A 51804-nucleotide genomic window follows, 5' to 3' on the forward strand; every position below is an offset into this window, starting at 1 on the left:
ATATATCAGATATAATGTATTATAAAGTACCGAAATGTCATGTCATACTGGCCAAGTTATCAAGGTTGCTGGTTCCAAACAATCTTGTTCTAAACAATCGTGTGATGATCACACAAGCCCCATACCTAGTATGTTTCATTTTGAAGAACTTCAGTTAGTGTTCTCGCTCATTAATTATTAACTCCAAATATCTCCTAGCATGATTTCATTTAAAATTGCCTAGCACCCCCTCCATTGAGCCTTAGAGTTATTAGCTCCATCTATCCCCTAGCATGATTTCATTTAAACTTGCACTAACTACATCCAGCCTAGCACCCTCTCCATCTAGCCTAGCACCCCTCCATTGAGCCTTAGAAATATTAACTCCATTTCCTAGCTAGTTTGCCATTAATGCTAGTTTTCAAAACTAATTTATGTATAATACACCTACGTGTTACTTTCAAGTTGCCTTTGATACCAGGTAAGGAAGTAATGTTCGATAATGTCAAAGTCTTCTGCAATATTTTATCGTAAGTATTGAGATAAGACTGAGTATATGCAGTGCGTCCCATAAAAAAAGAAACTGAGAATTATCAATGTTTTATCATAACTTAATCACAATTATAAACAAAGAAAATGCAATAATTTTTCAATAATTCATTGCATTTCACCCCGGTCCCCAACAGGAAAAATTCCTCTGTAGGGCTCTGCATTATGGTTCATGGAATGCCCACATAGAGGATACTTTTATGTTGGGGGTCGGGGCAAAATGCAATGAATTATTGATAATTAAATGCCTGAAACCCCTTAGCTTACTGGGAATCTGCCCTTGACCAGTGGCGGATCCAGGGGGAGCCCGGGGAAAAAAATCATAGAATTAATGATAGATATGATTCTATTGATATATTATAGAGGTAGAAAATCTAATGATAAGCTTGCTCTAAATAATAAAATAAATGTTTTTTTCTACAGCGAGAAAGACATGTACAAAGTTCATTGGTGTATAAACCATTGAAAAGACTGGAGCGACCATGTAAAACACACCGTTACATCAATCTCCAGAAATATTGGCATACTGTATAGAATAAAATGTTTTGTTTTTGATAGAATATTAGTTATGCTATATAATAGTCTAATCTTACCACATATATCCTATTGTAATATTTTGTGGGCAACATCCAAGTGTGTGACTAATAATATTCTTTTGCTGCAAAAGAAATCAGTACGCTATTTTGTACCCGAGTTGGTTATCGTGACCATGCTACCCCACCTGAAATGCTAAAGGTTGATGATATTTACTTCCTCCAAATTTCCATATTCATGTCCCGGGGGTCTCAGTCATGTAGAAATACTGTAAGCATGCATGACCACAGGTCTTCCAGACACCCCGGAAACGAGGCTCTTTAAAGGTATAGACCAGTTTTGGAAACGCCCCCTCTCGAAAAATGAAATGGAAGCTCTTACTACCAATCATGTGAAAGAATATGTTTTTACTAATACGTGGTCATACAAATTTTGCCAAGAAACCGCCTACTAATTGATATATTTGGTAAATTATTTTATCTATTTGGACCTGATAGATATAACACACGTGTCGCGCACGTGTGCGTAGTCCCATTAACATCTTTCTGTGTACAGTGCTTATAACATTACCAAGACTGGGCCAATATTTCTTATCATTTGATGATTCCTGAACCTTGGAGGACACACCAATACTTAGCCTATATGCTTGATGATCAACCTTTTCTGATCGATTCCACCACGCCTCTTTCATAATGCAATCGCATGACCATAACTGGTCTTTATCTTTAAGTGATTCGCACGCTTCGCTTACTCACCACCGCCCCCCAAATAAGAATCTAGCTACGTGCCTGCAGTTAAATATATAGCTCAAGCCTGTACAAGCTTTTAAGGAGGGGGGGGGGAGGGGTTCTTATAGGGTTGACGCCAGAGTGGTGGCTCAGTTGCTGAAGAGGGTTAGAGTCATGACTTATAGGGTGGCTGAGTAATGGAGAGTAGGTTATGCATCTTTTGGCTAGGAGTTGAGAAGGTTTTATTATTGCGAGGGGTAATGAGCACTTAATTTTTTTCGTGAGAAAAAGTTTATCCGCGAATTAGCCGGCGAAAAGGCGGGGGGGGGGGGGGTGGGGGGAGGTGGTGGTGAGCACTAATTTGTACGGGTGTAGCTACGATGTTGACTAAGTTAACGAAATAAATCTTAATATATTTATGTTGTCGAGGAAAATGACCTTGTGCCCATATCGCAAGTAGGCCTACTATACAGTGCGTCCCAGAAAAAACGAAACCGAGAATTAATCACAATTATAATTAATAAATGACACATATTTGTAAAGCATAGATCCTCCTCTTTCATTTGATGTAACTCATATGATGCATATTTCACGCGCGAGTGATTAAAAACAAATTGAAGAGAGGGTACCAAAAAGTCATTTGGCGGGCGTTATCTGAATTTCAAAGAGAAAATCACATTTCTAGAAAGTTTATTTTCTGCCCTTTCATACGACACCTCAATCAGAAATAACAAAGTTCTGTTTGTTTAAATTAATGCTTGCATTTCCATAATTTGATGAAACGAATTGGTTTTTACTGGTTGCCTGCCATAGCAACGAGCAGACTCGACAAAAGACTTAACTACGTTTCGTTGACAATCAGCCATGCACAAAGAGGTCGAAAGAGCCCCCAGAAGCTTAGGGTTTTTGGGCATTAAATTTCCATCAGAGTAGCATCCAGTGGACCGCCTTAGGGCCCTAGATAGGGTCCAGGGGGGGGGGGGGCAAAGCCACCGGATGTTCAGGGGTCTTGTTATGCCGACATGTTTTGATCGAGTTATGAAATAAAATTATTTGAATTTAATTGAATTGAATGACAATACCCATTCGAAGACTCGAATCATATCACTTCCCCAAAACGACAGAACATAACTTTAGAGTCGATTTGATATTCGCAGAGAAATTTATTTTTAATTTTTAAAGATAACCAGATAGAATGATTAAAAAAAAATATATTGGCTGCCATCAAAGCTGAATCACGAGACACACTGAGCTTAAATGTGCTAAATATTACTTTGATATGTATACAAAAATCATACTTTCCGTGCGCGTCTCAAATGTCTGACGGACAATCTGTGCGGAAGAAGTCTCGCACCAATAGTCCGCCTGCCGCACCGAATGTCCGTACTCTAGTCCACACGTATACATATTCAATACAAGTATAATTATACTTAATGAATGAAACGACTGGATAACCCATATTCAGCTTTGCCAGCTAGCTAGGGATGACACTACAGGTCTTCCCGGCGCGGATCCAGGGGGTGGGGGGGGGGGGGCGAGAGGGCCTTGACCCCCAACCGCCAACAAAAAATGAAGAGAGAGAGAGAGAGAAGGTAAAGCGGAGAGTAAGGGAAAGGAAGAAGAGGAAGAAGAAAAGAAAAGGGGAAAAGAAGGTGATCGGGGGGGGGGGGGCGAAAGGCCTTTGCCTCCCAGGCTGTTGCCCCCCCCCCCCCCAGCAAAAAGAAAAAGAGAAGGAAGAGAAGGTAAAGAAAAAAGGGAAAAGAGGAGATAAAAGGAAGGAAAGAAAAAAGAGGGATATCAGTTGCAGTTTTCCCGCGAACAAGTTGGGGATCGGGGGGGGGGGGGCGGCAAATGGCTCTTGCCTCCCCCTTCTACAGCAAACTTCAAAGAGAGAGAAAGGAAAAGAAGGAAAAGGGAAAGAAAAGAGAGGTACGGGAGATCAATTGTGTTTTTTCCCTCCAACGCGGTGTGGATCGGGGGCAAAAGGCCTTCGCCTTCCCTCCCCTGGCCCCTCAGCAAACAAAAAGAGAGAGAAAGAGAGAGAGAAGGAGAGAAAAGAAGGGAAAGGGAAAGAAGAGAGAAGAGGAAAGGAAGAAGAAAGGAAAAAGGGGGAAAAGAAGGAGATCGGTGGGGGGTCGAAAGGGCCTTGCCGCCCATGCTGTTGCCTCCCCCCGCAAAACAAGAGAGAAGGAAGGAAAGGGAAAGAACCAAAAGAAGAAAAGAAAAGAAGGGATATCAGTTGCAATTTTCATGCACACAAGATGTGGATCGCGGAGAAAGGCCCTTGCCTCTGCCCCCCCCCCCCCCCGACCCCCCCCCCCCTCCCCGCCAAAAAAAAAAGAGAGAGAAAGAAGGGAAAGGGAAAGAGGAGAGCTAAAATGGAACACAAAAGAGGAAGAAGTAAAGAAAAGGGTAAAAAGAAGCAGAGATCAGTTGCAATTAATCCCACCAACATCATATGGATCGGGGGAGGGGCGAAAGGCCCCTGCCTCCCCCATTAAAGTTAAATGAGAGAGAGAGAGAGAGAGAGAGAGAAGTAAGGGAAGGGAAAGGGGAAAAAGAGGAAGAAGAAAGGTAGGGGAGATCAGTTGCAATTTTTCCCGATGTGTACCCCCCCCCCCCCCCCCCCCCCCCCCTCAGCAAAGAGAGAGAGAGAAAGAAAGGGAAAGAGGAGAGAAAGGGACAGAAAACAAAGAGGAAGAAAAGAAAAGGGGGAAAAGAATTAGGGAAGATCAGTTGCGATTTTCATTGGTTCTTCTATCATCATTGTACAACTATCGTACAAATCGTATTGTACAAATGTATTTATATATTCATTTATTTATTCCTGTTTGATAACAAAAATATGAATATAAACTCATAACAGCAACAAAATTAAATGCAGAAGGAAACTATCACAAAAATGATCATGCGAAGGCTAAATTGTTATGCGCAAATGGTCATTTTCGTCGACGACATAAATATACAAATTATTTCGTCAACTTAGTTAGCATCATAGCTATATATTTAAACGCAGGTGCGTAGCTAGGATCTTATTTTAGGGAGGGGCGGTATTGAGCAAGCGAATCACTTAAATAGCGCGCGTGGGGGAGGGGATGGGTGAAAGGCCTCCCGCGCGAAGCGCGGTAACTTAGACGTTTCATTAAATTATTATGAAAAGAAGACGATTTGTTGTACCGTTCTCGACTCTTAATCCTTGTCTGAATTCAGTTTCCCCATCCCACGCGCAGCGCGGAAGCTTAGACGTTTCATTAAGTTATTATAGAAAGAAGACGATTTGTTGTGTACCGTTCTCTACTCTTAACCCTAATTGTCTGAATTCAGTTTCTCCCCCTCTCGCGCGAAGTGCGGGAGCTTCAACGTTTCATTAAATTATTAGAAAAAGAAGACTATTCATTGTACTGACTCTAAATCATTGTCTGAATTTTCAAAAATGTTTCTTTGTCCGATAAAAAGTCACAGCTCGAAGGGGAAAAACTTGCTGGCCGACCGACATAACAAAAATCCCACCGACTTCAACCCCACCCCCCCCCCCCCTTTAGCGACGCCCCTGAATGTAGAGTGGCCTGAGCGGGTAGGCACAGGGCTTGGTTCTAAACATACAGAGACACTTCGATGAAGACATCCTTATTTCATGATTGCGTGTGTTGAACTGCCCTGGACTTTACAACTTTAAACCTCCAGGGTTTATTTTGCATAATATATAGGTATTTATCAAATATCATAGGTAGCAAATAAAGGATGACTAAAAGAGGAATGAAATCAAACAGATAGGAGAGGATGATCGAGCATAATGATGTGCACCAATCTATAATGATAATGATAACCGAGCCCGGCCAAAATATGGGGGGGGGGGGGGGGCTCAATGATATCCGAGCCTCTCACAAAATATCGGGGGGCTCCGTGATGTTATCCGAACCCCACACAAATATCGGGGGGCTCCGTGATGTTATCCGAGCCCCACAAAAAACAATTGGGTGATATCTGAGCCCCACAAACATATGGGAGGGGGGGGGGGGGCTCAAAGATATCTGAGCCCCACCAAAATATGGGGGGGGGGGCGCTCAATGATATCAGAGTCCCGCCAAAATATTTGGGGGTTTCAATGATAATTATCTGAGATCCACCAAATATATTTTTGGGGGTCAATGGTATGCGAGATCCGATGTCTGAGCCCCCCCCCCCCTCCTCCCCAAATAAATATTTATAAAATGTTTATATTTGAATGGTAAGCCTGTAGATTATAGGTATACATGAGTTTCATGCCTAGAATATAATGATTGGGGAGGAGGGGGGGGGGGGTTTAATGATATCCGAGCCCCGCAATAAGTATCGGGGGCGGCTCAATGATATCTGAGCACCGCTTAAATATTGGGGGCTCAATGGTATCTTAGCCCCTAAGGACTCAATGATATCTAAGCCCCACCGACAATTTGGGGGCTTAATGATATCTATAAGCCCCGCAAAATATTTTGCGGGGCTCAATGATATCTGAGCCCCCAAGCCCCCCCCGGTCCCTAAGCCTTTGTACTTGTCAATGAAGTCTACTTTTTGAAACTTAAAGGGATTGGGTAACTTTGTCTCAGGTTCTGAAACAAAATCCTGGAATGATAGTAAGGGCTAGTTCTGACCGGAAAACGACCCAAATATCGGATTATGCATGGCAAGCTGCCCCAGGGCCTTGTCCTATATACGGATCAGGAAAACAATACTTGTCAGGACCTGTGGAACGGCTGGCTTGGGGGCTCAAGCCCCCCCCCCCCACACTTTTGAAAAAGTATATTAAAGATAATTAAATAGAAAGAAATAGAAAAGAAAGTATGCTCATGTGACCGTAATTAAATGCCCATACCCCTGAGCTTCCGGGGGCTCTGCCCCCTTGATCCCACCTTGTGCCCTAAGGCTGGCCCCTGGATGCTCATCTGACCGTAATTTTAATGCCTAAAACCCCTGCGCTTCAGGGGGCTCCACCCCTTGGACCATACGCCAATTATTGACCTGCTAGTGTCATGAATAAGGTATGAAAATATGCTCATCTGACCGTAATTAAATGCCCCTACACCCTGAGCATCCGCCAATTTGTGCTACGCTCTACCTTATCTTAAATACTCTAGCCTCCCCCACTCACTTTCAACCACATTTTCAATCACTTTTATTTTCCTGGATCACGAGTATATACTAGTAGTGAGTTGGTTGAAGAACGAAGCCACGTACAAAAGTATAATCGATTACAATAGTTTTGGGGCTGATATTCATAGAATAAAGGTTTTAAATAAAATATTCACTTCTACTTTCAAAAGGACTGGCCCATTTGCTTTAAAAAAATTGTAGAGAGTTATTATTATGTAATATCTAGAAAAAATGTCACATGATTTACCGAGTTGCTTCCTTTTATCAAATATACATGTAAAACAAAATGAGGACAGACTGTGCGGATAGCAAACCGCACGGATCGTCCCTCGGACGATCCGTGCGAGTCACGGACGATCGATGCGAGCAGAAAACCCGCATGTTATGTCCGGCGGACAAACGAAACTGGTAGGACAAACGGTGCGGTCACACCGGGCACGTGTGTGTCACGCGCGTCGCGCCCCCGATGATAAACCTAGCATGCATGCACCGCTGGTCGCGCGGGCTGTTTGACCGAGAATACGAACCCGCGACGGTGCAGGTTCATGAATTATATCAACTTGCAAAGACCCATTTTTCCCTTCAAATTTTCCATGCTTAGGTGGGTGGGGAGGGGAGGGGAGACGAAGGCTCAACACTGTTTCTCATTCATGATCTTTTGTCAATGTCATAATTCCGATTCTTTTTCTCCACACCGTCATAGTTCCTCCATTCCCCACCCGAGTCCCCACCCCAGCACTCCCTACTGCATGCAAGCGTCATTTTTTTTCTGCGGCACTGATTGGGGCTTTAAAAAAAAAAAGAGGTCTTGATTTAACCCTAACCCTAAACTTTCCCATAGGCTCAACACGCACCTAACCCCAATCTATGCCGCAGAAAAAAATAATGCAAGGCGAGACTTTTACACTCATTTTTCAGTTGGACATTGGGTCTTTTTCTCAATATAATTATAAAGAAATTTCTTTACATTTCACTCATCTTTTGTTCATCTTTCTTCCAGGTTCATTTCTCATCGCGCTCTCTCTCTCTCTTTCTCTCTCAGGCAGATATGTCATCCATTTGTAATATTGGACATGAAGTATGTGTAGTACCTCAGTTACTCCAAGACTGACATCAGACAATAGAACACAAATAATTGCATTCCCCCAAACACCCAAGAGTCAGTCGACTTGGAGTTGGTATAGAATCGGTTTGATGGTGTGACTGAGGTAATACATGTAGTTTAATATCTACATCATTTTCTTTTTCAGTCATTACAAGAACTCTAGATTAACTTTATAAAGGGAAAACCTGGCCTATCTTCAAGTTGAATTTAATAAATTAATAGAAAGTAATGAAAACAAACAAACAGTGACAGTTTCATCAAGTGGGATTAAATTCAAGAAAGTTGTGGAATTTTAAAGTGTTGCATTATTTCATGGAGCAGTATGCATCACATAGGATGTATGCAAATGAGCGAGTTGATGATGTAATCCCCTTACTTTTGTACATAAATACTAAAAAAATGTCTCGAGTCCTCATAGAATATGTGCAAAATCAACATTACTGTAACTTGTTGTATTATAGAGGAAAAATCTCAACAGGTGCATCCCCAAAAAAACCTTCACATTTCTTGAACAAATTATAAGGAGAATAGTGATGGGACGACATCATCCACTCACTAATTTGCAAACAGCCTTTGAGATCCAGACGTACAAGTTCAAACATTGTGCAAAAACAAAAAAATCATAATGTCCTTATTTTCATCGGATTTCGATGAGACTTTCACCGATCTGTTTGTTTAATTGCCCTTCAAATATTTTGCCCACCTACTGCACACCAGATAACTATTGATTCAACACATCACTCTACAAAATGAATGCAATATTCCATTAATATATCATTTTCATTTATTTCATATACATAACAAATAACAATGTAGTTGTTACAGAGGTGAATCACATATTCCTTTGGAACAACATGTTCTTAGAATGGTAGCAGAGAGAGAGTGCTTTTTAAGGGGTCATACTGATGCAGTAGACACCATGATGTTCTACATCAAACAGACTCTGTTGAGTTTTTAACCAATCTGTATGTGCTCTGCATGCTATGTCATCTGTTTAAAGCCATTAGGGCAATAACTCACATACATTAACACAGAGTGAACACCCTTCTGGCTCCGTACAGACAATACGAGTCACAGCAACTGATACACACACCAAAAAAATCCTTTTCACCAGATTAAGGTGTTTTTTTTTGGGGTGTGTTTTTTAAAATAAATTCTCCTGAATTCATCATATGAATGTTCTTTCAGAGGAGTAATCAGATCATTAAAAGGTTCCATGGCTGGTTGAATCCAAATGTTGGGTATGGTCCAGTGGGAGTTCTGCTATGCTATTCATTTCTGCTCCATAAATTCTGTGTAAATACAAAAAGAAAACAGGAGATGAAGATCATTATAAAAGCTTCATTCATTATGTAGGATAAGTGTAAGGAAGGTACTATTTAACTTTTAGAGGTATGAAACATACTCAGTCAACAGTTTTACCACTAGCAATACAGATATAGAAACAGTGAAAACAATTTGAAACGGATTGACATTCAGTAACTTTCTTTACTTACTATCCTTTATAACTTTCCTATCTTTGTAATTGTTCTTGGCCTCTTCTTATAAAGAGTTGATATCAATCGCGACGTATTGGCGATTGATATCGATTGCCACTATGTACATAGGAGACTGCAAACTTGCGATTGATTGGAGGACTTAAGATTGATTTGTATCAATCGTAATTCTTTATAAGACAGGGTCCAGTTTCTCTCAATTTCAAGCCTTAATTAAGATCAACTAGATATCAGGATGGACTGCTCCTTGAGATATTAGAGTGGTGGCAAAACAGAAATAAACCTACTTTTACAAACAATCGGCAGGTGATGCAAAAGATTCTACTTGTTTACGGCTGTATCCATTGCTTCGTGAACTTCAACAGCGATCTGTGCCTCAGCACGTGCCAGGTCTGTTGCTGCTGCAGCTAGCTCCTGCTGTGCTTTGGTCATACCCTCCTTGATTGCCTGCAGTGGGAGGGAAAACATTGTGATGAGCATGAGTAAGTTTCCTTGGTGTATCTAAACTGCAGATCCTGTAAGAACAGGGTCAATAACACAAATCTTTAGTAGCAGTTGTACATACGGTCGATTGATCATACAGAAAAACATGGCAATCAAGTTCAAAATAGCAATAGATCGCTAACTTATTTGTGTGTTACAGGGTCATGATAACCACTTTTCTTCAATAAGAGCTTTACAATGTGTACAAGCCTTTTACAAGGAAAACATACGTCCAAGTTATTTGTATGGCCGTTCAGTCTATAAAATACACTGTTTTCTACTTTTTTGAATGTCAAGTTGTTTGTTAATTTATTAGCAATATCAAGATAACTAAAACCTTCTCTGTGATTGTTATGATCGAAAACTTTATGAGATTTGTGAGATTCTAAGTGAATCAGACATACCAAAAGGAATTTATTTGCTGTTAAGTGAGAAAAAAAATCCCTGCTATGAATGTAGTATTTATCAGAAAAACCAGACGATTTTAACAAACCTTGTAGCCCTGGTGTTTCTTCTTCTCCCTTGGATATAAGGAATCTAAATTATGGACCCTGATACTTTGACAAACACTGTTCTCTTCTGTTTTAATTCATTTCATAAAGAAGAGACTTGAAAAAGTATTTAAAAGGTGTTAAGAGTGACAAAACCTTCCAACCATGTATCATTGTGCACTACTATTTCAATTGAATTCAATGGCCTGAATTCACAAAGGAGGTTTAGATCTAACCCATGTTTTAAACCCTCATTTACATAGCCCATGGTTTAAAATATGCACAAAATAAGCGCAACACAAGTCAGAGGTCCAATATTAGACGCGCGCAAGGCAAGGTACGCTTATTTTGCACTAATTTTTAAACCATGGGTAATGTAAATGAGGGCTTAAACCATGAATTCGGGCCATAGAGTCCTGGTTAAAATGTTTGAAAGATGGAAAGTATGACATTACCTGTGGATCTAGGTCCTCTACTGGAGCTGCCATCTCTGCAAGAATCTGGACAGATGAGTCATCATTGACTGTGATCATACCACTGCTCACTATAAAGACAAACAAACAAAACAGATTAGATATTCAATCAACCCCCTTTTTCATCAGACACCAGTCCTTCATTAGATACAGATGATGCTTTTTTGAAGGAAATTTTGTTTCAATATCTATTTCAAACTTTAAAAAAGAAAAAAATATGGATGAATGCAGAATTGCATAACTGCATCCAATTATTGTTAATGAAGGAATACAAGTAAAAGAATACCAAGTAGAAAAGAACAATTCTTAACTGTAAAAATGAGCATATTTTAGGATATCATAATTATCAATTTCGGTTTTTAAAAAATAGGAAAGAGCTTCTGTGGTGTCATAGAAAAGCATGTACAATGTTCACCATAATAGTGTCTTACCCGACTTTATTACAAGAAATGTAGAAAAGTAGTAAACCATGCATTGATTTGAATAATGCGGGTTCATCAACAAAGCATTATCAACATTACTTTCTATTAAAAAAAATCTGCAGTGCTGTTAAATTCATAATCCACTTGTGTAATTGGAAAAATGACACTAAAAGTTATTTGTTTGCCCCCAGCTGGCATTTTGGTTGCCACAAGATGTCAGGTCAGGACATCTCACAAGTGGATAGTTTCAGCACCCTCTCCTGTCTATGCAGCATAGATAGGTTTTTTCTTCTTTTTAAATTCATGATTTCCAAAAAAAAATTAGGGGGGGGGCAGTTTGAAGGCAAACTAAACAGGTTCATTAACACTTTTAACCCTACAACCAGTGGCCAAGGCAGAACTTGATTTTTTTTTCTCTACTTTTCTTTCCATCTTACGCCTGATCCATCACCCCCCTCCTCCCCCCAAAGTTTCACTTGGCTTACAAGTGTATTTTGTTACCATTCAAATTCAGATTTTATTGATTTCATCCACACAAATAGGATCTATTGTGTTTATTTCCTCACCAAAGTATTTGTTGATAGAACCATCATCCTCTGTTACAAAGATCATGCCTGGCTTCATAACAGCTAAAGACGGTACATGTTGAGCCAGTATACCAAAGCTACCAGTGCCAGATGGAACGTCCACTTGCTTCACACTTGCGTTTGAGTAGAACATCTATGAAAGAGGAAACAACAAATAATTTAATAAAATAATCTAAGCAATTAATAATTACAGTCGCTAACTTCACTCACACCCTCGCGCACCCCACCGTCACTACGCCAGTATGCAATTGTTTTGTGAAGCAGTTTGCCGTGAATCCCATGAGAAAGTGAGTAACGTAAGTCTTCGTTAATTAGAAAAATACACCAAAAAAGGTAAGAAAATTGACACAAAACGGGTGAGAAACATCAAAACTTTAAAATCATGGCCATTATTTGAACAATTGATGAAGATTTACGTTTAATAGTAGGATATTCCACGCCGCAGTTACGAGTCAAAGTAGGCATAAATGAGGATCGTCTTCGTAAATGCAGACCGATGCGTCCTCAAAAATAAGGATCGTCTGCATTTTCGCAGACGTTTCATAAATAATCATATTTTTGATCAGCGGGCGGTTCGGTAACCCGAATCCCGCGGACAATCCTTAATTTTTAAGACGCATTTTGTCCGCATTTATGAGGACAATTCTTTATTCTCGGACCAGCGCCTCTACTGTGAATTAGCGCCATAATTAATACCGATCATGTGCATGTGTGTGTGTTAAACTCGAGCACCAAATGAAACTACGCAAATTCTAACAGATGGGACTGAACTGAAAAATGTGATTTTTTACCTTTCCTGGATAGCCAAAGGAGAATGACATTTGCGTCGGTGCCGAAGCCTTTGCATCCTCGGCATAGTTTCTACATGGTTGACATATCCTTACAACGTGTCTCTGTGATCGCAAACCTGCTGTAAGTCTGGTGAAGTTTCTCACAAGCGACATTTTGCTGGCAAATTTCGGCCTAGGTTAATGAAAATGGCGATCCGGCGAAATGTACCCAGAATGCACCGCGCCTGCATGCAATCAAGATGAGATGCCATGCATGCGCAGCGCAGCGAACGTTAATTGGGGAAGGGGTGCGGGGGGGGGGGGGGGGGGGTGGGAAGGGGTAAGGGGGGTGGGAAGGGGTGGGGGGGGGGTGGGAGGGGCTGTGGCCGGGGTCGAGGAGCCTGTAAACATCCAGTCGAAATGTCTCTGTTTCACAATGCATTTCCCCTTTATGGAAATTATGGAATTATAACGAACAAAATAGCAACGAAGGAGGATCGATCGAGGGGCAAGATCTTAGACCCACCCCACCTCCCCCTAGCTAATATTGGATGTAAACTTAGCAAGGGTTTCGATCATTAGACTGATGCAACGGAATGCGCCATTGAAACATAGATGTTTTAGGCCAAATCACAAAAATAACGAGTTTCTCGCCCGGACCTTAGGAATTAGTTACTATTTTTTTGTTTTTTTTGGTGCTAATTGAGTATACTGGTGCAATGCATAACAAAACAAATGATTTGTATCATTTTAGTCCACTCTCTTGAGTCTAGGCCTAAGCAATTTAGTTTCAAATTCAGAAACAGTGAAAACACCATGTGTTCAGCTTGAATTAGATATTAAAGCTATCTATACAAAATAATAAATATATATCACAGCCTATTTGTTTTGTTTTGTTTTTTGTTGCTTTTTGTTGCTCTTTCTCTGAGTAGCAAAAGTTTTTTTTTAAAGGAGGCGGCGCGGAACAAGAAACATGTTATTTTTTGTTATTTGCTGTTTTTGGTGTGTTAAAAGTCCGGCGAGATCACTAGTATAGGTATGCACTACTAAAATTAGATGAATCGGGAATGTCTCTGTGATGTAGTGGCGGCCAGGGGCGGCGATCCCGGGAACGGACGGGGGGGGGGGGGGGGGGGAGGGGGGGGGGGACGGACGTCCCCCTCAATTTTATTAAAGGGGGGGGGGGTCGTCCCCCCGAAAAAATTGAAAAAGAACAACAACAGTTTTGCAAATACCGACTTAAAGGTATTATGTCCCATTTGCAGGCCAACAAAAATGAAAAGGTTAAATTCCAACGGCATTTGAAAGATATGAAAAATCTGTATTTTGTTGGTATCACCGTGAAACCAACGGAATACAGATTTTCCCTCGCATTACATCCGGGGGAGGAGGGTGGAGGATACTCGCATTTTAAGATATACAGGGGTGTGCCGCTCTAATGGGTCACTAACTTTTTCACACAAAAATTCCTAAACATTTGTCCCTTTTTCCAAAATTTTCGGGTATTTGGCAAAAACTTCGAGAAAAATCCTCCAAATGACCCTTATAGATTGGTAGGGGTTTCGAGGCTTCAGCGGAACACCCCCGTCCAAACCAAATCTGAGTACCCCCCTCCCCCCAGGGATTTCGTCCCCCCCCCCCCCGGTCATGAAAAGAAATCGCCGCCCCTGGTGGCCGGACAACTTACCAATTAATTTTGCAGTCCAACACACATGATTTCAATTTCTCAAAAATGTAAGACTCAATATAGGGTTTTTTCTCTTTAGGGGACTTTTAATTATATGTTATCCATAATATCTTGATTATTGTCCCAAGGAAAAGGGACTTAAAAGATAACAGAAATTATCGATATTTTTGTACACGGCACAATTGGGGGAGATCTTAATCTCGACTACGTCACAATCCACTAACCAAACTGCCAATTTGTGATTTGCATAGGCTTATAGTGATCTCATGTTTCAAACATGCCCAACTTCCTTATGTTTAGTCCAATTTATTTCAGACTTTTGAGTTTCGATATTCTGTGTGTATCCCCCCCCTCCTCTCTCTCACTCTCTCTCTCTCGCTCTCTCCATCTATCCCGTGAGAAAAACTCGATCGGTCTACCTGGATAAATAAAATGTTAGTTACATGATGTACATCCTGATGTTTACAAGGACATGCAGCCTTATCATTTTTTAACAACTGTTTAGGCTACACCACCCCCCCCCCACAAAAAAAAAAAAAAAAAAAAAAATCCTCGGCTAGTTCAAGACCCTCCACCGAATAATAGCCGAGTAAGTATGACCGTATTCATAGCCCATTCAAAATTATCCTAGCTACAGGTACCTATGTTTATGAATGCTTTAAAGTCGGCCAATGCCAAGTTTACTAGTACGAAATCGCTTCCGCATGCACTTTGAACCTTGTATTGCAATTTTGATAGCAAACATAATGCCCCAAACACGCTCGTTGAAATATGTATTATGTCTGAACTATAGAATTTCCGAGGGGTATTGTATTTTATTTTGAATAGACTGTGTGTTATGGGCAAGTGAGGTCACGTCGATCGGTGTGGAATCAAGTCCACGGCAAGGTATCTGTTCGGATTTATTAGGCATTCAATTTTAATTGTTTTAAAGGCCATGTATACGGTATACATTATTTCATATCCACCAGCCTTTTTACCTGTGCTTTAATATTTATCGGCGGCACATTTCGAATGATTGTCAATATCTATACTACGAAGTCTCTACATGCATGCAAGCACTTTGAATGTTGCATTAGGTTTGTATTATTCAGGGAATCTCACCAACTTGTCATAATCTTCTTTATCTGAACCCTGTTCACAATCTACCGGTGTATAACGGAATGTTACTTGATCGAGGCATCACGGAGTATTAGCATATAACCAATCATTTTTGTAGGAATTAAAATGGCATTGAAGGTTTACCTATCTCTTTTATTTGGAGTGCTAATTACTGCCATAGCTGAAGCGTCGAATATAGCTATCTCCGGCGGACCGGGACAAGGCAGTCATTTCGCCGTGGCGGCATCATTAGGCGAGGAATTGGTTCGTCGGGGTCACAATGTCACAGCCATCATCAGCGGTGAAGCCATCGCTACAAGCACTGAGAAGAGATACTCCAATCTCTTCCACTTTGCAATCACCAACCGACGAATTTCGGAGGAAGAAGTCAAAGAGAAAGTCGATTTCCTCGCCCGCGCGGCTGTGTCGGGAAACTTTTGGGGAGAGCTTATGAAAAACATGGAAACCATGCAGGAGGAGTTGTACAAAGACTGTGACGCTTTACTCATAGACGATGATTTTGTCAACAGTCTTGTGGACGCGAATCTAGACCTCTTGATCATTGATCCATATTTTGGTTGTCAAAACCTTCTACCTGTGATATTGAAGAAACCCGTTATATTCACGATTCCTACACATCTCGAAGAATACTTAGGCAGTTCATTTGGCTCCCCTATCAACGCCGCCATTCATCCATCTTTTGGAAGTGGTTTTCCGCGTCGTATGACATTCTGGCAGCGTCTTCGTAATTTCATCCAAATAAATATCATACCTTCTTTCGTTGCGATGCAATCAAAAGGCCTCCAAGAATATCTTTCTTCACGAAATATATCCCCAGTCTCTTCAAGCGAAATATTTAGCAGAGCGGAATTGTTTCTCGTCAACATGGATTTCGCAGTAGAGTTCCCTTTACCCATCTCACCGAACGTCATTCCTGTTGGTGGGATCACCACAAAGCCAGCGAAACAGCTGGAGCAAGTAAGTAGAAAGACGGATTTTGCTACTATAATCAAAAGACCACCCCAAAAGAATGGTTTGATAATTTGTTGTCAAACACAGCATTATTATTGGAGAGGCGTAGCTGGGTTGTCCAGTCAGGGAGGGTCACTTGTGTCATAGGGGGGGGGGGGGGGCCTTATCTTGCTCGGTGAATGCAATGCTAGAGCAGAGGACCATTGAGTGACGGAAGTGTTTGTAGGCTGGGGGGGGGGGGTGGTATTTTCAGGTAATAGGATATTAACTTCGGATTGTTTCTGCTCTTCCTAACCTCAATAATAAGTGGGGGGGGGGGGAGGGAAAACCTTTGCTCATGCAGGACATTCGCTGTGGAATTATCTCCCTCGAGATCAGTTGAAGTATTCAAAAATAATCTTAATTTGTATGTTTTACGTTCTTACCCCGGACCTGCTCCATATAATGCAGATACTGTTATGTGATCTCATTTTTTTCTTTATTTGACAAGTGCGCTTGAACATTTGCTTTCAAATGGATTCGACGCCTTGCAAATATCATAGATTATTATTTTACAACAATTGTAATTAGTGAAAACTTGTAAAAAAAATATAAGTTGACAGTGCGCGTCTCAATGTGTCATCATTCATTTTTCAGAGCCAAAAAAAAACTGTTGAACCTATCGGAATGAATAAACACGTCGCAATACATTACTCAGGTTCAAATAATTTACCCTCTCTAAACATATTTAATTTTTCAAGAACCTTGAAGAGTTCGTCCAAAGCTCTGGTGAAGATGGCGTCATTATCTTCAGCATGGGTTCGTACGCAACGTTTATGAAGGAAGAGCTCATTCAAGACTTCGTGACGGCCTTTTCTCGACTGCGTCAGAAAGTGATATGGAAATCGACCCGTGATCTTCCCGAGGGCACTGATCAAACCAAGATCAAAACGATGCACTGGCTACCACAGAATGATTTATTAGGTGAGGAATTCAACGGACTACCAAAATGATGTATATTTTAGTTAAGGATATAGCCGCTTATAAGGGGAATTAACCAATACATCTGCACCCAGTCTGCGCCCATGAAGATCCTTGAAATTCTTTTTAATAAACACAAAAAGATAGTTATATGACACAGTGAGATCATCGAAAAATAAGGAATACATATCAAAGTTTGTAGTTTGCAGAAAAGGGGATTTTTATGAAAAAATAAACTATATCTATCATAATATTGAAAAATACATAGATTTCGAATGTAATAAACTTTGAACCTTTTCAGGACACAGCAAGACCAAACTCATAATATACCAAGGAGGTAACAACGGCTTCTACGAAACTGTGTATCACGGTGTTCCAAGCGTGGTCATTCCTTTGCTCATGGACCAGTACGATGTCGCTTCACGGACCGTCCACCACGGAATGGGAGTCGAGCTCGACTACCACACCCTCAATGCTGATAAGATTGAAGATGCCATGAGAACAGTGTTAAGAAACAGCAGGTAGGTTATAGATAGGGCAATCAAAGTAACATAATGACATTGTTTAAGGAACTTAACAAACGTTATCGCTATACTTTACTCTCTTTTGCTGGCGTTTTATAATAAAAGCAGTTGATTTGTGCATTATTCATCCTTAACTTCTTTATAAAAAAAATAGATGTAGTAGTAGTAGAGTAGAGAATGATAAAAGTAGCAGGAGCAGTAGTTTATAGGATGTTAAATTCAAAACCTTATTCAAGAATATCTTTCCTTGTATGTTTTGTATTTTTTTAAAATTAGTTACAAGGAGAATGCTGCAAGGATTTCTTCGATGTACGGGCATCGCACCATGAGACCAGTGGAGAAAGCAGCTTTCTGGGTAGAACACGTGATCCAATATGGCGGCACTCATCTCAAATCAGTTGCTGTGGAATTGACTTGGTATCAATATCATCAAATCGACATAATATTGTCTCTAGCTATAATTTTAGCGATAATCTTTGCTATTTTATTTTTTGTTTTCAGATTAACAGCAAGACTGATTTGTAATGTATTTCGGAGAAACATAAAAGCTGATGCTAAGAAAACTGATTAGTGCAAATTATCATGTGAAGACATGTTTCTCGCAATACATGTATTTCTTAATCTAATGCAGCCATCGATTTAGAAAAACACACAATTTGATGATAATAAAATTGAGAGTTTATAAATCAATTGCTTCATGAATGGAACTTACGAGCAATTTTAGTTTAGTTTTAGTTCTATGGTACATAATTATAAATGACTCATCAAATCAAATCATAATTACATCGTCGACTGTTAAGTGAATGTTGTTCGCAATATAGATTTTAGCATATATAAATTTGCTTGAAATATGAAGCCTGTGTGCTTTTAGGATTTACGCCCATCTTCCTTGTGTTAAAACTGTTAAGATGCTATATTAAATTATGTCATGTAAATGTACGAATTTCTTACTTGAGAGCATATTTATATTTACAAAAGAGAAAGTACAATCAAACCTATCTATAAATGTCTCTCAATAGAAGCATAAAATTTCACCACTGTAGACAGGTGACCTTTCTAAACAGGTTCTACCACACTCCTTTCTTTCTCAATGGACCGCAAATGCATGGCCACCATATACAGGTGACCCTTTATAGAAAGGTGGCCAGTAAGACACGTTTGACTGTTGTTTCAAGCTTAGTTCGATGGCATTTAATGTCAGACGACAAAGGATAGTACAGTCAGATTGGTATAGTAACGAGAGAGTCGCTTTTTATACTGATGGGGCCATCTGGCGCCCTCTTTTGATTGAAGCTTTACATGTGTTCTTCTAAAATCTCAGAAACAATATTGACACATCCTCCCCTCTTTGAGCTTTGTGCCGGAGAATGTCTCAATTTTGGAGGTCAATATCAACCTGGTACCAAAACAGATAAAAGATTAAAGAATATCAAAAAATTGGTTTATGAGATCTTTTACAATCATATAACTGCACAAAATAATATTTCAAAGCAAAAATATCAGAGTCCTTTTGAGTTCTTGTGAGTCTTCATAGTGTCAGAAGATTTGGGATTGTGTTTAGAGTCCAGTTTCTTCAAATTTTAAAAAAAAGTTCAAATGTCCAAACAGAGTTAGATGAAGTGATGTCATTCACGTATCTCACGAATGTTCTCTTTTAAGTGTTCAAAATGTTACGAAATCTTTCATCTTATGCGGTTCTCGACGTTGTCTGTTTGAACGTCTCAGCGAGCTTGTGTTGTTCTCGTCAAGCGTCTCAGATGTACCATCACCGCGAAACTTCACAGGACTTGTAGTGGTAGATTGACGCTGCTCTGTAGTCCTCACCTTGGGTTGGTTGTTGTCCTGGCATTCCCAGTTAAACATGTTGGGAATAGGATCAAGTGTATCTGACGTGGATGAGGTCGCTCTGAGATGTTCTCTGTTTCTACGAAGTGTTTGACCATCACAGCGAACTTCATATGATCGATCGTCTATTTTCTTCAGGATCACCGCTTTCTTCCATTTCTTTCTATGGTTGAATGGTTTCACACGTACAGTTGCTCCAAGTGGAAGATCCTTGAGCTTCCTTGTATTTCTGTTGAAATACTTCTCCTGTCGTCTCTGGTTTGAATTGAGTTTCTCGACATCAGGTCCTGAGTCACGATCAGGCATCAACAACTGAGTTGTGGTGGGTAGGAGTGTACGTGTTCGTCTACCCATGAACCTTTGCGCAGGACTGGTCTGGGTACCTTGAGTTGGTGTATTACGAACGTTGAGTAAGGCTAGATCAACGTTATCTCCAGTGTCCTTGCATTTGGTAAGCAGTCTTTTGGCAGTCTTAACAGCAGACTCTGCCTTGCCATTTGCCTTGCTGTTGTGAGGTGAGATGGTGTTATGCTTGATTCCCATCTCTTTGGCAAACTCAGCAAAGTCCCTTGAAGAGAAAGGAGGTCCATTGTCTGAGACAATGATCTCTGGCACTCCATAGCGTCCGATGTGACGTTTCAGTCGCTTGATAACTGCGGGGGCAGTCGTCCTCTGTAGCTTTTCTATCTCAAAGAAATTGGAGTAGTAACAGACCATAATGAGATAGTTCTCGTTATCATGATGGAAGAGATCGATTCCAATTCTTGACCATGGCCTGTCAGAGATAGGATGAGACATCAAAGGTTGGGCAGGTTGAGAGACTGAGTTTTCTTGACAGGTCTCGCATGTCTGGATCCACTCCTTTATCTCCTTGTTCATACCTGGCCAATAGACATATTCACGGGCTCTTCTCAAAGTTCCTTCGACTCCATTGTGGCCAATGTGTAACTCCTCCTTGATCTGTCGCCTCATCTGCTTAGGGATTACCAGCCGTTCTCCCTTGAAAATCAGATCATCAGTCACCGAAAGTTCATCTCTGAAACTGAAGTATGGAGTCAGTGACAAAGGAAGCTTTGTCTTGTTGTCTGGCCACCCATCAAGTATGGTGTCTTTGAGCTGGGAGAGAGTTGGATCTTGGGTAGTCTGTCTCTTTATCTCAGCTATCTTGTCATCAGGGAGAGACAAGAGTTTGACAGCATTCACCACCTCTAGATCATGCTGTCCGCTCTCATACGGAAGAGAAGCACGGCTTAGTGCATCAGCCAAGATGTTGTCCTTCCCTTTAAGGTATTTCACTTCAACATCATACGCCATGGCGCGTAGTAACATTCCTTGTAGGCGTTTGGGAGCTTTGTCCAGGGCCTTCTTCACAATGCACTCCAGTGGTTTGTGGTCACTATATACTGTTGTCTTACGACCAAAAGTGAACTGATTCCACTTTTCCAGTGCAAAGACTATTGCTAGCATCTCCTTCTCAATGACAGAATATCTGGTCTCAGGATCACTCAGCATCCTACTGGCATATGCTATTGGTTGACCATCCTGTAGCATCACAGCACCTAACCCTGTAGCACTGGCATCAGTTTGGATTTGAAGTGGCTTGCTTTGGTTGTAGAACGCCAACACAGGAGCTTGTATCAGCATCTCTTTCAGCAACCTAAAGGCTTTGTCATGGTTGGAGTCCCAAGTCCACGCAGAGTTGTTGTGGGTTAAGTCATTGAGAGGCTTCATGACATCAGATAGTTTGGGCAGATACCTGGCCAAATAATTGACCATGCCACGTAAGCGATGGATGTCATCCTTGCAGGTTGGAGAACTCATGTTCAGGATTGCATCGATCTTGGATGGATCAGCTTTCAGTCCAGAGTTGGATACTATGTGGCCTAGGAACGAGATTTCCTTCAGTCGAAATTGGCATTTCTCCTTATTCAAGACTATGCCAACAGTTTGACATCTCTGTAGAAGACTCTGTAGTCGGGTATCATGCTCAGCATCACTGTTACCCCAGATTATGATGTCATCTGCCACACATCGTACCCCTTGAAGACCATCCAGTGCTAGATGAAGTCTCTTTTGGAAGATTTCGCTGCTAACCTTCAAGCCAAATGGTAGACGTTTCCATTTATACCTTCCCCATGGTGTTGCAAAGGTAGTTAGCAGACTTGAGTCGTCGTCAAGAACACAATGCAAATATCCATCTTTTAGATCACAGATGGAGAAGACCGTTGCATTGGACAGTTGAGGCAGGATATCATCGAGAACAGGCAGAGGATAATGTTCTCTTTTCAGCACGAGATTGAGTGGTCTAGGGTCTAAGCACACACGCACTTTACCAGATTTCTTCTGTACAACAGCCATCTGGCTTACCCAGTCAGTTGGAGAACTTACTTCCTCAATCAGGTCTCTTGTCTGCAGTGCATCAAGTTCATCCTTCACAATACTTCTCAAGGATTCTGGTATCACTCTAGCAGGACGAACACTAGGGGTAGCATCATCCATAACAGTCAGATGAACATCGTTCCCCGGCAGAGTACCAGTCACAGAGGATGAGAAGACCACAGGATACTCTTTGTGAAGATTCTCAGGAGCTAGGTTGCAGACATTCTCAGGAAATATGTTGTGGACTATTTCCATAGATTCGTAGTGAACAGTGATAAGCTGCATCTTCTCAGAAGCTGTTTTGCTTAGCAGTGGAGTCAGATCCTCCTTAACTATGACATAGTCAATCCTGTACTTTTTTCCAGTAGCTGGATTCCTTGTCACGACTTTGCACTTTCCCACAGCACGTAGTAGCGGAGAGTGGTTCCACATCCGGAGATGGATGCATTCATTTCTCACTACATCTTCTTCAGACAGAAACTTCTGTGGGAGAACACTCACTGTTGCTCCAGAGTCCAACTGGAACTGTACTCTTCGACCATTTAGTAGCATGTTGCAAAAAATTGGTCCATCTTCAGGACTTACTGTATTTATCTGTACAACACTGATACTTTCAGTGGAGGAGTACTCATCATCTTCGAGTTGGTGAACACTCTTGGAAGTACACACTGCAGATCCCTTGAAGTGATTGGGCTTATGGCACACATTGCACCTTTGACCCCATGCAGGGCAGCATTCCTTCTTCATTTCGTGTGATTTATTACAGAACTTGCACTTTTTGAGCTCTTTCGGCTTCTGCTTTACAAACTTCTGCTTTCCACTTCCAGTTTTAGCATGTTCAACGCCTTCATGTGAGTAGACGTCGCTTCAACTGCTTTACAAACATCAATGGCAGTAGAGAGGTCAAGATCAGATTTGGAGATGAGTAGTTCTCGCATACGATCATCACGTACTCCCAGTAGAACACGATCAACGAGCAATTTGTCATTCATGCAGTCACAGAATCCACACGTCTTACTCATTGTACGCAGAGCTGTCACATACTGTTCAATAGATTCACCATCTTCCTGACTGCATTGATTGAACTTGAATCTTTCAAAGAATTCTCTGCTCTCACCAAGGAAATGTTTATCAAACTTATCCAGTATCACAGAGCATTTCACACTTTCAGCGGCATTAGCAAACTTCATGCCGTTGTAGACACGCAGACAATCTTGTCCCACACTGTGCAGTAGTAGTGCAGTTTGGTACCGATCTGGTTGTTTGGAGAGGTTTGTGAGAATAGTGTAGTTGTCCCATTGCTGTCTCCAGATTTTCCACCCTTCAACTAGACCTACATTTCCCGCAGCCGCATGGAAATGACCAGGGGGTTGGACAGAAGGCTTTACGAAATGGGCCCCTTGCAAATCACCCTCAGTACCCTCAGGAGACACAGTGTCAGGCATGTTGTACACCACAGCAAACAATTCAGACAGAGATCTCGAATTTCAATGCTTTGCATGCAAGTAACACTACACAAACTTACATGAGTGGGGCTGACTATACGTTGAGTTGACTCTCAAAGTAAACAGGTGAATTCCAGTTCATAACACGGTATGCAGACGCATAATAGAGTTATAGGTGTATTACAAACACTTTCCTACATGGATTTACAAACTTTCACCGCTGTCATCATGTTTCAAGCTTAGTTCGATGGCATTTAATGTCAGACGACAAAGGATAGTACAGTCAGATTGGTATAGTAACGAGAGAGTCGCTTTTTATACTGATGGGGCCATCTGGCGCCCTCTTTTGATTGAAGCTTTACATGTGTTCTTCTAAAATCTCAGAAACAATATTGACACAACTGTAATGAATATTAGTTAGAATTGAATTAGATTGATGATATTGGTTTTTTTTTTTTTTTATAAGAGGCAAAGGACAGAAGTAGAAGAAATCCTAAAGAAATTGGTCGTATTACGGAATGGGACGAGCAGTTTAATTACAACACGACAGTCAATGACAGTAGTCTTGTGTGTCACCTATTGAAATGTGCGAACATGACAGTGACGTATGACGTAATCCGAACATGATTTTTATGAGACATACAATAATGTATTGTAATTGCCCTTGAGTTGATTTTTCGAAAATAATTGCGATCGTATTTGTTAAAACATGGAACCTGATATTTTCAAATCAATATATACAATCATGTCTATATATTCCCAATGCAATTAAGCAAATAGACTTTATGTATTTTTGATAGTTCATGTACCAATAGAAGCAATAAAACAGCACAGTCATCACAATAGCTCAAGTAATATGAATTGTGAAAATATCTGAAGTGTATTTTACCTGATGTGATGCCTTATACCGTGGTATTTACTCACGATCTGATTCTCGTTCGTACTTGGAAAATTTCAGTCTTAAGTGAAAATAAGGGTATAGTTTTAATAACAGAAGGTGTTTTTTTAGAAGAAAGAAAAATCAAATTTATGATCCAGATTTAATTTCTTTAAGTATAAGAGTGAGCTCCCATGATGCAAATCAACCATTAATGAAAACGCGCCTGTGAGATATGAACATACAATCGGAGCTTGTTTTAGAAAAATAAATGGAAGTATTATAGATAATCATTTGGTAAGGTAGTGTGATATATTTTATACTGCAAACCTTTTATTTTCAGAGCTGTCTTGTGATTAAAAGGTAACAAAATCTTTATCTGTCCACTGATACGTCAAACAAGATTGTCAAAAGCGGATTCAACCATGAGTCAAACCCTAGCAATTTGTATCACGTTACTGCCCAAAATATGATCACTAATAAAGCCATTCCCCCCCCCCCCCCGAAGGTTCATAACCCAGTGGTTTGAGATACATGTATTATGTTTCGGAATTGTTTACCTTTGGAATCATACGAACCCTTGGAAAAACAAGTGTGTAAAAAAAGTAAAGTGTACCAAAATAAACATTTGAAAAATGAACAGAACGGCTGTCTATCCAGTGATATATGATTAAGTATATCATAATAATATGAAACTATTAAAGTACGTTGCTCGGAGGGAGTTTAGGGGAAGGGGTAGCCCCTGCCTACACGAATACAAAAAGGGCTGTCGACATTCAGTTGTCAACAAAGTCAAAGACGTAAGTCTGTCTGTGCGTTTGATGATTTTTGTTGCCTCATTTGATATTGCCTGTTGGCAGTCGCAAGTTTTGAAGACCAAAACTTCTCTTCCCATCAATATGTTTAATGACAACCCCGAGTTCTACAAAGCATCGTGATAACTTGTTATTCGGGATTGGGCTTCTGAGACTACAGCCATTTTATTCTTGTGTTGTTTGCTCGGTACGCCACGTAAAGCTTTTGAAGTGAAACGTACAACAATTAGGCTGATTGTTCAGTATTGTCTGATGTATTGATCGAATCTCCCTAATGTCGAATGCACCCATTTTCCAGGGGTACAGGGTAGTCACTGTGTTTTTCCTCCATAATATACATGTACCTAATTATCCACCCACGGATGCTCAGATACGCTTCGCACGGAGTACACTCATGGCTGCAATGTTTAATGAAAAGGATACTGAAAACGATGTAAGTAGGTATGATGTTGGATATTATATAGCATGATTAGCTAGCAAACTTAATAGTTTTCAAATTAAGTGTTGTTTGAACATTCGTGAGAGAGACAGAGATGGAGAGAGAGAGAGATCATTGCTACAGACGTGTAAGCTGATACAAGTCAATCAGAATAATTAACTGCATGTAGTATCAAGTTCTCATTTTCAAAATAAGAGTGGAGAAGGGGGAGACAAAAAATGCTCATAGACTTATTTTATTTCCCACAGATAATGCGTGTTGCCAAAATGTCCTTTTCGTAACAAAAGAAAAAGGTCGACCCGTATTGACTTTACACACCGGACTTTGGCTGAAAAGGGGGGGGGGGGGGGGTCGGTTGGAACACGCATATGCGTACCCAAAATAACACTGAGTGGGGGGGGGGGCGGGAGATAATGGCCTTTAATTTCGTAGCTATTTCAGGGCAGCTCCATATTCTTCATTGTAGACATAACATTACAAATCTATAGATGCATGGTTATAACTCGCTTCGCTTTTTAAATTTGATGAACTGGGAAATTAAGGTCCATTTCTAGTGAAAACGACAACCCCTAGTGAAACCATGGACTTAATACGGATGGACATTCAACGGGATTCTTTCTTTGATCCAATCATAGTCGTCGCCTTCTGATTAACATGTGCATCTTAATGAGAACATTCAGCTGTTTTAACAATAACGACTGCGTAAGCATTTTCGGTCATTGACAAAGAAGTAGTTTCCCTCTCTTGGGTTTTGTTTGGATGGTGTGCTCTGTAAGAGTGTGTCTTAAATCAAAGCATCCTCAATGTGGAGCAGCAAAGTTGAAAAGCAAAGTTGAAAAGCAGACGATTTTGGTGATATTAAATGTATTATTACTGATTCGCAAACTTTCGCACACAACTATGACCTTATAAAACAATTAGAAGGCCATGATCTGTATCAGCCCTGTGCGTTGTAACTCTGTAATATTATGAGGAAATAGGGGGAAACGGGATTTTAAATCACAACCAAAAAAAATCCAAAAATAACCTCTATCTGGTAATATCAACATGTTTTTCCAAAAAAGATACATGTACAGTACACGGAACAACAATTTCCGATTATAAGCCAGAACTGCACATCTATTTTCCATGATTTAGGTGAGTAATTTTCTTCTGCGCATGTAGATTAACATGTGTAAAATCACTATCTTGATTCTGTCCCGGCTTTTTGCCGGCGACCATGATGAGACCAAAGGGAAGAAACATGTACGGAATGTTATTGAGACGACATTGATCACAATCACAATGAATTCGTTAAGAAAACGATGAATGTCCATCCGTAATAGGTCCATGGTGAAACTAAGTTGTACACTCGATTTTATTTATCCTCTCCGATTAATTGGATATAGGTCTAGAGTGCAAAATTATTAGACAAGTCTTTTTATTTTGTAGGCCTCATTTTGCATGTAGTTATACAGACTTACAGCAGTCCATAATTATTGTCAACTCTCCTACTCATATCCAATTTTGTATTCAAATTTAAAACGAAATAGAAAGAAAAGAGAAAACAACCCTGACTTTGAATGCAAGCTAAAAAATAGCTCAATAAGTCCTATCACACTATTGCGAGTTTGTTTTTGTTAATGATCCACAGCGATCTCGTTCATTGCTTTATCACATTTCTAATCAAGTAGTCCTATTTTACAATAATCATACATGATTTCATTTTTGATACCGTCGATTTAACATGGGATGTTCTGTGTCATTTCTTATGAATCTTCTAGGTGATTAGGGGAGTCTGAGGATCTGTGAACTCTGAATATATACGGGTGTCCGAGGAATCAAGATGAAAATGGAGCTAGACATTTGGCTTGTCCTCGTCTTGTTGGCTATAATTTCCGACACCGGGAACTCTGCAAACATAGCTTTCTACGGTGGGCCAGGCGTTGGTAGCCACTTTAGTACAATTGCTGCTCTTGGCGAGGAGTTGGTAGGGCGTGGCCACAACGTGACCGCCATCATCAGCGGTGAAGTAACATCTGTAAAAAACGATGTGAGATATGCAAAGCTCTTTCATTTTACAAGCACGAACCGCACAGCTTCAGAGGGCAAACTTAAGGATAGGATAGACTTCGTCGCACGTGCGGCAGTTTCCGGAGATTTCCTCGGAGAATTCGCGAAGAATAAGGAGGCGATGCGGGAATACTGGTTGTACGACTGTGACGACATGATCAAGGATGACGATTTCATCAACAGTCTGATGGAGGCCAATTTAGATATGTTCATAATTGACCCCGGTTTTGGTTGTCCCAACCTCCTACCAGAAATACTGAAGAAGCCCTTTACCTTCTTCTTTCCAACTCATCTTGAAGAACACCTGGCTAAGGCATTGGGTTCTCCTGTTAACGTCGCCATACGACCTTCCTATTCAAGTGGTTTCCCGCTGCGGATGACGTTTTGGCAGCGTCTTCATAATTTCCTTCGCGTAGAGGTTTTTCCATCCTTCATCACTATGAGAATGAAAAGCACACAAGAGTACCGCTCTTTGCGGAATATATCTCCACATTCGTCACCTACTGAATTATTCAGCCGAGCGGAATTGTTTCTCGTCAACATGGATTTCGCAGTAGAATTTCCTTTCCCCATCTCGCCAAATGTGATTCCTGTTGGTGGCATCACAACAAAACCAGCCAAGCTGCTGGAACAGGTATGTTTTTATGCGGAGGTGTCGTGGTATAAAGGTCCATTCACTCCACTCTCATTCCAAAGGTTGAGGGTTTGAATCCCAGTCGGGATCCCAGCACTGCCTTGACGTCCTTTGGCAAGACATTAATCAAAATTTGCCACTCTCCACCCAGGGATTATGAGTATACCTAACATTAGCTGGGATAATGATTTTTTGGCAGGGAAGAACAGCACTGACCCTGATAAAGCTTCCCTGGGTAACCAAGACTATTTTTCATATAATAATTAGTATTATCATGGGAGCCTGACGGTTACCCGGTAATGTGTTAGTAAGGACGGAAAACATTTCCCCACGGAATAAACGAAATTGGACGATCTAAGATATGAATAATAAGTAATTAACTTATAAATAAATATCATTTGATTTAGCTTGTTTTGCCTAAGAAATGACAGCACTACACACGGTCTCATGATAATATCCAATTTGAGACTTGGAAATTAATTTCCAGCGAGCGTTCGTTAGTTTATTCACTTTTTTTAAAACAACGTTACTGTTCTCATTATTAAAAATGTGAATCTCTTTAAGCCAATTTCTCAAAATAATAAAGCAAATGTTTTTAGTATCCGGTCTTCATTTTCATTTTGACTATAGGCATTATTCTCAATTATTAAACATACAATGTTGAATCTTGGAAAGATTGTAACCATACTGTCTTCTGCCTCGATGGTTTAACTTTTTCACATCTTTTCAGAACCTGGAAGAGTTCGTCCAAAGCTCTGGTGAAGATGGCGTCATCATCTTTACCATGGGTTCGTACGCAACGTACATGAAGGAGGAGCTCATCCGGGAATTCATGACGGCCTTTTCTCGACTACCTCAGAAAATTGTCTGGAAAGTTACCCTTAACTTTCCTAAAAACATCGACCATTCCAAGTTTAAAGCAATGTCATGGCTGCCACAGAATGACTTACTTGGTAAGAAGTTAAAAACTATACGATGAATATGATGTATGAACGTTTAATTTCTCATTAGGCAGTCAAGAAATCATTCCTTAGACTTCCTTTTTGACCAGGTTAATAGAAACGAGAATGTTTAAATATGACGTTCGCCATTGCTATCGAGGACTATATATCGTGTTGTATTATATGACATATATTTCTCCAATATCCCTCTCTGACAATAAATAAACATTTATTGTCAGAGAGGGATATTGGAGATAAAAACCTATCCATTATATTCACATATTAAGCAGAATAACATTTATGTCGATTTACATTTTCAGCGCACAACAAGACAAAGCTGATCATCTTCCAAGGAGGGAATAACGGTTTCTACGAAGTCGTTTACCATGGTGTGCCGTGCGTGGTCATTCCTTTGCTCGAAGACCAGTACGACGTCGCATCAAGGATAATCCATCACGGAATGGGAGTCAAGCTCGACTACCACACCCTGAATGCTGACAAGATTGAAGAGGCCGTGAGAACAGTGTTAGGAAATAAAAGGTAACACAAATTATAAAACGAAAGTTCTGAAGAAAATAAATGAAAAGTGATTTTGCCAACTAATTAGTCCTTAATAAGGAGTGATTTCGTGTAATATAGAATATTGTCCATAATGTTATGTTTCGCCTCCGTTGAAAAATCACTGACCACTGACGAAATGTTCTTTCTGGTACGAAGATAACCACACAATAATTTTCATTCTTTATTTACCATAATGAAAGAATAACAGCAGTATAGGCTGTATATTCAAAAGAAATCAGTATTGTCATGATTTCCCTCGTGAATTATGAGGCTCTGGGATGGTTTGATCAAGCAATATCCACAATTTCTTGTCAAATTTTTTTCGTCAACCGGGCTGCTGTAAGGACCAATGCATAACCATTGACAGAGACACATTTACATCGTTTTAGTGGCGTCTTCGTATGTTCTCTATATAACCTAGATCAGCGGCCAAAAAACCCCTGCACACATGAATAATCCATGTTTCGAACTATCCATTTATCTCTCTCTTTAAAAAAAAAAAAAAAAAAAAACCTTAGTTACAAAGAGAATACTGCAAGGATTTCCTCGATGTACGGGCATCGCACCATGAGACCAGTTGAAAAAGCAGCTTTCTGGGTAGAACACGTGATCCAACATGGCGGCACCCATCTCAAGTCTGTTGCAGGAGAATTGACTTGGTATCAGTATCATCTAGTGGACATTGTTGGGTTTCTTGCGTTATGTGTAGCTGTAGTATTCATTATTTTATTCTTCGTTTTAAGAATAGCGGTGAGACTAATATGTACTATATGGTGGAAATATCGACATTGTAAAGCGAAGAAAACTGAATAGCACGATTACTAATGCTTTTTATGACATCTTTATGAAGTGTTTGCAATTCCCATCAAACAACAATATGCTAGTAATATGTTATAATGTCCCTCATCTCTTTCAATTTATCCTTTCATTCAGACTCCCAAAAATATGTTTGCCGGATGATTAGAAAAATTAATTCTACAAACAAATTGAAAAACGGAAAAAGATAATTGTACTAGAATAGAGGATTTGATTAATTTCTGTAGATAGTGTTGTGCAATAAATGTTCTAAATAGTAACTAGTTCACATGTATACAAAGACTATTCGATGATGTGATAAAGACAATACTATTATCGTACTAAGTATGCTTTCCCCTGATAACTAAATCTTGTCTCTTTATATTATCAACTTGTAGATAATAGTTCCTCGAACATCAGTCATCTTGCTATGCTTGTTGTAATGTAATGTCCTGTACAGTGTGTCCCGAAAAAAACTATACACTTTTGAAATGGCTGCCGAATAACAAATATATGATTCTAGGGGAAAAGTTATATATGTATGGAAAGCTCATATACTCAACTTTCATATGACACTAAAAGTTGCGAAAATAATTCATGCTCGGGTGAGCACTGCTCACTTTTGTAAAGGGTATGAAAATTAGGTTGCGCAGGAATTAGCCTTCCAATGTGTGAGAGGTAAATCCTTTGGAGCTTACGGAATTGAGGATGATATGACCAATTTATGATCAATTGTGATGAGTTTGGGTTTGCTGAGTGAAATGTTTGGTTTATGGGATTAACATTTTATGCATGAGTGAACAGGAATTGCATTTTTTTTGTAGCACTGTAACTTCCCTGTTAGACTCAGTGGTGTGTTCATGGGAGTCAGGATGGGGTGATGGTACATGTTGTAATTTCCATGTTACAAACTGTTATTCTCTTACATCTGTGACTTTGAATAAAAACCTTCACCCCACATTTCAATTATTGCAAGATTAGTTGAACATCTCATTGATTTATTCAATACCCAGGTAGGGATAAAGTAAATCGAATATTCAAATACGGTTTGTTGAAAAAAGGAATGTCCAAGATGTCGGCTACTTATTCTTCAGGTAAATGGTAACTGAAATGTGGGGTGAAGGTTTTTATTCAAAGTAACAAATGTAAAAAATAACAGTTTGTAACATGTAAATTACAACATGTACCATCACCCCATCCTGACTCTCATGAACACACCACTGAGTCTACCAGGGAAAGTTACAATGCTACAATAGAAAAATGAAATTCCTGTTCCGTGCATTAAAGTTTGGTTTAATAAACCATGGAATTCACTCAGCAAATCATGAATTTATCATATCACCCTCAATGTTGTAAGCTCCAAAGGATTTACCTCTCACACAATAACATTGGAAGGCTAATTCCTGCGCAACCTAATTTTCATACCCTTTACAAAAGTGAGCAGTGCTCACCCAAGCATGAATTATTTTCAAACTTGTTTGTGTCATATGAAAGTTGAGTTTATGGGCTTTCCATACATATACAACTTTTCCCCCTAGAATCATATATTTTTTATTCGGCAGCCATTTCAAAAGTGTATAGTTTTTTTCGGGACACACTGTATAAGGAATGAATTGGTGCTTTGTCACTTACTTTGTTGAATGGGGAGGCAACATTTTAAGAATCGAATGTACGACGTGGTAAAACAATATATATATATATATATATATATGCATAATTATATATAAAATATAATTTCTTATTTTTCAAATAGTCATATTTCTTGTAATGTTAGAACGACTTTCCTGTGAAGTAGAATATTAAAAGATCTATGGACCTTTTCAAATGATTAGTTTCTTAGTTTTCTTTTTAAAGTCTAAAGGATAACAGCTGTACACGATGGGTTTCATTAAATTTTCTTTTTCAAATCTCTGAATGTAAATTGAGATTTGATTTCCGCCTATTTTCATAAATCTAAGCTTGGAAATGGTGATTGAAAAATAGAGGAAGAAGTGTTTACGAAAAGTACCAGATATGGCCTTGATCAGAGAATAATGAGGCGAGAGAAGAGAAACAGAGAGAGAGAGAGGGAGAGGGAGGGGAGGGGGACACAGAGGGACATGTCAGACGGAGAGACGGAAGGAGGGGAAGAGGAAATCTAGAAAAGAGAAAGAGAGGGGGGTTGCCATTATCGAGCTAAACAATAATGAAGCAGGAGAAGAAAGAGAGAGAGAGAGAGAGAGAGAGAGAGGGAGAGAGAGAGAGAGAGAGATGAAGGGAGATAGAGTGGGTTGGTAGGGGTCAATAAGGTAAAAAAAAGGGGAGGCAAAAAAGTCTCCCAGAAAGAAAGGAAATTATTTGAAAACTATATTTAAGTGAGAGAACGAGGCAGGCTTCGACAAGGACATGCATGGTCTGATGGTCAGACATTTAGAAATTCTTTAAAGGTACAATTATTATTATAAACAAACAATATAGAAATGCTGTGCAGTGCTTCCTATACCTTGTTCACATAATCTTTTACCGTTGATTAGTTTTAATCACCTTTCTATACAACAATATTATACTGTATTACAGTTTCGGTGGTAGCACCAATAAAACCTTTGGCTTTCCTAGCTGTCTCCACATTTCATTTGATAATTTTTGTTGTTGTTGTATTCTATTGTAAACTTTTCTCTTTAACTTGTATGCTATGTTTTGTATTTTATATGTTTCTTATGATGTTTTTATGATGAATGAAATAAAGATCAATAAAGAAAAAATATGTTCTGTTTCACATAAGGGAATGTAAAGTTATACTTATCAAGAAAAGAGAAGAACGTAAAATGTTATTTTGTTTACTTTTTGAATTTATTTGGAATTTTTAAATTTATTTCCGCAAAATATGAGATAAAAGTGTACAAAACGATATAATCAAATGAAGTAGAGGGATAACAGGTTATCCCTTTGAACAATATCAAAGAAAATAGGTACACAAAGTAAATACATTACAAATTGAAATCGAAGTTAAGTTAAAAAGTACAAGACTCATAATACTACCCATAGACAAACGAGGACACACACATACACATACCCACGAAATTCCTTACTCGCATTCTTTAAAAGTGACTTGTTCCTGTAAAGTCCGAATATAAATCTGAGGAGTAAATACTACGTACAATGGTAACAAATTGTGAATCTTGGTATTTACTTTCGGACGCCATTAATAAGAAAGCAGAATCACATCGTGACTTGGTAAACCATTCATTTCTTAGAAGATATTTGTTTTGCTTCTCCTTGCCACCTGTCACTCCTACCAGTGCCTACGTCATCTTCAAGTGGCTATGGGTGATTAAAAGAAAAGTAGTTCTCACTTTTCCGTGAAGGGATAGTTTGTTTAATCATGTGCTGAACCTGCTAATCGAATATGGTTTCTATAGGCCATTTTTGTAATAATTTATAACCAAATTTAATGCATATATATACGTTTTTGTGAAGTGCCTCGATACAAGCTATTTCATTAACCTGCTAAGAATAATAGTATTTCAATAGACAAAATCCGAACCTAACAACACTTGATATATGCATTTTGCATTCTGACTATTGAAATACTATTATTCTTATCGGGTGAATGAAATAATTTGTATTGATGCACTTCACAAAGACTTATGTATTACATTTGGTAACATTACGAAAATGGCCTATTGGTTAGACAATATATTATTAAAATTGCCCTTGTGGTTCACAGTCCGGCGACTTATCCTCGAGACCACATCACTTCTCAACACCACCTGTTGAATTGTGAGAACATAACAATGACACGTTACGAGGCTAAACCAAACATGGTTTCTATTATAGATAGACAATAGGGTATTGACATTGTCCTTGAATGGATTCGTCGAAAATGGTTGCGATTGTGTACATGTGTTTTGAAAAGATGTAAGAAAATTATATGTAACGCGCTGACTTATGATATTTCAAAATATCACAGTCATGATTTTATGCGGCAAACAATAACGATGGATTTTTCATAAAACTTCACATCTCGCTCTCAATCGTTGCCATGTTTGATATATAAAAAAAGCATTTGGAAAGCTTTAGAGAAGACGATAACATAATTATGTCCAGCAAGACGTTAATTCTTAGAAGTTGTTTCTAATGGTAGCTAGCCTGTATACGTCATCGACAATCGAATTTGGTTAATTGAAGTATAATGGTCAATGCTTTTCTGTGAAAAGACAGATTGTTTGTGTACTCATTAAATAATACGTTCAGGGCTCTATGTAAATAGACCATTAGTCTACAGCGCATCGGCATAGGTTGATTTTCAGACACTGGGAAATCTTAATAAGCATTCCATTATGTCCGTTTAGGTGTCTCATATATATTATTAAAAAAATTCTTTCATGATGCAAAATATGCGTTTATTCCTTTAGTATTAATAAAAAAAGTAATTCTTAATAAAGTTCAGGTAGCCTAGCTTTTCAGAATCGCTTTGTATTCATGATACCCATAAATTAAAGCGAGATGGGCCAACCAATTAAGTTTAAACTAGGAGAGAAAAATAAAAAAAAATGATGCAATTTTCATCTTATCACTGAAACAAGACTAGACTGAACACAAATATTGCGTCAGTGAATGGTTCTTTATCGTTGTTTCAGTAAACATGCTAAGTTAGAATGTACACACTGTGTTTGCAGACATGGGCAATGACCAAAAAAAAAAAAAAAAAACGAAACAGTAGCCAATAACATTCTTATACAGGTGCCGTTAGTTAAGGTTCTCATTCATGTCTCTTCATTTCCCCGGAATATTAAGAGCCAGCATCACTTCCAATGCTACGATTGATACTTGGTGCTACCAGGTGACGAAATGAAGATACCGATCTTAAAGATTTATTGAGGATGCAGTAGCTAGAAGTAAAAGTGCCAAGTTTATTTCTTTACACCTTTGATGGTTATTGGTTCTACAAATCGTCTGCCAAATACCCTTTCCTCTAAAAGTAAGTGATATTTAACTGAAATAAAAAAATTGTTTCTTAAGCATTCATAATGGATACAAGTCGGGGAAATCAAGCCCATTCTGAACACTTTTCGTGCACAGACGGCAACATTTGGATGACAGGTTTGACATGTTTGATGATCAGTAATAATAACCAAAACAAAAATCTCTGGAATTTCATTGAAAACAATTAATACTTGCTTCCAGTCCAAGTTTCCAATTGTGGTTTTGCTCTTGATTGACCATGTTAATAGAAAACTGAACTTACACTGGACATGCATATTATACTGAACTCACAATTCAAGTATTTGAGATACAGTCAAACCTGCTTTAGTGACCACCTATATAGAAAGAACACCTGTCTACAAAGACCACATTTTTTGTTTCCCTCGAAAATGGTTTCTCATTGAAACATGTACTGAAGGAACCTGTACATAATAAATAAAGTCATTTTTATATAGCGCATAATCATAAATTCTCTTTCCGGGGAAATGAAGAAACATGAATGAGAACCCATAAAGACCACCTGCCTATAAAGACCACTTTTCTTGTCTCCCTTGGATGGTCTTTATATACAGGTTTTTCTGTATATTCGATTTCTTGATGTTAGCCTCCTACCAATATTATAGTGGCGCAGTCTTGAGCTGTCTATTGAACGCCGATTTCCCAATAAAGAGTCTTTCCGACGGACGCAGAAATAGAATAGTGAGACTACTCAGTCTCGTTTTTTGCTTGGAAGTCGCTTTGTTCGGAAGAGGATGTATAGATCGTCTAACTTGTCTTAGAACATGCTGTTATCGATTTAGTAAAACCTTTGTGGGAGGCACCGCATTTGCACGTTCACTTTGCATTAGTCACTTGAGATCTGTGTAACTCTCAGCTAAGTACAGATCTTCAGGAAAATTTTGTTTAGTGTTGGACCGGCTACTCTCGAACAAATAAGAGGATTTCAGTTTTCATCGACTTCATTACAATCGTGGTATTCCCTCAAATCTTCAAAAATATAACGGAGAAGCGATACAAGTCATGATGTACATGTAAGTTGCTTTACTTCAACGCATTTAGAAAAATGCCGAGTTTGTAATATCGCCTTGTGTATAGGATAGGTAAAGTCGTATTGATTTGACTTTTTGTTGTTGTTAAAATAGACATAATATAAAGGTAAAGTTAGAAGGAAAAAAAATTGTACGATAAGTAGAATTAAAAAGGGTCATTGACCAGGGAAACATCCTGCAATTATAATTGGAATTATATACCGGGTGGTTTTAGAAATTCATCATTTGTAATATTATAGAAATGTTATAGACCCCTTACTGTTTATTAGAAAAGGTAATGACGTAGTAAGAAGGAGACATTCATAATTTTTTTCACCTAACCTCATATACGCCTTTAAATCATTGACAAGGTAGAAAAACGTAATTGTGTTTATAATGAGTATATCTGTGTATTTCGAGAAAAAAGGCAATCAAAAACAATCAATCAAACAAACAAACAAACAGAAATTGATATGATATTTCAACTGCTATTTTTGAGTGTCGTAAAGTTGGTTGTCGGCTACATGTAATGTGAATTGATTTCACAATACAATGACATAAATTATTTCGTGTACGAAAGATTCTCACACCTTTTCAAAGCATGCACAGATTCCGCCATCTTTGTTTGAAGTTATACCTTAATTTTGTTGCCGATATTCTAAAACAGGTTATAATTCCTTGTCAGCGAAATAATATTTTCTTAAAAAAACATACTGTTGCTTGCGAACATCTTGGATCAACCAAATACAACATCAAAATCACTTTACACAAATAGAGAAGCAAGTGAAAATTTGAATTTATTCTTTACATGAATTTCCTGGCAAATCTATATCATAGCAATATTATATACAGCAGGCATGACAACTTTTCGATGAGCACAAGGCAAAGTGGACATAAGATATGACATAATCTATGAGGTTCATTAGTGAAGTCTTGAAGACATTCGTAAATTGTGGAAGTACTATCAATATTATTTATATCCCCTATGAATTATTGAAGTGGAAATGTTTTTTAAAAAGTGAAAGTGAAAAGTTGGTTATCCTCGTGTCCCAGATTAAGTTATGGTATTATGATGTCATCTGTCCCATTTCTATCATGTCTGGAAGAAATAACAATTACATTTTCTGTATGACATAATCATGTCATATCATGTGATTGACAACTCGATAAGCTAGCAAAAATGTACAGATTTTGAAGGAAGAAATATATATTTATATCTATTTTCCTTTCCTTTTTTCCTTACTTCAGAAAACATATTCCCACTTGCTTCCATGGTTTCTGCAATATGAGTACAAAAGGGAGCTGTAATTGACTGTCAGACAACAAGCGGGTGCAGAAAGCGGTTAAACAGGCCCGGAGAGTGGACATATTTCTAAGCCCGCCGCCATTGGAAAGAATTTGATGATGCGACCTCTAAGTCCGTCGCCGATGACATGTGGCATCCGACAGCGTCTTCTGATGTCAGATGATGCCTTCGACACCGAAGACAATTCATCGCGGTCATCGAGCTTGCCACCACGTGCTCGAGTGGCCTTTAGTGGGATCAATACATTAGCACCGTGCTCTAAAGAGTTCCAGAAAAGTCTCAACGACCTGAATCAAAGGGACGAGGACACTGCTTCCGCCGCAAATAAACTCACACTTCCAGTTATTCAGCTTCTGAAAAACTCAGATATCAACCATGTCGGCCGCGATGGGAGGCATGGAAAACCTGGAGCGAGCTGTTGGGATGATGATAGTGCCACAAGCGGTAATAGTACTTCTGATGATGATATGACAACGAGCTGGACATCACTGAGTAATGTTGGTACACTCGTCACGTTGCGACCGAAAAAATGGCACCGTGGTATGAAGACAAAAAGTGATAACTCAGATGGTGAGACCTACGATGATAGTATGTCGGTTCGTTCTGATTCTTATATGATATGTAAGAAATCGCCGAGTGTACGTCGAAAAGCAAGAGGGAGGAAGAGAGGCGACAGTCCACCAACTACCGACGGTGACTCGGGAAGACTGTCGCGGAAGGACGACAACACCAGGAGACGGAAGACCTATTTGGGTCTAGAACCACCGGTATCGAACAACCGACCGCGTGGCTTATCGCCCCTCTCACGACCTCAACAGGAGAAAGACAAGTCCTTTCGTCAACCAATCCACCAAAGTAAATCTGCCCATTCAAGTCCTCAGCAGGAGAGGCGAGAGATTCATCAACCAAGCACCAGAAGCACACCTAACTCTCCATATGGTAGCCCTCTTCTAACCCGTGCCAGCAACGCCAAACGTGCTACGGAAATCCCTAAATGGCAGAGGCCCTTCAACTTATATACATCACCATCATCAAGCAGCTTCACAAGCCAGAATATCAACCCGATCCTCGTCCACAAAGACGCATCTAGATCGTATAGATTGAGCGATTTTTGTGAAACGAAACATAGCCACACTGTGGCCAACCTGGAAGAGGAATTTAAACAATTAAAAGCATGCAGATACTTACGTCGTCAATCTGACGAAATAGGATCAGATGAGGAGTATTCGCCTAAAGTGAAATAATAATTAAATAAAATAATGTCTAGCTAGTATACCTTTCGGCGAACTCAAGAATTAAAAAAACAAAACAATGTCGCACAGCATCATGATATAAAACTGAGTATTTAATCCTTTTTCTTTATTTTTTTTGTTTAAACGATGAAGAACTTAAGTGTTTTTTTTAATTTTTTTTTATAGTGGGATACCCTAATAAATACAGATTTCTTGTATGCCTCCACCTGTATAAAAGAAATGTTATATTTTTATCCTAACCTCGATATTCTTGACAATGATTGTGTCATCGAAATTGGCAGCATGCTGTGATTCTAGAAAAGGTACCATGGTAACCATGTTTTTTTTGTTCAAATTACCATTCACCATGGTAACCTTGATTATCATGGTACCAAAACAATGAAATACATTGTTTATGACCCAATGTATTTCTGTTTCTGTTTCTGTTTCGGTTGCGTCGGTAGATTCAGGTTTAACTGTACTTCACCAAAGTTTTGATTTGTATGGTCGTGGTTGTGCTATGGAAGGAGAGGTGTTTCACATTTGAAGTTTCTGCTTGAAGACTGCACTGGAGGTAGACATAACTGTTTCCTCCTTGAGTAGGTTCCTTTCTGCTGCTGCTCTGTTGAAGAATGAGTACTTGTGCACGTACTTCTTAACCAATACCCTCTGGATTCTTTTGCTGTTCCCTCTAGTTGTTCTTCCCCCCTCTGATGTTGGCTTGAATGTATGTGTCAGCCTTGATTCCCACTTTTCCGTTTATGATCTTGAACAGGAGTTGAAGTCTAGCAATCCTCCTTCGATTCTCCAGTGAATCCCACTCTAACTCCTTGATCATTTGGGAAACACTGCTCAGTTGCTTGTAATCATTCATGCAGAATCTAGCGGTCTTCCGTTGTATCGAATTGATGAGAATGATGTCCCCTTTGCGGTACGGGTCCCATGAACTACTGGCGTACTCCAGGATGGGTCTGACTAGAGTTTTGTATGCAGACTCTTTGGTGGCCTTGGTACAAAACCAGAGGTTTTTTCTTAGGAAGCCAAGCACCTTGTTGGCTTTGGAGGTGAGCTTCGTGAAGTGAGTGTCCCATCTCAGCTTGTTGTCGATTTCCACACCGAGGTAGGGATAAGAAGACACTTCTTGAAGTGGTTGACCACAGAAGGTGTAATTCCTATTCGGTGGGTCCCGATTGTTGGAGATCTTCATGACCGTAAATTTGGCTGGGTTGGAAGACATGGCCCATTTGCTCTGCCAAGCTTCGAGTTGGTGGGGATCCTCTTGGAGGGTATCCAATTCTTCTCTGAACTTGCCGTTTGTATAGATGATACAGTCGTCGGCGAAAAGTCTGGCAGTGCTGCGAAGATTATCTGGCAAGTCATTGATGAACAGAAAGAACATCAGTGGGCCGAGTACCGTTTCTTGCGGTACGCCTGACAAGACTTTCTTAGGTTTTGATGAAGTGCCTTTGCAGACTACCTTCTGTGTCCTTGCTGTGAGGAAATGTCTCATCCATTGAAGTAGTGGACCTCTAATTCCATGATAGTCTAATTTCACTGTTTTGTAAGGGGATCAGCACAGAGTTTGGCTTAATGAGTCCTTACTGAGTCCCATAGATGTTTACAATATGGTGTATGTTGCTTTGTTGGGCAAGCACACAGTGAAATATATATATAAAATATATTTATGTAATTTATATAGTACATATTAATATCGTATTGTTATAAGGCGTATACAATACAAATATAGGCTCTAATAGGAAGCACGACGTCTTCCCTGTATTTCAACTGTTGCCATGTTAAATTATGTATGTCTAAATTATAACTTTTGTTTATATGGAAAAAAAGAAAAGGAATAAAAAGAATGTTACTTTGAATTTAATTGAATTAAAATAATATAGGACATTAAAAAAAAAAAGACCCTACTTTATTTCGTAAAAATTGTCAATTAATCTTATTTTTCTTCGCAGAATATGTTCAGAATGATACTTGTGAAGAGATTTCCATTAATGTTTGATCAATCAGATTGATTTTAAATATTTTTAAAAGTTTTAAACCTTAAGCTCTATAGTACATTTTGAGGCATTTCTGAAAGCGTAAGCTGAACATTTATGTGATTATTTTTTAGCTTCTTTTTTCGTAAGGAAAAAAAGGGGTCGTGCGCCCCTACGCCCCTTGATCCGCCCCTGCCCACACCACATGTTGACGATCTATTTGGACCCATGCTGCGTCACTGTTGTAATAATTAAATTACTTGTAATATTTTGATGTTTCAAAAATGCCTTATACATGTATATACGGTTCGGTTGTTTATTCATGATTAAAAAGGGCGGATTTTATTACGACATACTACAACCTGCATTTTGCGATTCAAGCAGACTTTATGAAATCAAGGAGCAATTTATTTTAAGGCTGATGGAAATGCCAAATAAAAGGATAATGTAAAATTTTATATTACAATTTTGATAGATTTTTTTTGTATTGAAGAAGTGTAAAAAACACACAGATATATATAGAGTGGACCTGTAGACATGATAGAAAGCTTATTCGATTGAGCGTTGTGAGAGGTTAGAATCATTTTCACTATCAAAATCTTAAGAAAACGGAGAAAATGAGAGAGAGAGAGAGAGGTTAGAGCGACGGGGTGAAAAATAAGGGGAAGGAAGATAAAATCACGACGATAGGAGTATAGGTAGGGCGGATCCAGCCGGTGGCGAGTGAGGGGCCCAAGAGGGGGCTCTTTTCGTGAGAAAATATTTAGCGGCGATTTAGCCGCCCTACCGAATAAGCGGCGGGGGAGGGAGTGGGGTATAAAGTTCTATTTTAATAATATTGTTAAAGGTAATATTAACGTTACCATCTTTTTTAAAAATCTATTTTTTTTTTGGCCAGGGAGGGGGTCTGGGCCCCCGGATCCACCCCTGGGTAGGACCCTCGCCCACACAACCATCTTCTTTAACTGTAGCTTAGCCTTAGTTGTTATTTTTCATTTGATCTACCCATCGAAAGCTTCCACTGAGACTACGCCTGTCTCCACGGACCGCCTCTACACAGATGAAAAATGTCATCAAGAATTTCCCGTACAAGACAATTATTTCAGTCTACCACCCAGTATAACTACGGTTTCCCCATGATACCATGGTGAATTGTCGTTCGGTCAACAACCAGTTCGTCTACTACCCTATTAGTCTACTACTATACAACTCTCCACATGGTCTCATAATCATTTGTCATACTTATCATTTGGTCTAATGACCATTTGGGCTAAATTCATTAGGTTTAATGTCCATTAGGTCTAAACTCCATTAAGTCTACTACCCATTTGTTCTATCACCCATTTGGTCTAATTTACAGTCGGTCTAATTCCCAGTTCGTCTAACTCCAATGTTCTACCATCCAGAAGGGTCTTTTAGACCAAGTGGGTAGTAGAGAGACTGGGTGTAGACCATATGGGAATGGACCAGTTGAGTAGCGGACGACCTAGTTGTAGACCAAATGGCTATAAACCGATACCATGCTCCCCTCTACGCCACAGACCTTTAATGTGATAGGTAGAGCTGCTGCAGTATTTGAATGAAATACATTTTTCTCTATAGCAAGTTTCGCAGTCGCTGCGTGAAACTGAGCGAACAATAATATTCATAATCATAATTATTTCCTGTCTCTGTAATCACCAAAGGGATAATTTGAATTTTATTTGACAATGCATTTGCCTCTACAGTGATTGATATGCTAACAATTTACAGATATATATGAAAGCCGCTTATGATCATCAAAAAGATCTGTCGTAAATCAAACAAATACATCATCCATTCAGATTTTAAAGGAAAAGAGATTCAAAGAAGAGCCAACAGAATAGGTTTAAAAAGAAATGTATAACATGATATAAAATAACAATTATAATAAATACAAATGAACAGAGAGAAATGAGGGGAATTAAAGAATTTCATAATGAAAACAATAATTTTTTATATGGATCGGATGCAATGAATAATATGAAAGATAACTAAAACCACGAAACTCACACTATTGACAAATTGTCATTATGATGACAAATACTGTACTCCAAACGACAGATTGTATTAATACTGTTCCATGTACCTACTTTTCTGTTCACAGCAGAACAGATGTTCGATTAGTATTAGTATAGAGTCTAATATTTCCTTAATTTCTATTCATTAGGAAGAAAATGTGTTATATTATCCAGATAATGGTACTTCAGCGGCAGAATGACCGGGCAGAATGATACGGGGTGTCTAAACAAAATGCAACGAAATTTTGATGGGTGATATTTTGAAAAGCTCATTGTCCTCATTGAAATTTACCAGTATAAGTAATGTTGTTAGTAGAATTCCCTAAAGTCTGCGTGAACTTCACTAGGATGTAATGCTAACACTATCAAGTTAATATGTTAATTCTTTTAAAATGTACAGTTTTTCAAATGTTACAATTAAAGAGAGCGCGTTGAAAAGCAAAAGTGCACCTTTCGCGCCAATTTTTTTTTCATTGAAGACACTGTAACTCATCATTTCTTGGTAAAGTCACCACTGACAATTTTATATAGATAAATAATTTATAAAATATCATGAACATGTATTGAAACATCTTTTAAAAACAAGAAGCAAAGGAGATTATTCCAAGTAGGTTTTGAAGTAAAGCATGAGTTACTTATTTCTTCTATACTCATTATTTTATAAATTGTTTCAATTATTTTGAGACCTTGCTACAAAATGTTCAGGCGTCGGGTATGGGCTTGCATGTGCGCTGCTGCCATTCAAAGCGCTTTCCTTGTAACATTTGGAAAATGCTACGTTTTACAAAAAATATCATAACTTTAAAGCTTTCACGTAAGTTTTATTGTAATTCACGGGACGATTAGGGGATACTAATTCTATTTTACATGTACAAATTTTATTGAGAATGGCTGTGTACTGTTTTAAATGTTACCAATCGAAATCTCGTTTCCTCTATCTTGAGACACCCCATATTTATAATTTAAAGTGACATTGATATCACAAAATCTAATGTCAATAAACAAGCACAAAAAGAAAAAAGTAAAATAATAATAATTTCAATGGGAGCGGTGGGGGCATGCCCCAACGAATTAGGAAAGTGTGCAAACAAGCAAAGGACCCCCAGTAGCCCCCCCCCCCCCCCCCTCAGGAGCTTCTAAACAGGATAAAAAGTCATCAATTTTTCTGTTAATTTACTTGCTTGTCACCGATTTTGAGCTTCTGCACCACCTCACCACCGACCGAGGATTTGGGAGGCGCCCCCGGCTCTATTTGCCCGTCCTCTAGGTGCACACATACACTGGGAAGCTTGGATTGGAAGCTCATTTAAAATCACAATGAAAAAATCTTCATGCCCATAGATGAAGCTATATGCTTATAGGTATAACAGCCCTGCTTGTGCGCTGCCGGAAAAATTGGTCGATCACTCACTATAGGGCTTTAATGGTATTATAGCACTAAGTTTACTAGTTTAGCAAACCTGTATACGTCCGGAATACAACCTGTATACGTTGGCATATCTTTCATAATTACAGAGTCATGATTCGACGTATTACCAGAAAGTTATTTTCACCAAAATACTTGGTTTGGACGAACATAGCATCTGGGGGCATCATTTCGACTTTGGGAGATGTTCTTGAACAAAGCCGGGATATTCTCAATAACCGAAGGAAAGAGAAAGTGAAGCGATGGGACATAAAACGAACAGGTACGTGCTATTATAATGACATAAGATTTATGACAAATCTGACATAAAATACAACTTCCATAGCTGATTTTTCTAGCTTTAAACCTTTTTTTAGCACTTAGGGGATAACATTTTCTTACAATCATACTTTGCTTGAATTCTACTAAAATTTAAATCCTATAGTGGTTTTGTTCAAAATCTGGTTGACAAAAGGAAGTAAGTTTTAGAAGTGATGTTATTTTTTTTGTTAAACGTGATTTTAGACAGGGGATCGGGTTTGACTGAATTTGAAGCAGAATACGTCCATCGGATTCCTACGATGGCTTTAATTTTGGCACTCATGGGTCCACCTTTGTGAAATATATTTTTCGAGTAAAAAAAATATTGTTTAAGCAGGATGAGAACTCTCGGGTTTTAGCATTTCAGAACCTTAAAGGTAATACAAAGTTTTGGTATGGGTAATGAATTCGGTTCAAATCATATTGGAAGCATATGCAATCCTACAATATTCAGTGATCGTTGTCGCGGTTGAAATCGAGTCTAAAGTGATGAAATTGTAAATAATAAACTCTTTATGTTGTATAGCACCCTCTCAAGATCAAGATATTAATTTAGCTATAAAACAATGTTATTTGACTAAAATCGACCAATTTGCTATTACCGTTTGGAATATATATATCAGATCTGCATATTCTGAGATTTTTATGGTCGCAGCTACCATCGTCTGGCCGTAGGCGCTATTTCAAATTTATCAAAATTTACCGGGAGCACGGGTAAATTTGTATACTCAATTTTTCTCGAAAGCAGAAGAGTTTTAGGGGCTAAAATTTTAGTGCTTATAATACATCCTCAGGGGCATCCAAATATATCAAAATTGTAAAGAATCACTATCCAGCCAATTTTCAAAATTTACCAAAACTTTGTAATACCTGTAAGATGACCGTATTGCAGACGCGGATCCAGGATTTCTTAGGGGGGGGGGGCCAAACTTGAAATTATGCTAGCCAAATATTGGTACGTAATGGTGACCAGCAGTGACGTAATGCAGGGGGATGTAGGGAGGGGCGAGTTTCCCCCTCCCTCCTCTGCAAAGCGCGGAAGCTATATATGACGTTTCATTAAAGTATTAGAGAAAGAAGACAATTCGTTGTACCGTTCTCGACTCTTAATCCTTCTCTTAATTCAGCCCCCCCCCCCTCCGCGCAGCGCGGAAGCTTTGACGTTTCATTAAACTATTATTGAAAGAAGACGATTCGTTATAGCGTTCTCGAAAATTATCCTCGTTTGAATGCAATTTTCCCTTCCCGCGCGAAGCGCGGAAACTTTTACGTTTCATTAAATCATTGACGAAAGAAAACGATTCGTTTTACCGTTGTCGACTCTTAATCCTTGTCTTAATTCAGCCCCCCCCCCTCTCGCGCGAAGCGCGGAAGCTTTTACGTTTCATTAAATCATTGGAGAAAGAAAACGATTCGTTTTATCGTTCTCGACTCTTAATCCTTGTCTTAATTCAGTCCCCCCCCCTCCGCGAAGCGCGGAAGCTTTGACGTTTCATTAAATTATTAGAGATAGAAGACGATTCGTTGTACCGTTCTCTATACTCTTAATCCTTGTCTTATTTCAGTCCCCCCCTCCCCTCCGCGAAGCGCGGAAGCTTTGACGTTTCATTAAATTATTAGAGATAGAAGACGATTCGTTGTACCGTTCTCTATACTCTTAATTCTTGTCTGAATTTCAAAGATGTTTTTTGTCTGCTCCTTTTGCTCCCTACGTCTTCTTCCTTTCCTCTCCTCTCTATTTTTTCTATCCCCCCCCCCCTGGCTACGCGCCTGCGGTCAGATAAACAAATTTTGATACCTTGTCCGACCCGAGAAGCTCAGGGGTTTTAGGCATTTGATTACGGTCAGATGAACATATTTTTATACCTTATTTGTGACACTGGCAGGACACTAATTGGCTTGAGGTCCAGCGGGCGAAGCCCCCAGAAAACAGGGGTTTTAGGCATTACATTTTCGTCAGATTAGCATCCAGGGGAGTCTAGGGCCCCAGGCGGGGTGTAAGGGACGAAACCCCGGAAGCTCAGGGATTTTTAGGCGTTTAAACTTCGGTCAGATGAGCATCCAGGGGAGTCTAGGGCCCCAGGCGGGGTGCAAGGGACGGAACCCCGGAAGCTCAGGGATTTGTAGGCGTTTAATTTCGGTCAGATGAGCAGCTAGTTAACTATTCTTTCTTTCTTGCTCTCGTTATTTTTATTTCTCTTTACTATACCTTTTCAAAAAAAAGTGGAGGGGGGGGGGGGAGCTCGAGGCTTGCGATTCCAGACGATCCCCGGGCCCTAACTTTTCTCAAGAATCATATTTCTTGCCTGGCTGTAAATTTAGGAATTTGTCATTTTCCAACAAACGCATACAAAAGTATAATTTACTAAAAACTGAGGAAAAATCTCGGAAGGAATTCAGCATTATTTGTAAGCCACCGTTATGGAATTAGAAATAAACCACGTTTGAATTTGAATTCCCCCAAGCCCCCCCTATCAGTACGCCAGTGCCCCCCTTTTCTTCTTTCTCTTTTTGCTTCTTTCCCTTTCTCTCCTCCTTAAGGTTTGCCAAGGGGGGGGGGGGGCAAGGGCCTTTCGGCACCCACCCCGATCCACACGTTGTTGGCGGGATTAACCGGAACCGATCTCCCGTTCTTTTCAACCTTTTCTTTTCTTCTTCCTCTTTTTTGTTCCCTTTTAGCTCTCCTCTTTCCCTTTTCCTTCTTTCTCTCTTTGTTATAGCGGGGGCGGGAAGAGGTAAGGGCCTTTTGCCCCTCCTCGATCCACCGGCGGGAAAATTGCAAATGATATCCCCTTTCTTTTCTTTTTTTCTTTTTCCTTCCCTTTATCTCCTCTTACCCTTTCCCTTTCCTTCCTTCTCTCTTATTTTTTTATTGGAGGGGGGGGGGGGGTGCAACAGCCTTGGAGGCAAGGCCCTTTCGCCCCCCCCGATCTCCTTCTTCACCCGTTTCTTTTCTTCTTCCTCTTCTTTCTTCTGGCGCTACACCTCTTACAAAAACAAAATGCAAAAATATCCAAAAAGAGAGGACTGCAATGGGGAACTTTGATTTAAGCTACGCGACCATTATTCTCTCATTTCCTTTCACATTGTATCTCATAACCATGAGAATTGCCAAGTTATTGTATACTTTATTCCGTTACACGAACACACACGCACACACGCACACACACGCACACACACACACACACACACACACACACACACACACGCACACACGCACACACACGCACACACGCACACACAAGTTCATAACCTGCACGAGTCTACAAGGTGTGAGAAAAATCTGATTCAGGAAAGAATGCAAGGGTGAAAGTAAAAGCGAAAAAAGTGGACACTCTCACATGGCTTCCATGGATGCCGTCTTTGTTCTCTTTTTGCCTTCTTCTTACTCCTTGACCGTTCGCGCACATTTTTTTTTACAAAACTGTTTAGCCATATATAGTACATGTGCAAGCACATATACCCAGGGAAGAGAAGGTAATAGAAAAGGGAAAACAAAAAAATACATAAGGAGAGTGCAGAGGATATGGAGAAAGAAAGACACAGAAATACATAAGAAATACATAACTGAAGGGTTTTTAGGCACTAAATTACGCATCTAGGGACCCGCCTTAGGCCCCTTGGTTAAGTCCAGAGGGCAGAGCCCCCGAAAGCTCAAGGACTTTAGGCATTTAATTACGGCCAGATGAACAAACAGGGGCCCGCCTTAGGGCCCTTGGTGGGTTCCAGGGGGTAGAGCCCCCGGAAACTCATGGAAAAATACTGCCATTTTAGCAATACTTGTAAATCACTGGTATCAAATTAAAAATAACCCATGTTTAAATTGTATTGGGGGGGGGGGGGGGGGGGTTATTGCCCCCCCCCCCATCAGTACGCCAGTGAAAGAGGCGGAGGTGACGGAAGGGACTACCCCCATAAAGCTGTATGATAAGTCTTATATGTAAACCCCTCACAGGTTTTTGAAGTTTTGTTGTGTTACAAAATTACATTCTTTAGCAAAACTACAGCATAAAAACAAGCAATATACTTTTTTCACGCTTCACTTTTGCTTTGCCGATATCTAGTGTGCAGTCCGAAGGGTTGTAAATATTTACTAGGTAAATTTTAGTAAGTACTGAGCAGGAAGGGACTTCTTAAAAGAGCAAGCTGAATATTCATTTTTGGAACACTGATCTATTTCTATAACTTTTAATCTTGTTAACAAACAGTGTAATTTGTACATACGTGATACCAACAGAATACATATTTTCTTCAATATTTACTTGTATATTTTTAGGATATTATGCGAAGGAGCGTAGCGACCGAGCGAGAAGATTTTAGCATTTCTATTAGTCTAAACGCTGTACTCTTGGGCCCACCAGAGCCTTAAAGCGTGTTGCAGTCTTTAGTCAGTATTTGCTATACATTTTGTTGGTGTGCACTTGTTCAAATTATCCATGGGGGACGACCCCCCTCAGAAAATTGAAGGAAGACGTGTACCCCGTCCTTCCACCTATTTTGTGTTTTGCTAAAAAAACTATCCACAAAAAAGGACTATGTATGCCCCTTTTGTGAAGCGACCTATCAAAATTAATGTTTACATATCAGTCCCTTTTTGGATTGCCCTCCTCCCCGCCCCCCCCCCCCCCAAGAAAAAATATTATCACATTGTTACATGTGTGCACAATATATATTGATGTGTCAACCTTACGAAAGTGGTGTTTTCATAATGATTATTGACCTCCTTTAAATTTATATTTATATGGAAGACTTAAGAAGACAACTGTTTACAGTCCAACTAAGGGTGTAGAGCATGCCGTGTAGACTAAAATGTGCAATGTTGTTCAATTTCTGAATTCTTTGTTTAAAAAACTTGCTTGCTGTCAATAGTGTATACATTTTTTATACGTTTCAAATGTCTAGTCCGGTTAAAAATGGCACGTAATGATTTCATTATTTGCTTCACATGTACTTCACATTGATTTATCTTATCGATAAGCGAAACGATTTGCTTTAGTATCATATAACAAATATAACAGTAATGACAAGTATGGTTTTCCTGAAAATTGCATTATACAATGTATATTCATCGTTATGGAAAATGTTGTATAATATACAACAATGGGCATTAACATTTTCCAGAACATTGATTTAATTACGTGTAATATTGAAGCTGTTGCCCTTTTTATATACATGGACTTGAAATAATAAGTAGCCTTGAAAGTGTCGCAATAAATCATGTGTGAGTGAGCTTGAAGTTTAATGGTGTAGGTTTGTTTGAAACTGTATAGCCTTCACTCTGTTTTTAATGAGATATATCTCCAATCAAATCAAATCAAACTGAGTGATGTTATCGTACAACTAAACAATATCAATCTTCTGTTTTCCTAAATAAGCCTGGGAAACTTGAAAATTGCATTACAATGTGAATTCATTGTCAGTGAAAATGTAATACAATACACAACAATGGGCAAGGGTGGCGATTTGTATCCATGGTTGGGGGGGGGGGGACGATAGGTGCCAAAATATTTTCGGCAATGGATCAATTAAGCAACCAAGAGGTAGTCTAGACGCGTGTGGCAGGTTGCACCCCCTCCCCAAGCACGTAGCCAGTAGATTATTAAAGAAAGAAGACGATTCGATGTACCATTCTCGACTCTTAATCCTTGTATGAATCAAGTTCCCCTTCCTCCGCGCGAAGCGTGGAAGCTCTGACGATACATTAAATCATTAAAAAAAGAAGACGATTCGATATACCATTCTCGACTCTTAATCCTTGTATGAATCAAGTTCCCCTCCCTCCGCGCGAAGCGTGGAAGCTCTGACGATTCATTAAATTATTAAAAAAAAGAAGGCGATTTCATGTACTATTCTCGACTCTTAATGTTTGAATCAAGTTCCCCTTCCTCCGCGCGTAGCGCGGAAGCTCTGACGTTTCATTAGATTATAAAAGAATGAATGCGATTTCATGCATTGTACTATTCTCGACTCTTAATCCTTAATGTTCGAATCAAGTTCCCTTTTCTCCGCGCGTAGCGCGAAAGCTATGACATTTCATTAGATTATTAAAGAAAGAAGACGATTCGATGTCCATTCTCGACTTTTAATCCTTGTCTGAATTCAGTTCCCCCCTCCCACGCGAAGCACGGAAGCTTTGACGTTTCAATGAATTTTTAGAGAAAGAAGACGATTCGTTGTATCGTGTCCTTGTCTGAATTCAGTTTTTCCCCTCCAGCGCGAAGCGCGGAAGCTTTGACGTTTTCATTTGATTACTTTTAATCCACGTCTGAAATCATTTTTGCCCATCACGCGTAGCGCGGAAGCTTTCGCGTTTCATTAAATTATTATAAAAGACGATTCGTTGTATCGTGTACTTTGACGTTTCATTTAATTATAACTCTTAATCCTAGTCTAAATTTAGTTGCCCCCCTCCCGCGCAAAGTGCGGAAGCTTTGCCGTTTCACTAAATTATTAGAGAAAGAAGACGATTCGTTGTACTGTTCTCTATGAATCCTTGTCTGAATTCAGTTTCCCCACATGATGTATGTATGGAACGTTCGTTCGCAAATCTTTGCATGCACAGCCCGAGTGGTGGGTAGCATGTTATCTCCCGACAGTGCTTGTCGCAATAGCTTCTGGAAACGAATTGTATACTACTGTTAGTGTTAACGGCGACTAATAAGGCCCATTAGTGACTATACAAAATATATGCTCTTCCTGGCTATTTGGGAATGTGCCAGTTTGCAACAGAAATGGAGAACGAA

At 39.4% G+C, this 51804-nt stretch overlaps 5 protein-coding genes across 8 annotated transcripts; 3 read left to right on the top strand and 2 right to left on the bottom strand.

The window, feature by feature from the left end:
• Nucleotides 1-8791: 8791 nt before the first annotated feature.
• Nucleotides 8792-12987, bottom strand: LOC576006 (ATP synthase subunit delta, mitochondrial). The gene is made up of 5 exons (XM_796700.5): nt 12769-12987; nt 11957-12110; nt 10951-11039; nt 9809-9968; nt 8792-9317 (listed from the first exon to the last, which is right to left on the bottom strand). Exons 1-4 carry the CDS (start codon nt 12919-12921, stop codon nt 9843-9845), a joined length of 522 nt encoding a protein of 173 aa, XP_801793.1. The 5' UTR covers nt 12922-12987; the 3' UTR covers nt 8792-9317; nt 9809-9842.
• Nucleotides 12988-15203: 2216 nt separating this feature from the next.
• Nucleotides 15204-18597, top strand: LOC592078 (UDP-glucuronosyltransferase 1-6). Its single transcript, XM_030996068.1, has 4 exons — nt 15204-16513; nt 17248-17470; nt 17769-17988; nt 18268-18597. Exons 1-4 carry the CDS (start codon nt 15662-15664, stop codon nt 18560-18562), a joined length of 1590 nt encoding a protein of 529 aa, XP_030851928.1. The 5' UTR covers nt 15204-15661; the 3' UTR covers nt 18563-18597.
• A 1056-nt stretch (nt 18598-19653) lies between these two features.
• On the bottom strand, nt 19654-22767 carry LOC105436951 (uncharacterized protein K02A2.6-like). Its single transcript, XM_011663034.2, has one exon. It carries the CDS (start codon nt 22765-22767, stop codon nt 19654-19656), a length of 3114 nt encoding a protein of 1037 aa, XP_011661336.2.
• A 2829-nt stretch (nt 22768-25596) lies between these two features.
• Nucleotides 25597-31225, top strand: LOC115928711 (UDP-glucuronosyltransferase 2B33-like). Of its 3 annotated transcripts, none has more exons than XM_030996528.1 (5): nt 25597-25793; nt 27555-28477; nt 29208-29430; nt 29739-29958; nt 30498-31225. In XM_030996528.1, exons 2-5 carry the CDS (start codon nt 27617-27619, stop codon nt 30790-30792), a joined length of 1599 nt encoding a protein of 532 aa, XP_030852388.1. In that variant the 5' UTR covers nt 25597-25793; nt 27555-27616; the 3' UTR covers nt 30793-31225. The 3 variants fall into 3 exon arrangements, with proteins under 3 accessions (XP_030852388.1, XP_030852389.1, XP_030852387.1); XM_030996529.1 differs by having other exon boundaries at nt 25597-25789; XM_030996527.1 differs by having other exon boundaries at nt 25597-25785.
• A 4273-nt stretch (nt 31226-35498) lies between these two features.
• Nucleotides 35499-41754, top strand: LOC105442304. Of its 2 annotated transcripts, none has more exons than XM_011674263.2 (2): nt 35499-35734; nt 38016-41754. In XM_011674263.2, exon 2 carries the CDS (start codon nt 38169-38171, stop codon nt 39315-39317), a length of 1149 nt encoding a protein of 382 aa, XP_011672565.1. In that variant the 5' UTR covers nt 35499-35734; nt 38016-38168; the 3' UTR covers nt 39318-41754. The 2 variants fall into 2 exon arrangements, with proteins under 2 accessions (XP_011672565.1, XP_011672564.1); XM_011674262.2 differs by lacking the exon at nt 35499-35734 and adding an exon at nt 36363-36770.
• Nucleotides 41755-51804: the final 10050 nt, after the last annotated feature.

Source organism: Strongylocentrotus purpuratus, unplaced genomic scaffold, assembly GCF_000002235.5.
Source record: "Strongylocentrotus purpuratus isolate Spur 01 unplaced genomic scaffold, Spur_5.0 spur5_scaffold_3, whole genome shotgun sequence".
Taxonomy (NCBI): Eukaryota; Metazoa; Echinodermata; class Echinoidea; order Camarodonta; family Strongylocentrotidae; genus Strongylocentrotus; species Strongylocentrotus purpuratus.

Excerpts from the sequence above, each read along its gene's own strand:
- LOC105442304 (XM_011674263.2), top strand. The coding sequence starts at position 38,169 with ATGATGCGACCTCTAAGTCCGTCGCCGATGACATGTGGCATCCGACAG.
- LOC115928711 (XM_030996528.1), top strand. The coding sequence starts at position 27,617 with ATGAAAATGGAGCTAGACATTTGGCTTGTCCTCGTCTTGTTGGCTATA. Across the intron at positions 28,478-29,207 it reads CAGCCAAGCTGCTGGAACAG|AACCTGGAAGAGTTCGTCCA; the intron begins GTATGTTTTTAT and ends ACATCTTTTCAG. Across the intron at positions 29,959-30,497 it reads ACAGTGTTAGGAAATAAAAG|TTACAAAGAGAATACTGCAA; the intron begins GTAACACAAATT and ends AAAAAACCTTAG.
- LOC105436951 (XM_011663034.2), bottom strand. The coding sequence starts at position 22,767 with ATGCTACTAAATGGTCGAAGAGTACAGTTCCAGTTGGACTCTGGAGCA.
- LOC576006 (XM_796700.5), bottom strand. The coding sequence starts at position 12,921 with ATGTCGCTTGTGAGAAACTTCACCAGACTTACAGCAGGTTTGCGATCA. Across the intron at positions 12,111-12,768 it reads CCTTTGGCTATCCAGGAAAG|ATGTTCTACTCAAACGCAAG; the intron begins GTAAAAAATCAC and ends CCTCTTTCATAG. Across the intron at positions 9,969-10,950 it reads TAGAGGACCTAGATCCACAG|GCAATCAAGGAGGGTATGAC; the intron begins GTAATGTCATAC and ends CTCCCACTGCAG.
- LOC592078 (XM_030996068.1), top strand. The coding sequence starts at position 15,662 with ATGGCATTGAAGGTTTACCTATCTCTTTTATTTGGAGTGCTAATTACT. Across the intron at positions 17,471-17,768 it reads ACCACAGAATGATTTATTAG|GACACAGCAAGACCAAACTC; the intron begins GTGAGGAATTCA and ends GAACCTTTTCAG. Across the intron at positions 17,989-18,267 it reads ACAGTGTTAAGAAACAGCAG|TTACAAGGAGAATGCTGCAA; the intron begins GTAGGTTATAGA and ends TTTTAAAATTAG.